Raw genomic sequence first — 72089 nt, 5'->3', positions numbered from 1 at the left:
CAACGATAGTATCTATTTTTTCTTTTGCTTTCTGTTGTAATATCATATTTTCTCTTTCCTTCACATATTCCTTCTGTGTATGCAGTCCTTTCTTAAATTTTGCTGTGAAATCTATGTGATAGATGGTTTTCATGTCTTAAAACATCCTGATTTTTTTTTCTATCTTGTCTCTGATTCAGATAATCATTAGGTTTTTTTGGTTTGTCCCGCCATGAACCACTGCAGGATCTTAGTTCCCCAACCCATGCTCCCTGCAGTGGAAGTGCAGAGTCTTAACCATTGGAATGACTGGATCAGCCTGATACAGATATTTTCAAGCAGGGATGTGATCCAGCTAGCACATCTTATACACCCGTCATCACCCTTCTGTCTCTCCTTAGGCACCTCCAACATCCCCAAGTTTTCCTTTTAGATTCTTACCAACATGTGTCCCCTGGGAATGTAGGGCTGTCCCATCCTAGGAAGACCTTTCTAACTGCTAATCAAGGGGACATTTAACAGTTTCTTCAAGAGTAACAGGTTGTGACCGTTCTGTCATTTTGTAACTGAAGGAAGTCATGGGACTTTTAATCCCCGCTATCTTTCATAAATGTTGATCAAAATGTGGATAATAGAATAATAGATAAAAATGGAACACTCCTGAACAAACTTTGCTCTTGTAACTGCTTCAAAATAATGCTAAGCTGTGACGGGAATGTCTTCTTGGTGTCTTCTCCAATTTATCCAGTTGTCTGTAACTATGAAGACACTTTCTCCCAGCTTATTAAATGTGTCTTACTTTTCTATTTTCTCTATGATCATTAGTTTTATATATCTGATCACACAACTCCTGTCTTAAAATAATGGAGTGAATCTTTTGACCTTGGCCACCAAAAACACCTGGTCCCCTCAAGAATTCCTGAGCAAAGTTTCAGTGTAGTTAGAATCTAATTTTGGATAATAACCCATTCTTTTATTTTTTTTTAAGAAAATAATTGAGGAGGAACAAGATGGTGGAGGAATAGGACAGCGAGACCACTCTCTCCCCCACAAATTCATCAAAAGAACATTTGAACACGGAGTAAAGTCCACAAAACAACTTCTGAATGCTGGCAGAGGACGTCAGGCAGCCAGAAAAGCAGCCCATTGTCTTCAAAAGGAGGTAGGAAAAAACATAAAAGATAAAAAGCGAGACAAAAGAAGTAAGGACGGAGCTCCGTCCCGGGAAGGGAGGCTTTAAAAAGAGAGAAGTTTCCAAACACCAGGAAACACTCTCACTGGCGAAACTGTGGCGAGCCTTGGAAGCTCAGAGGGCCACATAACCCTCTTTTTTTTTTTTTTTTTTAATATTTTTTAAAAACCCACAGATTACCCGCCAAATGGTAACTCCCAGTGGAGAAGCAGCACAGACGCCTGCATACGCCATTAGCAAGCGGGGGCTGGGCAGGGAGGAGCCGGCTGAACTGCTTAGAGAGAGGACTGGGCTTGAATGCCACGAGAACAATTTGAGAGAACTGGGGAGAGCAAAGCAGACTGTGGGATAGCTTCCCCATGAAAAGGTGGAAAGCTCTAACCTACGACTCGGCCAGCCCCGCTCACAGAATAAAGGACTGAGCAGAGCGAGCCGGCTGCGGCTGGCCCATCCCCCATCCCCCGCCGAGACAGGCAGGGAGCGCAGCCAGAGCCGGAGCGGGCAACCGCGGCCCCAGAAAGGCATCAGATACAAACTGCAGACAGGCTTGTTGCTAACCAGGACTTCTTGGGTTCAGGCCGGTCGATATCCCCCTGAGAAGGTGCGCCGGTTGTACACCCAGAAAACTGAGTGGCGGGGACTGGGGAGGCGATAAGTCGCAGAGACCTCGCTCACCAAACACCTGGTCCCCTGAGCTGCTCGGACCGGGAAAGGCACAAAACGCAGGCCCAACCAAGTCTGCGCCTTTGTGGAGTACCTGAGAACCTGAACTTGAGCCGCTCAGACCTGGGAAGTGCATACAACCCGGCGCTGGCCTCAGATAGTTTCCGGCAGAGTAACCTAGAGCCTGTGCAGTATAGACTGGGACAGCATACGTGCTGTGAGTGGGGGCAAACCCAGTGTGGCCGAGACGCTGCGAGCACTCCCCACAGACGCCAGAGATATTCGACTGCAGCGTTCCTTCCTTCCCAGAACAGGACTGAACAACTGAGCCTTAAAAAGTGTCCACCCACCCCCTAGTATCAGGGCGGAAATTAGACACTGAAGAGACCAGCAAACAGAAGCTAAAACAGAGGGAACCACCTTGGAAATGACAGATAGAGACGTCTAGAGGCTACTCCAAGAATAAGACCAAAAACCAGAGGGAAGAGGCTTAAGGCCAAATCCTGAGAACACCAGAAAACTCCTGACTCCAGGGAACATTAATCGATAGGAGCTCATCAAACGTCTCCATACCTACACTAAAACCAAGCACCACCCAAGGGTCAACAAGCTCCAGAGCAAGACATACCATGCAAATTCTCCAGTAACACAGGAAACTAGCCCTGAGCTTCATTATACAGGCTGCCCAAAGTCACTCCAAAGCCACTGACATCTCATAACTCATTACTGGACACTTCATTGCACTCCAGAGAGAACAAATCCAGCTGCACCCACCAGAACACCGACACAAGCTTCCATAACCAGGGAATTTGACAAGTCACCTGTCCAACCCCACACACAGAGAGGAAACTACATAACAAATAGATCTCCACAAACGGCCAGAAGAGGGAAAGGCCACCCCAAGCAAAGCATTATAAGCAAGATGAAGAGGCAGAGAAATACCCAGCAAGTAAAGGAACAAGATAAATGCCCACCAACACAAACAAAAGAGGAAGATATAGGGAATCTACCTGATAAAGAATTTCGAATTTTGGTGGTGAAAATGATTCAAAATCTTGAAAGCAAAATGGAGTTACAGATAAATAACCTGGAGAAAAGGATTGAGAAGATGGAAGAAAGGTTTAAGAAGGACTTAGAGGAAATAAAAAAGAGTCAATATACAATGAATAATGCAATAGATGAGATCAGAAACACTCTGGAGGGAACAAATAGTAGAATAACAGAGGCAGAAGACAGGATAAGCGAGCTAGAAGATAGAATTGTAGAAATAAATGAAACAGAGAGGAAAAAAGAAAAACAAATTAAAAGACATGAGAACAATATTAGAGACCTCTGGGACAATGTTAAACGCTCCAACATTCGAATCATAGGAGTCCCAGAAGAAGAAGACAAAAAGAAAGACCATGAAAGAATACTTGAGGAGATAATAGTTGAAAACTTCCCTAAAATAGGGAAAGAAATAATCACCCAAGTCCAAGAAACCCAGAGAGTCCCCAACACGATAAACCCAAGGCGAAATACTCCAAGACACATATTAATCAAATTAACAAAGATCAAACACAAAGAACAAATATTAAAAGCAGCAAGGGAAAAACAGCAAATAACACACAAGGGGATTTCCATAAGGATAACAGCCGATCTTTCAACAGAAACTCTTCAGGCCAGGAGGGAATGGCAAGACATACTTAAAGTGATGAAAGAAAATAACCTACAGCCCAGACTACTGTACCCAGCAAGGATCTCATTCAAATATGAAGGAGAAATCAAAAGCTTTACAGACAAGCAAAAGCTGAGAGAATTCAGCATTACCAAACCAGCTCTCCAACAAATGCTAAAGGATCTTTTCTAGACAGGAAAAACACAGAAAGGGTGTATAAACTCGAACCCAAAGCAATAAAGAAAATGGCTACGGGATCATACTTATTATAATTACCTTAAACGTAAATGGGTTGAATGCCCCAACCAAAAGACAAAGGCTGGCTGAATGGATGCAAAAACAAGACCCCCATATATGTTGTCTGCAAGAGACCCACCTCAAAACGAGGGACACATACAGACTGAAAGTGAAGGGCTGGAAAAAGATATTCCATGCAAATAGAGACCAAAAGAAAGCAGGAGTAGCAATACTCATATCAGATAAAATAGACTTTAAAACAAAGGATGTGAAAAGAGACAAAGAAGGAAACTACATAATGATCAAAGGATCAATCCAAGATGAAGATATAACAATTATAAATATTTATGCACCCAACATAGGAGCACCGCAATATGTAAGACAATTACTGACAAGTATGAAAGGGGAAATTAACAATAATGCAATAATAGTGGGAGATTTTAATACCCCACTTACATCTATGGATAGATCAACTAAACAGAAAATTAACAAGGAAACACAAACTTTAAATGATACAACAGACCAGTTAGACCTAATAGTATCTATAGGACATTTCACCCCAACACAATGAATTTCACCTTTTTCTCAAGTGCACACGGAACCTTCTCCAGGATCGATCACATCCTGGGCCATAAATCTAGCCTTGGTAAATTCAAAAAAGTTGAAATCATTCCATGCATCTTTTCTGACCACAATGCAGTAAGATTAGATCTCAATTACGGGAGAAAAACTATTAAAAATGCCAACATATGGAGGCTGAACAACACGCTGCTGAATAATGAACAAATCATAGAAGAAATCAAAAGAGAAATCAAAATATGCATAGAAATGAATGAAAATGAAAACACAACAACCCAAAACCTCTGGGACACTGTAAAAGCAGTGCTAAGGGCGAAGTTCATAGCAATACAGGCACACATCAAGAAACAAGAAAAAAGTCAACTAAATAACCTAACTCTACATCTAAAGCAACTAGAAAAGGAAGAAATGAAGAACCCCAGGGTCAGTAGAAGAAAAGAAATCGTAAAAATTAGGGAAGAGATAAATGCAAAAGAAACAAAAGAGACCATAGCAAAAATCAATAAAGCCAAAAGCTGGTTCTTTGAGAAGGTAAATAAAATTGACAAACCACTAGCCAGACTTATCAAGAAACAAAGGGAGAAGAACCAAATCAATAAAATTAGAAATGAAAATGGAGAGATCACAACTGACAACACAGAAATACAAAGGATTATTAGAGAATACTATCAGCAATTATATGGCAATAAAATGAATAACCTGGAAGAAATGGACAAATTCCTAGAAAAGTACAACTTTCCAAAATTGAAGCAGGAAGAAATAGAAAATCTGAACAGACCCATCACAAGCACAGAACTAGAGGCTGTAATCAAGAATCTTCCAGCAAACAAAAGCCCAGGTCCAGACGGCTTCACAGCCGAATTCTACCAAAAATTTAGAGAAGAGCTAACACCTATTCTACTCAAACTCTTCCAGAAAATTGCTGAGGAAGGGAAACTTCCAAACTCATTCTATGAGGCCACCATCACCCTAATCCCAAAACCTGGTAAAGACCCCACAAAAAAAGAAAACTATAGGCCAATATCACTGATGAACATAGATGCAAAACTCCTTCACAAAATTCTAGCAATCAGAATCCAACAACATATTAGGAAGATCATACATCATGACCAAGTTGGCTTTATCCCAGGAATGCAAGGATTCTTCAATATCCACAAATCAATCAACGTAATACACCACATTAACAAACTGAAAAATAAAAATCATATGATTATCTCAATAGATGCAGAGAAAGCCTTCAACAAAATTCAACATCCATTTATGATAAAAACCCTCCAGAAAGTAGGAATAGAAGGGAAATACCTCAACATAATAAAAGCTATATATGACAAACCCACAGCAAACATTATCCTCAATGGTGAAAAACTGAAAGCATTTACCCTAAAGTCAGGAACAAGACAAGGGTGCCCACTCTCACCACTACTATTCAACATAGTTCTGGAAGTTTTGGCCTCAGCAATCAGAGCAGAAAAAGACATAAAAGGAATCCAAATTGGAAAAGAAGAAGTAAAATTTTCACTGTTCGCTGATGACATGATCCTCTACACAGAAAACCCTAAAGACTCTACCAGAAAACTACTAGAGCTAATCAATGATTGCAGTAACGTTGCAGGATATAAAATCAACACACAGAAATCCCTTGCATTCCTATACACTAATAATGAGAAAATAGAAAGAGAAATTAAGGAAACTATTCCATTCACTGTTGCAACGAAAAGAATTAAATACTTAGGAATATATCTACCTAAGGAAACAAAAGACTGAACCCAACATAGACAACTATAAAACACTACTGAAAGCAATCAAAGAGGACACTAATAGATGGAGAAATATACCAAGTTCATGCATTGGAAGAATAAATATTGTAAAAATGAGTATACTACCCAAAGTAATTTATACATTCAATGCAATCCCTATCAAACTACCAACGATATTTTTCACAGAACTAGAACAAAAAATCTCACAGTTTATATGGAAATACAAAAAACCTCGAATAGCCAAAGCAATCTTGAGGAAGAAAAATGGAACTGGGGAAATTAACCTGCCGGACTTCAGGCTCTACTGCAAAGCCACAATCATCAAGACAGTATGGTACTGGCATAAAGACAGAAATATAGATAAATGGAACAAAATAGAAAGCCCAGAGATAAATCCACGCACCTATGGACACCTCATCTTTGACAAAGGAGGCAAGAATATAAAATGGAGAAAAGACAGTCTCTTTAACAAGTGGTGCTGGGAAAACTGGTCAGCCACCTGTAAAAGAATGAAACTAGAACACTTCCTAACACCGTACACAAAAATAAATTCAAAATGGATTAGAGAGCTAAATGTAAGACCAGAAACTATAAAACTCCTAGAGGAGAACGTAGGCAAAACACTCTCCGACATAAATCACAGCAGGATCCTCCATGACCCACCTCCCAGAATATTGGAAATAAAAGCAAAAATAAACAAATGGGAACTAATTAAAATCAAAAGCTTCTGCACAGCAAAGGAAACTATAAGTAAGGTGAAAAGACAGCCTTCAGAATGGGAGAAAATAATAGCAAATGAAGCAACTGATAAAGGATTAATCTCCAAATTATACAAGCAGCTCCTGCAGCTCAATTCCAGAAAAATAAATGACCCAATCAAAAAATGGGCCAAAGAACTAAACAGACATTTCTCCAAAGAAGACATAAAGGTGGCTAACAAACACATGAACAAATGCTCAACATCCCTCATAATCAGAGAAATGCAAATCAAAACCACAATGAGATACCATTTCACACCAGTCAGAATGGCTGCTATCCAAAAGTCTACATGCAATAAATGCTGGAGAGGATGTGGAGAGAAAGGAACCCTCTTACACTGTTGGTGGGAATGCAAACTAGTACAGCCACTATGGAGAACAGTGTGGAGATTCCTCAAAAATTTGCAAATAGAACTGCCATATGATCCAGCAATCGCACTCCTGGGCATACACACCGAGGAAACCAGAATTGAAAGAGACACATGTACTCCAATGTTCATTGCAGCACTGTTTATAATAGCCAGGACATGGAAGCAACCTAGATGTCCATCTGCAGACGAATGGGTAAGAAAGCTTTGGTACATATACACAATGGAGTATTATTCAGCCATTAAAAAGAATACATTTGAATCAGTTCTAATGAGGTGGATGAAACTGGAGCCTATTATACAGAGTGAAGTAAGCCAGAAAGGAAAACACCAATACAGTATACTAACGCATATATATGGAATTTAGAAAGATGCAAATGATAACCCTGTATACGAGACAGCAAAAGAGACACAGATGTATAGAACAGCCTTTGGGACTCTATGGGAGAGGGTGAGGGTGGGATGATTTGGGAGAATGGCATTGAAACACGTATGTTGTCATATGTGAAACGAATCACTAGTTCAGGGTCAATGCATGTTATAGGATGCTCGGGGCTGGCATACGGGGATGACCTAGAGGGAGGATAAAGGGAGGAGGGAGGTGGGAGGGTGGTTCAGGAGGGGGAACTTGTGTAAACCCGGGGCGAATTCATGTCAATGTATGGCAAAACCAACCAATATAATATTGTAAAATAATTTGCCTCCAATAAAAAATAAATTAATTACCAAAAAAAAAGAAAGAAAATAATTACATGTATAGCTTGTATTTCCAAGAAAGGTTCTTTTAAACATTCAAGTGTTTATTTTTTCATTCATTTGTTTGTCTTTGTCATGTCTTAGATGTGGCACACAGGATCTTTTTTTTGTCATGCAATGCAAGAGTCTTTAGTTGCAGTGCATGGATTCTCTACTTATGGCCTCCAAGGTCTCTGAAGTTGAAATGCTTGGGGATAGCTGCCTCAAGGCATTTGAAGTCATGGTTCCCCAGCCAGTGATTGAACTGTTGACTCCTGCTATGCAAGGTGGGTTCTTAACCACTGGACAATAGGGAAAGTCTCACAAGCACACTTTTTGAGCCCAGACCCTGGTGACATTCTCTACATAGCGACTCTCCCAATAGGAACATGCTCAGTGACCCACAGAGAAGGTTATTGGTGACCCTGCTTCTGATAGAACATGTTTCGTGTTGAGCCTGGCACCGGAAATTTTAACAGGCACCCTGGGAGATGTCACTGCTTCTCCTTCCAAACCACACTTTTTTAGCATGAAGTCTTCCCCAAACTTGTCCTGTTTTAGAATTCTCTGTGATACTGGTATCTCTGTCCTTAACAAGCAGCTTTGGTTGGACCAGGTCTGAGAAGCCTTTGTAACACTGCTTGCAGGATATTGCTTCTCAACTGGACGTGCCTGCCAGGAGAGACACATGTCATGTATGATGAGGTTTCGCATGTCACAGTTGGAGGGGTGGGAGGTTATCCACTCCATGTGGGCACTGAAGATTAATCAGGCTGCCTAACAGCCTACAATGTGCAAGACAGCACCTCACAGAGAATTATTCAGTCGTATCCATCACGGAGAGGCTGAGAAATCCTGAGTCACCTGAGTTAACCTGCTGCTCTGACCCAGAATGAAGCTTCAGTCCTTCTAGGAACCTGTAGATTTCTATAGGATGCTGTTCTCTGTCCAGTGTCACAGGCCCACACTCCCTAAATCTCTCTCCTTCCCGCTTCATCATCTCTTCTTGTTTTTATAAGCGGTTTTCATGTGCTGATGAGTCACTTCCTCACTGCCATGGCCTTCACACTTTGGTGTTGCTGAATCCCCACTACTGGATCTGGTGAATGAATAAGTCCAGGTGTTTCATGGGGATTTTTTTTCGGAGTGAATAAGTCTGGGTGTTTCAATGGCGTTTGTTTCTTGATGGTCAAGTTTTGGCAACCATGTGTTTAACAGGTATTTTTTGGTGAAAAAAGAAGACCAAATGACCTGTGAAGGTCGAGAATCCAGAATCATGTCCAAGCATCATGACTCGTACACATGGGCATATTGCTTCAGTAGAAGGGATCTTTGTCAGCACTGTCCAGTGGACAGATATGTAAGAGGGCTCTCGAAGGTTGGGGGGCAAAGGCCCTAGTGTCTCCAGGAGTCACCTAGCACCCTGACTCTGTGACTGTTTGTCCTGAGACCTATGACCACATGGAAAGAAAGCTATCAAGGTTCAGTTAGACAAACAGGAATGTAAAAGACGGAAGGCAGACGTGCATGGTGTTCTGCAGAGTCCCCACCTAGAAGCAAGGTCACACACAGTAGGACTCCTCTAAATAGTCACCAGGTTGCACATTTAAGTACAGATTCCAAGAGTGCCCCATTCGCCTTAGAAAAGGATCCCCGTTTTTCCACTGAATGTCTTCGAAAGTGTTTGAGGTGCACACAGCTCAGACAAAGGAGAGGTAAACAACAGGAATAGAGAAGGTGACATCTACACTTTATCTCAAGTTTTCCTGCTAGAAATCCACTTTGAAGCTTTTTTTTTTTTTTCTCTTTGAGACGATGCTTGTCATTGAAAACCTCTCGAAGATTTCTCTCCAGGTAAAGATTAAAAGACTGATGTGAAAAGGAAACGAAAAGAAATCCTCCATGAGCTTCCTAATCCTTGTGGAAACTTTGATGTAGACAAGATAGAATTTCCTGCAACTACCAGAGAGGACAGGTCTTCCCTGAAGCTCAGATGGTAAAGAATCTGCCTGCAAGGCAGGAGACCTGGGTTCGACCCCTGGGTCCGGAAGATCCTCTGGAGAAGGGAATAGAAATCCACTCCAGTTTTCTTGCCTGGAGGATCCCATGGCCACAGGAGCCTGGTGGGCTACAGTCCATGGGATTGCAAAGAGTCAGACATGCCTGAGCAACCAACACTACTCCTATCAGAGAGGACAGGTCCCACAGAGTAAGGTCCACTGTGTATCCTCACTGTACACCTTTGGCTTTATATTACTGTGTTCCGGCTATTTGTTTTCATTCCATCATGCCTGTATTTTTTTTTTTTTTAATGATGGACAGTTCCTTTGTAGGTATTTCCGTTGATTTTTGGACACAGCCCTAGATCAAAGTGTTTATTATCAATGAAATAGGAGTTGAAGTTTTCAATCTCTCCACCTTACTCTAATAACTGGCACCTGTTAGCTAATAAGCAGGTGGGAACCCAAAGCCAGCATCCACAGCAGTAACTCCAGACCCTTCCTTCTGAAGGTGTGTGCACCGAATCTGGAAAAGTTTCATTGCCCTACAGAAAGTCTTGATTTCTCCTTTATCTGACACTAACAGTCTATACAATAAATTTTGTACCACATGCTGTCAGCTTTTACCTACACATGCATCATAAAGAATGTGTGTTCGGTAGGATTTCTCCTGTCCACACTTTGTCCTGAATTCAGTAAGTTCAGATTTAGTGCCAATGAGAGCCTAATTCTCCGAATTCATCAGGGAGCAGACAGACTGGGAGCAGTCATCATCCAGGGAGCAGTCGTCGTGGGAAAGGAGATAGAATATATAGAAGTTAGCAAACCATTGCCAAATCAATGCCTCTTTCTAAGTTATAGGATGAAAATAAAGAAACATAGGAAATGGTAGAGATGAACCTGTTCGCAGGGCAGGAAAGGAGATGCAGACGTTGAGAATGGACACACGGACGCAATAGAGGAAGAAGAGGGTGGGACGAATTGAGAGAGCAGCACTGACATATACACCACCAAGTGTGAAACACACAGCGAGTGGGAAGCTGCTGTACAGCACAGGGAGTTCAGCCTGGTGCTCTGTGATGACTTAGCGGGGTGGGATGAAGGTGGGGTCGGGAGGCTCAAGAGGGTGGGGAGTTATGCATCCATATGGCCCATTCATGTTGTTGTACAGTGGAAACTAACAAAGATCGTAGAACTCTTATCCTCCAATTAAGAAACTCAAACAGGGGCTCTGTTTCAACCTAGAGGGTTGGGATGGGGAGGGAGGTGGGAGGGAGGTGGGAGGGAGGCTTAAAGGGAGGGGATATGTGTATACCTGTTGCTGACTCACATTAAAGTTTGACAGAACACAACAAAATTCTGTAAAGCATTTACCCTTCAACTAAAAAATAAATAAAATTAAAAAAAATTAAAAAGGTAAATTCTACATGCATGCTAAGTCGCTTCAGTCAAGTCTGACTCTCTGTAACCTCATGGGCTGTAGCCATCTAGACTCCTCTGTCCATGGGATTGTCCAGGCAAGAGTATTGGTGTGTGTTTCCATGCCCTTCTTCAGGGCATCATCCCAACCCAGGAATCTGACCTGTGTCTCTTAATTCTCCTGCATGTGCAAGTGGATTCTTTACCCCTGGTGCCACCTGGGATGCCCCAAATTCTATATGGTGGTGGTGGTTTTTAATCACTAAGTAGTGTCTGGCTCTTGCCACCACATGGGGTATAACCTGCCAGGCTTCTCTGTCCATGGGGATTCTTCAGGCAAGATTACTGGAGTAGGCTGCCATTTCCTTCTCCAGGGGATCCTCCCACCCCAGGAATGGAACCCGCACCTCCTGCTTTACAGGCATATTCTTTACTGACTGAGCTATGAGGAAAGCCCAAATACTACATAAATATTTCCAACTAAAACGTAAACGCTATGTTAAACAAACGTTAAAATGGGCACTTAGAGTGTATATGGGGTCCCGTTTTGGAAAGAGGAAATATTTACATAGAGAAGTTTACAGTGATGCTCTGAGGGTAGTTGAAAGAGTGAGTTAAGTGTGAATCTGTGACAATAGCCAGTAGGGCTTGAGAACAAAACATGCAGATGTGTTTTGAAAGGTCCCTTTGGTTGGCTGTATCTATAAAAATTGTTGAAGTGTATTCACTATTTGTTTAGAGTTTTTTTTTTTTATCTGAACCATTTTAAAACTCTTCATTACATTTGTTAAAATATTGCTTCTGTTTTATATTTTCTGTGTCTGTATTTTTTTTTTTTTTTTTTTGATCTGGAGGCATGTAGTATCTTAGTTCCCCAACCAGGGATTGAACCCACACACCCGTGTGTATACGAAGGCAGAGTCCTAACCACTGGACCACCAGTAAACTCCATAGAACTTCAGTCACTTGGATAAGGCTTTCGATTTAGAGAAATTATGAAGCAACTCATACACACACACACACACAAAAGCAATTTACTGGTTTGCTGTTTGCAGTGTGAAACACTAGAAATAATTTCAAGAGTCTAGTAGCTGTGACACGTTCATAGTGAAAAATGTAAGAAATTGCATTTGTAAATTAGATCTCTGTGAATCAACACAATCTTTAAAAATACTAGTACTTGAAATAAACATAAGCAGAAATATGATTCTCTTTATGTTTTAATTTTCATGTATGTGTAAAGCAAAGACTGCTTTCCAGTATGTTAGTACGCTTATGGAATTAATGAAAAACATATGTATGTATACAGAGTTTATAAAGTTCTGTTGAAAGTACCTAATTCTATCTAGGGGTTTAAGGAGCAAATTAGGGTAGAAAATACTTTAATATTAACTCATAAGATCATGTATTTATGGATGACTTTTTCTCCATCTAATGAAATTTCTTTTAATTTCTGGGAAATTTTTCAATTAAAACATTTTTTAAAATTACTTTATTTTAATTGGGGGCTAATTACAATATTGCACAGAAGGCAATGGCAACCCACTCCAGTACTCTCGCCTGGAAAATCCCATGGATGGAGGAGCCTGGTAGGCTGCAGTCTATGGGGTCGTGAAGAGTCGGACACGACTGAGCGACTTCACTTTCACTTTTCACTTTCATGCATTGGAGAAGGAAATGGCAACCCACTCCAGTGTTCTTGCCTGGAGAATCCCAGGGACGGCAGAGCCTGGTGGGCTGCCATCTGTGGGGTTGCACAGAGTCGGACACGACTGAAGCGACTTAGCAGCAGCAGCAGCAGCAATTACAATATTGTGGTGGTTTTTGCCATACTTTAACATGAATCAGACACAGGTGTACATGCCCCCCCCCCATCCGGAATGCCCCTCCCACCTCCCGCCCCATTGGATCCCGCTGGGTTGTCCTAGAGCACCGGCTTTAAGTGCCCTGCTTCATGCATCAAACTTGTGCTGGTCATCTATTTTACATATGGTAATATACATGTTTCAATGCTTTTCTCTCATATCGTCCCACACTCACGTTCTCCAACATAGCCAAAAGTCAGTTCTTTGCATCTGTGTCTCTTTTGCTGTCTTGCATATAGGGTCATCATTGCTGCTGCTGCTGCTAAGTCATCATCATTAGCTGATGCTGATTAGCTTAGCTGATGCTGCTAAGGGTCGTCATTACTATCTTTCTAAATTCCATATATATGTGTTAATATACTGTTTTGGTGTTTCTCTTTCTGACTTACTTCACTCGGTATAATAGGTTCCAGTTTCAATGAAATCTTCTTGACCTGCATCTTTATGGAATATTGTTATCAATTCCTTTAATAGATAAAGGAAAAGAGAAATTTTCTCTTTCATTATGTGTCAATTGTAGTAACACATCTTTCAAGTAATGTGTACATTTCATCAAGAGTACTGATCCAGTAGCATAAATCTGCTTATACTTTACCCATGATCTGTAATTGTTGGGTTTATGGTGAAAATTGTTTTTCCAAAGAAAAAAGGATTAAAATAAATGAAGACAATCTCAGAGACATCTGGGACAATGTTAAATGTCACAACATTCCAATCATAGGAGTCCCAGAAGGAGAAGACAAAATGAAAGGCCATGAGAAAATACTTGAGAAGATAATAGTTTAAAACTTCCCTAAAATGGGGAAGGAAATAGCCACCCAAGTCCAAGAAACTCAGAGAGTCCCAAACAGGATAAACCCAAGGCAAAACATCCCCAGACACACATTAATCAAACTACCAAAGATCAAACACAAAGAGCAAATATTGAAAGCAGCAATGGAAAAGCAACAAATAACACGCAAGGGGATTCCCATAAGGATAACAGATGATCTTTCAAGAGAAACTCAGGGCAGAAGGAAATGGCAGGACATTCTTAAAGCAATGAAAGCGAAAACCCTATAATCCAGAATACTATACACAGCAAGGATCTCATTCTGATATGAAGGAGAAATCAAAAGCTTTACAGACAAGCAAAAGCTGAGAGAATTCAGCACCACCAAACCAGCTCTTCAACAAATGCTAATGGATCTTCTTTAGAAAGGAAACACAGAAAAGCTTGGTAAAACTGAGCCCAAAACAATAAAGTAAATGGCAGTAGGGTCATACTTATCAATAATTGCCTTAAATGTAAAGAGTTGAATGCCCCAACCAAAAGACAAAGGCTGGGTGAATGGATACACAAACAAGATCCCTAAATATACTGTCAAGACACACCTCAAAACAAGGGACACATACAGACTGAAAGTGAAGGGCTGGAAAAAGATATTCCACACAAACAGAGACCAAAAGAAAGCAGTGGTAGCAATACTCTTATCAGATAAATAAACTTTGAAATAAAGACCATGAAAAGAGACAAAGAAGGACACAACATAATGATCAAAGATCAATCCAAGAAGGAGATATAAGAATTATAAATATATATGCACCTAACATAGGAATATCACAATATATAAGGCAAATGCTAACAAGTATGAAAGGGGAAATTAACAGTAATGCAATAATAGTGGGAGACTTTAATAACCCACTCACACCTGTGGATAGATCAACTAAACAGAAAATTAGCAAGGAAACACAAACTTTAAATGATATAAAGGACCAGTTAGTCCTAATTTATATCTATAGGACACTTCACCGTGAAATAATGAATTTCACCTTTTTCTTAAGTGCACATGGCACATTCTCCAGAATAGATCACATCTTGGGCCATAAATCTAGCCTTGGTAATTTCAAAAAAAGAAAAAAAAAAAAAGAAATAATTCCAAGCATCTTTTCTGACCACAATGCAGTAAGACTAGATCTCAATTATGGGAGAAAAACTATTAAAATTTCCAACATATGGAGGCTGAAAAACACCCTGCTGAATAACCAACAAATCACAGAATAAATCAAAAAAGAAATCAAAATATGTATAGAAACGAATGAAAATGAAAACACAACAACCCAAAACCCATGTGACACAGTAAAAATAGTACTAAGAGGAAGATTTATAGCAATACAAGCTTACCTCAAGAAACAAGAGAAAACTCAAATATATAAACTAACTTTACACGTAAAGCAACTAGAAAAAGAAAATGAAAACCCAAAGTTAATAGAAGGAAAGAAATCATAAAAATCAGAGCAGAAATAAATGAAAAAGAAACAAAGGAGACTGTAGCAAAGATCAGCAAAATGAAAAGCTGGTTCTTTGAGGAGAAAAATAAAATAGACAAACCATTAGCCAGACTCATCAAGAAAAAGAGGGAGCAGATTCAAATCAACAAAATTAGAAATGACAGTGGAGAAATCACAACAGACAGCACAGAAATACTAAGGATCATAAGAGGCTAGTGTCAGCAACTATATGCCAGTAAAATGGGCAACTTGGAAGAAATGCATAAATTCTTAGAAAAGTATAACCTTACAAAACTGAACCAGGAAGAAATAGAAAATCTTAGACACATCAGAAGCACAGAAATAGAAACTGTATTAAAAAAAAATCTTCCAGCGATCAAAATCCCAGGACCAGATGGCTTCACAGGTGAAATTCTAACAAAAATTTAGAGAAGAGCTAACACCTATCCTACTCAAACTCTTCCAGAAAATTGCAGAGGAAGGTAAACTCCCAAACTCATTCTATGAGGCCACCATTACCCTAATATGAGAAAAAGATGCCACAAAAAAGAAAATTACAGGCCAATATCACTGATGAACGTACATGCCAAAATCTTCAAAGATATTCTAGCAAACAGAACCCAACAACAAATTACAAAGATCATACATCATGACCAAGTGGGCTTTACTCCACGGATGCAAGGATTCTTCAATATTTGTAAATCAATCAATGTGATAAACCACATTAACAAACTGAAAGTTAGAAAACATGAATATCTCAATAGAGGTGGAGAAAGCCTTTGAAAAAACTCAACATCCATTTATGATAAAAAAAAAAAAGACAACTCTGCAGTAAGCAGGCATCAAAGGAACATACCTCAACATAATAAATGCTATATATGACAAACCCACAGCAAACATTTTCCTCAATGCTGAAAAACTGAAAGCATTTCCCATAAAGTCAGGAACAAGACAAGGGTGCCCCCTCTCACCACTACTATTTAACATAGTTTTGGAAGTTTTAACCACAGAAATCCGAGAAGAAAAAGAAATAAAAGAAATCCAAATAGGAAAAGAAGAAATAAAACACTCACCATTTGCAGATGACATGATCCTCTACATTGAAAACCCTAAAGACACCACCAGAAAATTACTAGAACTAATCAATAAATATAGTAAATTTTCAGGATATAAAATTAATACACAGAAATCCCATCCCTTGCATTCCTATACAGTTAAAAATTAGAAAACAGAAATTAAGGAAACAACCCCATTCACCACTGCAACGAAAGTATAAAATACTTAGGAATAAATCTACCTAAAGAAACAAAAGACATGTATATAGAAAAGTATAAAACACTGATGAAAGAAATCACAGATGATACAATACATGGAGAAATGTACCATGCTCTTGGATCGAAGAATCAATATAGTGAAGATGGAATATACTATCCAAAGCAATCTGTAGAGTCAATGCAATCCCTATCAAGCTACCAATGGTATTTTTCAGAGAACTAGAACAAATAATTTCACAATTTGTATGGAAACACAAAAAATTTTGAATAGCCAAAGCGATCTTGAGAAAGAAGAATGGAAGTGGAAGAATCAACCTGTCTGACATCAGGCTATACTACAAAGCTACAGTCATCAAGACAGTATGGTACTGGCACAAAGACAGAAATATAGATCAATGGCACTAAATAGAAAGTTCAGAGATAAATCCATGCACCTATGGACACCTTATCTTTGAGAAAGGAGTCAAAAATATACAATAGAGAAAAAACAACCACTTTAACAGTGGTGCTGGGAAAACTGGAACACTTAACAACATCATACACAAAAGTAAACTCAAAATGGATTAAAGATCTAAATGTAAGACCAGAAACCATAAAACTCCTAGAGGAGAACATAGGCAAAACACTCTATGACATAAATCACAGCAGGATCCTCCACGACCCACCTCCCAGAGTATTGGAAATAAAAGCAAAAATAAATGGGACCAGCAATCCCACTGCTGGGCATACACACCGAGGAAACCAGAATTGAAAGAGACACGTGTAATCCAATGTTCATCGCAGCACTGTTTACAATAGCTAGGACATGGAAGCAACCTAGACGTCCATCAGCAGACGAATGGACAGGCACGTTATGGTACATATGCACAATGGGATATTTCTCAGCTATTAAAATTTGAATCAGTTCTAATGAGGTAGATGAAGCTGGAGCCTATTATACAGACTGAAGTAAGTCAAAAAGAAAAACACCAATACAGTCTATTAATGCATATATATGGAATTTACAAAGATGGTAACGATGACCCTATATGAGAGACAGCAAAAGAGACACAGATGTAAAGAACAGACTTTTGGACTCTGTGGGAGAAGGCAAGGGTGGGATGATTTAACAGAGTAGCATTGAAACATGTTTATTACCATATGTGAAGTAGATGATCAGTCCAAGTTCAGTGCCTGAGACAGAGCACTCAAAGCCAGTGCACTGGGACAACCCAGAGGAATCAAATGTGGAGGAAGATTGGAGGGGGGCTTGGGCCAGCGGGACATGTGTATACCTGTAGCTGAGTCATGTCAATATAGGAGAAAAAGCACTGCGATACTGTAAAGTAATTAGCCTCCAGTTACAAAAAATAAATTAATTAAAAAAAAATAACAAGAAGAGGAAAGAAGAAACAAAAATTTCCATATTAATATTGAAACTACAGACATACTCAGGAGCATATATGTTTGTATGAATTATATATGTATGTGCTTGTGTACATAGGTATATATACATATATATGTGTATATGATATTTCACAGTTTTAACTTAGTTATGCTAGCTTTAAGTGCTTTCAAGTGTTCACCCTCTTATTATATATGCAGTTGCTTCTGTTTGTATCCACCCATCCAATCCAGCATTTCCAGACATTCTGTGAGGACCACAGTCAGAACTCCAACTGCATACACTCTGCTATACAAGGGAAGAACTAAGACACTGTCCTTGATCTCCATGACTCCAGAAAAAAAGCCATGGAAACATTCATTGCTGTTGCCCTTGTCACTGGCCACCTGTAGCCCATTTGGAGGTCTTGTCTATGTAGGAACTGAAACATTTATTCTTTTTTTTTTTAAGACATCAGCTGTTGGCATTCCTCATGTCTTTTTTTTTTTTTTGGCTTTATTTCTTTTATTTATTTATTTTTTTAAATTTATTTTATTGGAGGCAAATTAAATTACATTAATATATTGGTTGGTTTTGCCATACATTGACATGAATCCGCCCTGGGTGTACATGTGTTCCCTTTCTTGAACCCCCCTCCCACCTCCCTCTTCCAAATATCCTCCCTCCAGGTCATCCCCGTGCACTAGCCCCAAGCATCCTGTATCATGCGTCAAACCTGGACTGGTCACTTATGATAATATTCATGCTACAATGCCGTTCTCCCCAATCATCCCACCTTCACCCTCTCCCACAGAGTCCCAAAGACTGTTCTATATGCCTATGTCTCTTTTGCAGTCTTGTATACAGGGTTCAGGTTACCATCTTTCTAAATTCCATATATATGCATTAGTATACTGTATTGATGTTTTCCTTTCTGGCTTACTTCACTCTGTATAATCGGCTCCAGTTTCATCCACCTCATTAAAACTGATTCAAATGCATTCTTTTTGATGGCTGAAAAATCCTCCATTGTGTATATGTACCAAAGCTTTCTTATCCATTCATCTGCAGATGGACATCTAGGTTGCTTCCATGTCCTGGCTATTAAAAACAGTGCTGCAATGAACATTGGAGTACATGTGTCTCTTTCAATTCTGGTTTCCTCGGTGTGTATGCCCAGGAGTGCGATTGCTGGATTATATGGCAGTGCTATTTCCAGTTTTTTGAGGAATCTCCACACTGTTCTCCATAGTGGCTGTACTAGTTTGCATTCCCACCAACAGTGTAAGAGGGTTCCCTTTTCTCCACACCCTCTCCAGCATTTATTGCATGTAGACTTTTGGATAGCAGCCGTTCTGACTGGCGTGAAATGGTATCTCATTGTGGTTTTGATTTACATTTCTCTGATTATGAGGGATGTTGAGCATTTATTCATGTGTTTGTTAGCCATCTTTATGTCTTCTTTGGAGAAATGTCTGTTTAGTTCTTTGGCCCATTTTTTGATTATTATTTTCTCCCATTCTGAAGGCTGTCTTTTCACCTTGCTTAGAGTTTCCTTTGCTGTGCAGAAGCTTTTGATTTTAATTAGGTCCCATTTGTTTATTTTTGCTTTTATTTCCAATATTCTGGGAAGTGGGTCATTGAGGATCCTGCTGTGATTTATGTCGGAGAGTGTTTTGCCTACGTTCTCCTCTAGGAGTTTTGTAGTATCTGGTCTTACGTTTAGCTCTCTAATCCATTTTGAGTTTATTTTTGTGTATGGTGTTAGGAAGTGTTCTAGTTTCATTCTTTTACAAGTGGCTGACCAGTTTTCCCAGCACCACTTGTTAAAGAGACAGTCTTTTGTTCATTTTATATTCTTGCTTCCTTTGTCAAAGATAAGGTGTCCATAGGTGGATGAAATTGTCTCTGGGCTTTCTATTTTGTTCCATTGATCTGTATTTCTGTCTTTATGCCAGTACCATACTGTCTTGATGACTATGGCTTTGTAGTAGAGCCTGAAGTCTGGCAGGTTAATTCCTCCAGTTCCATTTTTCTTCTTCAAGATTGCTTTGGCTATTCGAGGTTTTTTTGTATTTCCATACAAACTGTGAGATTATTTGTTCTAGTTCTGTGAAAAATATCGTTGGTAGCTTGATAGGGATTGCAGTGAATGTATAATTTACATTGGGTAGTATACTCATTTTCACAATATTTATTCTTCCAATCCACAAACACGGTATATTTCTCCATCTATTAGTGTCCTCTTTGGTTACTTTCACTAGTGTTTTATAGTTGTCTATGTACAAGTCTTTTGTTTCCTTAGGTAGATATATTCCTAAGTATTTAATTCTTTTCGTTGCAACAGTGAATGGAATAGTTTCCTTAATTTCTCTTTCTATTTTCTCATTATTAGTGTATAGGAATGCAAGGGATTTCTGTGTGTTGATTTTATATCCTGCAACGTTACTGCAATCATTGATTAGCTCTGGTAGATTTCTGGTAGAGTCTTTAAGGTTTTCTGTGTAGAGGATCATGTCATCAGCGAACAGTGAAAGTTTTACTTCTTCTTTTCCAATTTGGATTCCTTTTATGTCTTTTTCTGCCCTGATTGCTGAGGCCAAAACTTCCAGAACTATGTTGAATAGTAGTGGTGAGAGTGGGCACCCTTGTCTTGTTCCTGACTTTAGGGGAAATGCTTTCAGTTTTTCACCATTGAGGATAATGTTTGCTGTGGGTTTCTCATATATAGCTTTTATTATGTTGAGATATGTCCCTTCTATTCCCACTTTCTGGAGGGTTTTTATCATAAGTGGATGTTGTATTTTGTCAAAGGCTTTCTCTGCATCTATTGAGATAATCATATGATTTTTATTTTTCAGTTTGTTAATGTGGTGTATTACGTTGATTGATTTGTGGATATTGAAGAATCCTTGCATACCTGAGATAAAGCCCACTTGGTCATGATGTATGATTTTCTCAATGTGTTGTTGGATTCTGATTGCTAGAATTTTGTGAAGGATTTTTGCATCTATATTCATCAGTGATATTGACCTGTAGTTTTCTTTTTTTGTGGGATCTTGACCAGGTTTTGGGATTAGGGTGATGGTGGCCTCATAGAATGAGTTTGGAAGTTTCCCTTCCTCAGCAATTTTCTGGAAGAGTTTGAGTAGAATAGGTGTTAGCTCTTACTAAATTTTTGGTAGAATTCGGCTGTGAAGCCGTCTTGACCTGGGCTTCTTTTTGCTGGAAGATTTCCGATTACTTCCTCTATTTCCGTGCTTGTGATGGGCCTGTTCAGATTTTCTATTTCTTCCTGCTTCAGTTTTGGCAAGGTGTACTTTTCTAGGAATTTGTCCATTTCTTCCAATTATTCATTTTATTGCCATATAGTTGCTGATAGTATTCTCTAATAATCCTTTGTATTTCTGTGTTGTCAGTTGTGATCTCTCCATTTTCATTTCTAATTTTATTGATTTGGTTCTTCTCCCTTTGTTTCTTGATGAGTCTGGCTTGTTTTGTCAATTTTATTTACCTTCTCAAAGAACCAGCTTTTGGCTTTGTTGATTTTTGCTATGGTCTCTTTTGTTTCTTTTGCATTTATCTCTGCGCTAATTTTTATGATTTCTTTCCTTATACTAACCCTGGGGTTCTTCATTTCTTCCTTTTCTAGTTTCTTTAGATGTAGAGTTAGGTTATTTAGTTGACTTTTTTCTTGTTTCTTGAGGTGTGCCTGTATTGCTATGAACTTCCCCCTCAGCACTGCTTTTACAGTGTCCCAGAGGTTTTGGGTTGTTGTGTTTTCATTTTCATTCATTTCTATGCATATTTTAATTTCTCTTTTGATTTCTTCTATGATTTGTTCATTATTCAGCAGCTTGTTGTTCAGCCTCCATATGTTGGCATTTTTAATAGTTTTTCTCCCGTAATTGAGATCTAATCTTACTGCATTGTGGTCAGAAATGATGCTTGTAATGATTTCAATGTTTTTGAATTTACCAAGGCTAGATTTATGGCCCAGGATGTGATCTATCCTGGAAAAGGTTCCATGTGCGCTTGAGAAAAAGGTGAAATTCATTGTTTTGGGGTGAAATATCCTATAGATATCTCTTAGGTCTAACTGATACATTGTATCATTTAAAGTTTGTGTTTCCTTGTTAATTTTCTGTTTAGTTGATCTATCCATAGATGTAAGTGGGGTATTACAGTCTCCCACTATTATTGTGTTATTGTTAATTTCCCCTTTCATACTTGTTAGTAATTGTCTTACATATTGCAGTGCTCCTATGTTGGGTTCATAAATATTTATAATTGTTATATCTTCATCTTGGATTGATCCTTTGATCATTATGTAGTTTCCTTCTTTGTCTCTTTTCACATCCTTTGTTTTAAAATCTATTTTGTCTGATATGAGTATTGCTACTCCTGCTTTCTTTTGGTCTCTATTTGCGTGGATTATCTTTTTCCAGCCCTTCACTTTCAGTCTGTATGTGTCCCTCGATTTGAGGTGGGTCTCTTGTAGACAACATATATGGGGGTCTTGTTTTTGTATCCATTCAGCCAGCCTTTGTCTTTTGGTTGGGGCATTCAACCCATTTACGTTTAAGGTGATTATTGATAAGTATGATCCCTTTGCCATTTTCTTTATTGTTTTGGGTTCGAGTTTATATACCCTTTCTGTGTTTCCAGTCTAGAGAAGATCCTTTAGTATTTGTTGGAGAGCTGGTTTGGTGATGCTGAATTCTCTCAGCTTTTGTTTGTCTGTAAAGCTTTTGATTTCTCCTTCATATTTGAATGAGATCCTTGCTGGGTACAGTAGTCTGGGCTGTAGGTTATTTTCTTTCATCACTTTAAGTATGTCTTGCCATTCCCTCCTGGCCTGACGAGTTTCTGCTGAAAGATCAGCTGTTATCCTTGTGGGGATCCCCTTGTGTGTTATTTGTTGTTTTTCCCTTGCTGCTTTTAATTATTGTTCTTTGTGTTTTATCTTTGTTAATTTGATTAATATGTGCCTTGGGGTATTTCTCCTTGGGTTTATCCTGTTAGGGACTCTCTGTGTTTCTTGGACTTGGGTGATTATTTCCTTCCCCATTTTAGGGAAATTTTCAACTATTATCTCCTCAAGTATTCTCTCATGGTCTTTCTTTTTGTCTTCTTCTTCTGGGACTCCTATGATTCGAATGTTGGGGAGTTTAATATTGTCCCATATGTCTCTAATATTGTCCTCCTTTCTTTTAATTCTTTTTTCTTTTTCCGTCTCTGTTTCATTTATTTCTACAATTCTTTCTTCTAGCTCGCTTATCCTGTCTTCTGCCTCCGTTATTCTGCTGTTTGTGCCCTCGAGAGTGTTTCTGATCTCATCTATTGTATTATTCGTTGTATGTTGACTCTTTTTTATTTCCTCTAATTCCTTATTGAACATTTCTTCCATCTTCTCAATCCTTTTCTCCAGTTTATTTATCTGTAACTCCATTTTGCTTTCCAGAATTTACATCATGTTCACAATTAAAATTCGAAATTCTTTATCGGTTAGGTTCCCTATATCTTCCTCTTTTGTTTGTGTTGGTGGGCATTTATCCTGTTCCTTTACTTGTTGGGTATTTCTGTGCCTCTTCATCTTGCTTATATTGTTGTTTTCAGGTTGGCCTTTCCGTCTTCTGGAAGTTTGTGGAGTTCTCTTTATTATGTAGTTACCTCGTTGTGTGTGGGGTTGGATGGGTGACTTGTCAAGGTTCCCTGGTTAGGGAAGCTTGTGTCGATGTTCTGGTGGGTGGAGCTGGATTTCTTCTCTCTGGAGTGCAATAAAGTTTCCAGTAATGAGTTTGAGATGTCAGTGGGTTTGGAGTGGCTTTGGGCAGCCTGTGTATTGAAGCTCAGTGCTATTCTCCTGTGTTGCTGGATAGTTTGCATAGTATGTCTTTCACTGAAACTTGTTGACCCTTGGGTGGTGCCTGGTTTCAGTGTATGTATGGAGGCATTTGATGGGAACCTATCAATTAATGTTCTCTGGAACAGGAGATCTCTGGTGTTCTCAGGATTTGGCCTTAAGCCTCTGCCTCTGGTTTTCTGTCTTATTCTTGCAGGAGGCCCAAGCCTTCTCCCTTTGTTACTTCCAAGGCAGTTCCTTCTGTTGAAAAAGTTCTTCTGTTTTCTGGTCTCCTCAGTGTCTAATTCCCGTCCTGACACCAGGATGCAGTGGTGGACATTTTTTTCCCCCCCGGCTCTCCTATTCAGTGCTGCTATGGGGAGGGAGGAACAGCTAACAAATATCCCTGGCGTCTGTGGGGAGTGCTCGCGGTGTCTCGGCTACACTGGGAATGTTCCTGCTCGAGGCGTGTGTGCTTTCCCTGTTTATGCTGCTTAGGCTTTAGTTTGCTCTGCTGCGAGCTGTCCGTGGCTGGCTCTGGGTTGCATGCACTTCCCAGGTCTGAGCGGCTCAGGTTCAGGTCCTTGGGTACTCGACAAAGGCGCCGACTTGGCTGGGCCTGCGTTTTGTGCCTTCCCTGGTCCTAGCAGCTCAGGTGACCAGGCGTTTGGCGAGCATGGTGGCTGCGACTTATCGCCTTCCCGGTCCCTGCTGCTCGGTTTTCTGGGAGTACAACCGGCACACATTCTCAGGCTGATATTGACCGGCCCGAACCCAAGAAGTCCTGGCCAGCAAGGAAGCCTGCCTGCAGCTTGGCACGGGAAGCCTCTCTGGGGCCGCGGCTGCCTCCGCCCGGCGTTGGCTGCCCTCCCCGCCTGAGTCGGTGGGGGCTGGGGGCTGGGGGCTGGGCCGCCCACTGCCGGCTTGCTCCTCTCAGGGCCCGGTTCTGTGGGCGGGGCTGGCAGAGTCCTGGTTTGGGGCTTTTCGTAGGCTTTTCCTAGTCTTTTCGCCTTTTGGTATCTTAAGTTTGAGCCCTCAGTTTGCCCTGGGGCGTTCAAGCCCGGTTCTCCCTCCAAGCGCCGCTGCCAGTGCCTCCCAGCTGAGCCCTCGCCTGCTAGTGAGGGGCCCAGGCGTCTGCGCCACTTCTCCGCTGAGAATTTCCTCTGGGCACTTAGTCTGTGAGTTTTAATTATTTGTGTCTTTTGTCTCCCAGTTATGCGGCCCTCTGAGATTCCACTCACCAGTATTTCCAGGTGTTTGCAAACTTCTCTTTTTTTTTTAAGCCTCCCTTTCCAGGACGGAGCTCCATCCCTCCCTCTTTTGTCTCTTTTTTAATCTTTTTATCTATTTCCTACCTCCTTTCAACGACTATGGGCTGCTTTTCTGAGTGCCTGATGTCCTCTGCTGTTATTCAGAAGTTTTTTTGTGGGATTTACTCAGCGTTCAAATGTTCTTTTGTTGATTTTGTGGGGGAGAAAGTGGTCGCCCCGTCCTATTCCTCCGCCATCTTCCCATGCTCCTTCAAAACATTTATTCTGATACTTATCGCTGGAGGCTAGTATTGTTTTCCTAGGACTTGTAACAAATCTCTGAGTTTTGGCCCAGTCCTTGGTATAAGTTCTACATCATTTTTTCTTTAAGAGCTATTGATTTTTTTTTCTCTGGGTTGGGTCTTCTCTGCTACATGCAGTCTTTCTCTAGTTGTGGCAAGCAGTGGCTACTCACGAGTTGCCGTGTATGGGCTGCTCATTGCAGTGGCTTCTCTTGTTATGGAGCACAGGCTCTGGAGCACAGGCTCAGTAGTTCCGTCTCATGGGCTCAGCTGCATCCTGGCACACGGAATCTTCCTGCACCAGGAATCAAAGCCCCATCCCCTGCCCTGGCTTGTGGATTCTAAACCCTGGGCCACCAGGGATGCTCCATAAGTATCTCTGTATCTTGAGTGTTTGCTAGATGTTTTGGATTATAAACACCCTGAGTACTGTAGGGGTGCTGATCAGCGTGCTCTGCCCATTATCAAGGGAATGTGCAGTCCTTGGAAATGCTCGTATCTGCTGCTGTTTGAAGCATGAGAGGCTGGATGGCCATCTTTAGGTCCAGTGAATTGTGGTTCAGCTACTGCTGTCTCATTTGGCTCTCAAGTGTCAGCTGCCGCCCCATCTTTGATTCCTTCTGTTTCACTTGTTCAGAATATGAGTCCTTCAGCTCAACTGCAGAAGTGCTGATGATGTCAGACTTCACATTTCCCCTCAGCTATGGTAATGTCATCCTGCGCTTTCTGTGCATAAACTTAGTGAGTGGAACATACGTTCCTTTCTCTGAAATGAATAAGATGCTTTTTAGAGAATTTCCCTTGATCAGAATGCCCCCTTTTGTACAGGAGACTAAAAGTGAAAGTGTTAGTTGCTCAGCCGTGTCCAGCTCTTAACGATCCTATGGACTGTAGCCAACCAGGCTCCTCTGTCCATGGCATTCTTCACTGGAGGGTTACCGTTTCCTCTTCCAGAGGATCTTCCTGACCCAAGGATAGAATCTGGGTCTTCTGTATTTCAGGCAGATTCTTTACCATATGAACCACCAGGGAAGCCCCTACTGTCAGAGGATCCATAACCCGCCCCCATGATGTTTTAGTCTATTATCTCCCTCTTCCCTAGACACCTGAGGGCATGTCTACCAAATCTACATAAGGAGTGTCTCTGATGAACACCTGTCCTTTGAAAGGATACTTAATGTGTCCTGGATACTTAATGTGGACATTTGTGTGTTTTAAATGAGGTGACTTTTGCACAGACATGCGTGTGCAGGGCAGATATTCAATCAATTTATTTAAACCCTCAGCAATCAAATAACACCAATCAAGACATGATGTAGTGACGGGGAGTGATATGATGGGAGAGGGAGTGTGAGTGTGAAGAGAGCAGGATCATGTTAATCAGGAGCCAGGAAAGTCGTCTTAGTGTTGTTGATCTTGATTCCACGGAGACAAAGACATGTCTGGTCTCAGTGACTCTTTCTGGAGGTGAATAAAACAGAACCAGAGGTTTAGTAGAGTTGACCATGTGATGGCTGACAGGGGTGAGCCTCAGGCAGTCAGCTGTCCAGGGTACAGGGAGCTGGTCGCTGAGTCAGTGTCCAATTCCAGGTGGAACTCAGCACACCACATCTCTGTGACAGCAGGTTCCCTGTGGAACTGTCCCCAGGATGTACACAAGGTTGGAGATTTCCCATTGGGGATTGGTTCTATGAGTAATGATTTCACAATGCATGTACATCTTCATCTAAAGATGATTTTCAGGCTCTGTAGTGGGAGCAGACAACACTAATCCTGCAATTTTTGTCTTCTGGGTTCTCAAGAATTAACTTTTTTACTTTTTTAAGTATTAGAGTATAGTTGATTATCAATGTTACATTGATTTCAGGTGTACAGCCAGTGATTATGCATACAAAAATTAGTATCTATTCTTTTCAGATTCTTTTCCCACGTGGATTTTAACAAAATATTGCATATAATCCCCTGTGCTGTGCAATTGGACCTTGTTCTCTATCTTGTACATAACAGTTTGCATCTACTAACCCCAAACTTCTGAGCGTAAGGTATCTGCCTGCAATTCAGGAGACCCAGGTTTGATCCCTGTGTTGGTGAGATCCTCTATAGAAGGGAATGGATATCCATGCCAGTATTTTTGCCTGGAGAATCCCTTGGGCAGTGGAGCCTAGAGGGCTATGGTCCATGGGGTCGCAGAGAGTCGGACACGACTGAGCAAATAACCGTTTCTTTCACATTCACTTTTCAACAGCAAACCTCCTAATTCTTCTCTTCCCCAAGCCCCTCCGACTTGGCAACCACAAGTCTGTTCCCCACGTCTGAGTCTGTTTCTGTTTTGTAAATGAGTTCCTCCGTGTCACGGTTTAGATTCCAAGCAGAAGTGATATCTATGCGAAAGTGAAAGTCACTCAGTCGTGTCCAACTCTCCGTGACCCCTTGGACTGTAGCCCACCAGGTTCCTCTGTCCATGGAGATGCTCCAGGCAAGAATACTGGAGTGTGTTGCCATTTCCCTCTCCAGGGGATCTTCCTGAAACAGGGATTGAATATGGGTCTCCTGCATAGTTGACCGATTCTTTACCGTCTGAGCCATGACTACCTGCACTAAAGTGAGAGTTGGACTATAAAGAAAGCTGAGTGTTGAAAAATTGATCCATTTGAACTGTGGTGTTGGAGAAGATTCTTGAGAGTCCCTTGGACTGCAAGGAGATCCAACCAGTCCATCCTAAAGGAAACAAATCCTGAATATTTATTAGAAGGATTGATTCTGAAGCTGAAACTCCAATCCTTTGACAACCTGATTTGAAGAACTGACTCAATGGAAAAGACACTGAAGCTGGGAAAGGTTGAAGACTTGAGAAGGGGATGACAGAGTATCAGATGGTTGGATGGCATGGCCAACTCAATGGACATGAGTTTGAGTAAACCCTGGTCTATTGCAGTCTTTGGGGTCAAAAAGAGTTGCACACAACTGAGCAACCGAACTGAACTGAAAACTACAAATGACATTTATGGTATTTGTCTTTCTCTTTGTGGCTGATTTCGCTCAGTGTGACAAATATTTAGGTCCATCCATGTTGCTGTGAATGGAGTTATTTGCTTCTTTTTATGGCTGAGCAATGTTCCATTGAATATGCATACCACATCTTCGTTATCATATTCACCTGGAAGCTAGTGCTTTTAGATGCTTTTTTTTTAATTACTTTTTTTTCTCAACAAAAATGTAAAGGTCATACATTAGCCTATATCAGTGTTGTTTCCTGAGGCTGTCTTAGTTTAGAAAGTTTAAACATCTCATTTTTTGGAACATCTTCTGAGTAGGAATATAAAGCAAATACGTGTTTCAGACAGTGTGGTTGGAAGGCCTTTACTGGTTCTCTCAGAATCATATGAGATTAAACACTAGTCTTGCAGAAAGTGTGAAAGTGGAAGTCACTCAGTCGGGTCCAACTCCTCGTAATCCCATGGACCATGACAGTCCATGAAATTCCCCAGGCCAGAATACTGGAGAAGCCTTTCGCTTCTCCAGGGAATCTTCCCAACCCAGGGATCAAACATAGGTGTCTCCAGCTGAGCCACAAGGGCAAGAATACTGGAGTGGGTAGCCTATCCTTTCTCCAGCAGATCTTCCTGACCCAGGAATCGAACCGGGGTCTCCTCCATTGCAGTCGGATTCTTTACCAACTGAGCTATCAGGGAAGCCCTGTTTCAGGAAAGCAGAGGTCTGTTTAACACCAATTCTACTGGAGGAAGAATGTGTGGGGACAATCACGAGGTCAGGAATGACGGGAAGACTGATCATTTCAACCAACTCGTGGGGATTCCTGTTTCTGTCTGATGAGTCTGGTGCAAGATTCCTGCAGAATAAGACTCTCTCACCACAGCTGCTCAGCGTTAATCCACCAAGCTGTTTGCAACTGTATATGGCTCAAGAGCAGCGAAATTATGAAACAAAAAAATTCTTTAGTGACACATTTAAATTGTTGGAACAAACATTTTACACATATGAAATAACAGTGTGACCTTATTGCTTCATCTGGAAGGGGCAGCATTAATAATGGATTGTGTTTACTTACAAAAGTGTCAGTTACTTTTTTTTCACTCCTCTGGACAGTTATCTAGGGAAAAACAAAATGGGAGAAATAAAAGAGCCACAGATTACTAACATTCCCCAGCATTTCCAATGTTTAGTTCCTTCTTTCTTTTTTTTAATAACGGTTCTTAAAAGAGATTACTTGTGGAAGAAGAAATTTTGAGTAAGATGGTTTGTTTCCTGATACACCAGGTGAATGGTGTGGTCAGGGAAAAAGTATAATCCCATTACCAATATCGATGAAGTTCCGGATATTTTCCTCTGGAATCCCTTTTTCTCTCACCGCGTTTTTGAACTCCTCTTTGTATTTCGAATCAACGTTATCTCCTGCGCCTATAAAATCATCATACAAAAAGCAGAATTATTGACCCCTGGAACTGACAGATATTCCTAAATCTACATTTCAAGGAATGGAACGTGCCAATCAGATGTTCACTTGTATAATCCAACAGCTTTCAATGGTTCCCACAACACAGACATGTGCTTTCTGTCTTAAGAATTGACCCCAGGGGTGGTCCTAAGATGGCGGAGAAATAGGACAGGGAGACCACTTTCTCCCCCACAAATTCATCAAAAGAACATCTGAACTCTGAGTAAATTCTACAAAACAACTTCTGAATGCCAGAAGAGGACATCAGGCACTCAGAAAAGCAGCCCATTGTCTTCGAAAGGGGGTAGGAAAAAAAATATAAAACATAAAAAGAGAGACAAAGGAGGGAGAGACAGAGATCCGTCCCGGGAAGGGAGGCTTAAAAAAGAGATAAGTTTCCAAACACCAGGAAACACTCTCACTGGCGGGTCTCTAGTGAGACTCAGAACCTCAGAGGGCAACATAACTGGGAGGGAAAATAAATAAATAATTAAAACCCACAGATTATGTGCCCAACAGTAACTCCCAGCTGAGAAGCAGCACAGACACCCACATCCGCCACTAGCAAGCGGGGGCTAGGCAGGGAGGTGCGGACTGCATTGCTTAGAGTAAGGACAGGGCCTGAATGCCACGAGGGCAATCTGAGAGAGCTAACTGGACATAGCAAAGCAGACTGTGGGATAGCTACCCCGTGAAAAGGCAAAAAGCCCTAACCTAAGACTCGACCAGACCTGCTCACAGAACAAAGGACTGAGCAGAGCTAGCTGGCTGCGAATGCCCATCCCCCATCCCCCACCGAGACAGGCAGGGGAGGGCAGCCAGAGCCGGAAGCGGGCAGTCGCGGCCCCAGAGAGACATCCGATACCAAACTGCAAGCAGGATTCGTTGCTAACCAAGACTTCTTGGGTTTCTGGCTGGTCGACATCCGCCTGAGAAGGTGCGCCAGTTGTAAACCCAGAAAACCTAGTGGCAGGGACCAGCGACTTCACTCGCCAAACACCTGGTCACTTGAGCTGCTCGGACTGGCGAAGGGCACAAAACTTAGGCTCAACCAAGTCTGCGACTTTGTGGAGTACCCGAGTACCTGAACCTGAGCGACTCAGACCTGGATGTGCATGCAACCCAGCGCCGGCATCAGACAGTTCCCAGCAGAGCAACCTAGAGCCTGTGCAGTGCAGACTGGGAGAGCACACGCTCCGTGAGCGGGGGCAAACCCAGTGTGGCTGAGACATTTCTATCACTCCCCACAGATGCCAGAGATATTTGTCTGCGGTGTTCCTCCCTTCCCAGAACAGGACTGAACAAGTGAGCCTGAAAAAGTGTCCACCACCGCCCCCTAGTGTCAGGGAGGAAATTAGACACTGAAGAGATGAGCAAACAGAAACTGAAACAGAGGGAACCACCTTGGAAATGACAGATGTAGAAGTCTTGAGGCTACTGCAAGAATAAGAACGAAAACCAGAGGAAGAGGCTTAAGCCCAAATCCTGAGAACACCAGAGAACTCCTGACTCCAGGGAACATTAATTGATAGGAGCTCATCAAACGCCTCCATACCTACACTGAAACCAAGCACCACCCAAGGGCCAACAAGTTCCAGAGCAACACATACCACGCAAATTGTCCAGTAACACAGGAACACAGCCCTGAGCTCAATATACAGGAGGGGGATTCAGGATGGGGAACACATGTACACCTGGGGAGGATTCATGTCAATGTATGGCAAAACCAATACAATATTGTTAAGTAGTTAGCCTCCATTAAAATTAAGAAAAAAATATTAAAAAAAGGAATTGACCCCAGTCCAACTTGGTGAGTAGGACTCCCTACTCCTCAGCGTCAAGAGCTGGGCCACAAAGACTTGCCAGGATCTTCATGAATTTGGGGCTGAGTCCATCCTAATATGGAACCTACTTGCTTCCCTCACCTTCCTCGCATATGTACCTGCCACTCATATCTGTTTGTACACCAAGCTTAGTAGGAACCACCTTTCTCACCTTCCACGGACACATTGACCTGATCACACATAATAGCAGGGCGTGATTTACTCTTTCATGAACCTACCATTCTACCCAGTAACCTTTTCTGAAATAGACACCTGTTGTCCCCATGGCACACACACCTCTTAGTGGTCCTGTGCAGTTACTTGAGGGGATGATATCAGTGTTCATGAAAACAATGCATTTGAAACATGTAACAGGTCAAAGATTTATCTTATAAGTGTCTGTTCCAAGGCTTACAGTGCATCAGAAAACTGATATTGTATACTAACACATACATATGGAATCTGCATATGTATGGAATCTAGAAAGATGGTACTGATAATGAACTTATTTGCAGGGCATCAGTGGGGAATCAGTCATAGAGAAGAGACGTATGTGCATGGGGAGAGGGGAGGAGACGGTGAGATGTATGGAGAGAGAATCATGCAAACTGACATGATCATATGTAAAATAGGTAGCCAATGGGAATTTGCTGTATGTCTCTGGGAACTCCAACAAGGGTTCTGTATCAGCCTAGAGGGGTGGGAGGGAGATGGGAGGTAGTTTCAAAAGTGATGGGACGTATGTATACCTCTGGGCTTCCCTTGCAGCTCTGCTAGTAAAGATCCCTTCTGCAATGTGGGAGCCCTGGGCTTGATCTGTGGGTTGGATAGTTACCCTGGAGAAGGGAAAGGCTACTCACTGCAGTATTCTGGCCTGAAGAATTCCATGGACTGTATAATACATGGGGTCATAAAAAATCAGACACGACTGAGCAACTTTCACACAAGTGTATGTATACCTATGGCTGATTCATGTTGATGTTTGGCAGAAAACAACACAATCGATAAAGCAGTTATCCTTCAATTAAAAATCAATAAAACTCTAAGCATGAAATAAAGTCAGCCTCATCATAGACACGGCTTGAAATTTGTTGACATATGTAAAATAAAATATTCTAGTAAAACTTCATTTTTAAAATTTCAACACATAGGAATCATTGCGAAATGCCTGATGATGTGATATTCTGCACCCTACAGCCTCCTATTTCTTGGTGAATTACCTTCCAGGATCTTTAATTTGGTGAGCATAAAAACACAGGCCTTGCATCCTGAATATGGAATACTGTCAGCACCTCCTGATATTCTGAATGAAAGTCCTGACTGTGTACCTGTTACATGACAATGGTTACGGGAATGTTAGGATGTCATACCTACCAAAGAATTGCACCAGTTCTGTCTTCCATCCATGTCCATACACGTTGATAACATGTGCTATAAGAGCATTGTTGTCCACACTAACGAGTCGAAATTCATTGATACCCGCGTCTACGAGAGAGAGAAAAGATACAAATAGCCCCACCTTAGCATATTGTCAGATTACTGTGACACATGGCGTGAATAAAGAACTGCCCATTGTGTATGGACCCACTCACGCCATGCCTGCACTGAGTGCTACCATTAACCACAGCAAGGAAAGGAACCAGTCACTACTTGCTGTCTTAATAAGATGCTTTCTAGAACGTGTGTTCTGGAAAGCTAAGATGCTTTCTAGAACGTGTGTGCTGATAAACCTAACAGATTCTTTTTCTGCTTTTTGTTTATTTATTTATTTTTGATTTGCTGAGTCTTTCCTGCTGCCCATGGGCTTTCTCCACTTGTGGGGACGGTGGAGTACAGTCTCGTTGTGGTGTGCAGGCTTCTCATTGCAGTGGCTTCTCTTGTTGCTGAGCACAGGCTCTGGGATGCATGGGCTTCAGTAGTTGCAGCTCGGGGTTCTAGAATGTAGGATTAGTAGTTGTGGTGCATGAGCTTAGTAGCCCCGCGAAGTGTGGGATCTTCTTGGACCTGGGATTGAACCCATGTCTCCTGCCCTGGCTGGCAGATTCTTATCCCCTGGACCACCAGGGAATTCCCCGAGAGTGTTTTAAAACATCATGAACATGTTACCAAATCCAGGTTCAAAAATGTTGGGGTATTTCTGTTACCCCAGCCATGGGATTGGTTTCTCTTGGTCAAAATCAACCTACCTTTCATCACCTTCTGTTCCTGACTGCCTCCATGCCAGGCAATCTTTTGAGCGCTTTAAGTATTGTGTTTCCTGAGTCCCTCACACTGGGGTATGACACAGCCCACTGCCGTGTCTGTTGGTATGAAGACAGCTTACCTGCTCTGACATGTAGGAAGTGACCTCCTAGTGGTGAGCTCCTTCCCCACCTGGAATGCTGCCCCTCCGCTCTGCCCTGCCTGCGTGTCTGGACAAGAAGCAGCTCTGACCTACTGTGTGTCACCTGCACACCCTCCACGTCCATTCTCTCTCTCCTGGCCTCCATCTCACCTTCCTGCATTCACTCAGTAACAAGGAATGTTAAACTGTCCATCTGAGTTCCTAAAGCATGCAAACACCACTGCTCAGTGTCTGAACCACTGAAAATTATCAGGGTGCTTAAAAAAAAAAAAAAAAGCAGCCAAAGCAGCTCCAGAGTCTCAGAGCCCTGACAAGAATATGCAATTTTCCCAAGGCCGTGCTGAGTCCACCAGCCTTGCTCGCGTTGGGACGGCTTAAGTCAGACTATGCATGTCCTCAGATTATCAGTGACCAATTGTGGTTCATCATGGCTTCACCAAGGTGGGCATAGCAGCATCACTGAATTGACTGTGATGTTCATGAATGGATGGGACAGTAAGAGTATACCTCTTTTCTGGGCATTAGTTCACCATCAAGGCCACTGCTGGTACTGGGCCTGATGTGGGTAAACTTTACAGTCCCCAGAACAAACCTGAAGTCTGCAATGGCTGGTCCCCAAGAGACCTTCCAAGAAGTCTTGCACTTCTGTTTATCTCCCTTGTTTAGTCACTGTGTAAAAATCAAGCTAAAAGGCTTGCAAAAATGGAGAACAGTAAAGACAGTGAAAGCAGTCATGATTCAGCCAAAGGAAACCATATAGTGGGAATAAGAATAAATGAAGGCATAATTTAGAAAACCTGAAATATAAGAAGTTATCAATCAAAATTTGGGGAATATTTCAGGAATGAATTTTACTAATTTGTGGCTACTGCATATGTACTGTGCGACTACTTAGTGTAGGCAAGGGTTGTGATCACATATTGATGTGTTTAAATTTTAATCAAACATGTTTCCTTTAGGCCATGTGAAAATAATAATGTTATTTAGGGCCATTATAAAGGGCTCAGAGATACAAAGCTTAGTTAGCATGCCCACTGGTTTGTATAGAAGCTTCCTTTATGGTTGAACTCACGATGATTTCCTTGAGTTCAAGTTCATCCATCTCACCTTGAATGGACCCAGATATTGTAAGATTTTTTTTAAAAAAGTGAATGGCACTAATGTGCCACCTCAAGATAGACCCTGAGACCTCAGTTCATAAGCCTATTGTAAATTATCTGTGAGAACCCTACGAAATATAAATTATACACTCATGGTTAGTAACATTGTTCTTGTTGATATTTAATCACTATGTCATGTCTGACTCTCCATGACCCCATGAATTGTACCACACCAAGTTCCCCTGTCCTGCATGATCTTCCAGAGTTTGCTCAAATTCATGTCCTTTGAGTCCATGATGCCATCTGACCATCTAATCCTCTGCCATTCCCTTCTCCTCCTGCCTTCAAACTTAACCAGCATAAGAGTCTTTCCCAATGAGTCAGTTCTTTGCATCAGGTGGCCAACATACTGGGACGTTAGCTTCAGCATCGGTCCTTCCAATGAATATTCAGGACTGATTTCCTTTACAACTGACTGGTTTAATCCCCTTGCAGTCCAAGAGACTCTCAGGAGCCTTCTCCAGCACCACCATTCAAAAGCATCAGTTCTTTGGCACTCAGCCTTCTTTATGGTCCAAGTCTCAAATCCATACATAACTACTGAAAAAACAACCATTGTGTTGACTAAACGGACCTTTGTTGGCAAAGTGATGTCTTTGCATTTTAATAAGCTCTCTTGGGTTGTCATAGCTTTCCTTCCTAATATCAGTTATCTTTAATTACGTGGCTGCAGTTTCAATCCACAGAGAATTTCAAGCCCAAGAAGATAAAACCTGTCACTGCTTCCACTCTTTCTCCTTTCTATTTTCCATTAAGTGAGGGGACCAGATGCCATGATCTTACCGTTGTTGAATGTTGAGTTTCAGACCAGCATTTTCAGTCTCCTCTTTCACTGTCATGAAGAGACTCTAGTTCCTCTTCACTTTCTTCCATTAAAGTTGTGTCATCTGCCTATCGGATGCTGTTATTTCTTTTTTAAAAATTTTATTTATTTTAATTGGAGGCTAATTACTTTATAATATTATATTGGTTTTGCCGGGTGTATATGTGTTTCTCATCTAGAACTCGCCTCCCACCTCCCTCCCCATACCATCCCTCTGGTTCATCCCAGTGCACCAGCCACCTTGATTCCAGCTTGTCATTCATCCAGCCTGGCATTCAGCATGATGTACTCTGCATGTAAGTTATAGAAGCAGCATGACTGTATATACTATCTTGTACTTCTTTCCCAATTTTGAACCTGTCTGTTCCATATCTAGTTCTCACTGTTGCTGATTGATCCACATGAAGGTTTGTCTGGAGCCAGGTAAGGCAACCCAGTATTCCCATATTTTTTAGAATTTTCCACAGTTTGTTGTGATCCACACAGTCAAAGGATTTATCTTAGTCAATGAAACAGAAAAAAAAAAATGTTTTTTTTTTTCCCTGGAATTGCCTCACTTTCTCCATGATCCAGTGAATGATGACGATTTGATCTGGTTCATCTGCCTTTTATAAATCGTACCTATACTTCTGGAAGTTCTCTGATCACGTACCACTGAATACTAGCTTGAAGGATCTTGAGCACTACCTTGCTTGCATGTGAAATGAACACAGCAGTGCGGTAGTTTGAATATTCTTTGTCATTGCCCTTCTTGGGGATTGAGACGGAAACTGACCTTTTCCAGTTCTGTGACCACTGCCCAGTTTTCCAAAGTTGGTGACACATTGCTTGCAGCCCTTTAACAGCATCATTTTTTAGGATTTTAAAGAGCACAGCTTGAATTCTTTCACCTCCACTAGCGTTTTGTAATGCTTCCTAAGACCCACTTAACTTCACAGTCTAGGATGTCTGGATATGGTCTCGTTGAATTACAATCCATTGAGGGGAGACGTTCCCGTCCCTGACCTCTGCTTTTTAGTAGGAGTAGAATTCATGTGTATCGTGTTATTGAAGAAAGTTGAGACCAAGATTTCTACCTGAACGTACACTTTCCGGTGAAACATTCGTACTTACAGTCAATAGAATAAAAGTCTTCTTCCTTTATGCCTGAGACATATTTTTCTATGCATTTTCCATTCTTCCTTAAAGACAAAATATATTCAAGTTGGTTAATTAAGACAATAAAACTTTGACATACAATTAAGATTCTTTCTTTGTGACACCCAAGAATATGTGTTAGACATCACCTCAGTGCTTGTGAACAATTTGACCTTCAAAAGGGACAAAATATGTTATCTCAGATCCAATAACTATCAAGTGACAAGGATGGTTTTCCTACACACTAAATCTGACTAGTAGTTCCAAAGATAACCTGCAGATACAAAACACGTCGTTTTTAAGCCAATAAACATGGAGAAATCTAGAATTTTAGGAAAAAAAGGAAAAGAATGAACTTTTACGAGACAGAAATTGTAAAATACGGCAAAGAGAATGATGACAGATATTCTTAAAAAATTAGTGGAAAAAGAGAAACGTTTCTCCTCAGATAGGATATATATGTGTGTGAGTCTGTTCTTGTATGCTGTTGCTGCTGCTAAGTCGCTTTAGTTGTGCCTGACACCGCGCGACCCCATAGACGGTAGCTACCAGGCTTCTCTGTCCCTGGGATTCTCCTGGCAAGAACACTGGAGTGGGTTGCCATTTCCTTCTTCAATGTATGAAAGTGAAAATTGAAAGTGAAATCATTCAGTCATGTCTGACTCTTTGCAACCCTATGGACTGCAGTCTACCAGGCTCCTCCATCCATGGGATTTTCCAGGCAAGAGTACTGGCGTGGGTCACCATTGCCTTCTACCTGTTCCTATATGAGTGGTTTTAACTTAATTGTAAGTATACTATAAAAGTATGAAGCTGAAACTCCAATACTTTGGTCACCTGATGCAAAGAACTGACTCCTTGGAAAAGACCCTGATGCTGGGAAAGATTGAAGGCATGAGGAGAAGGCGATGAAAGGATGAGATGGTTGGATGGTGTCACTGACTCGATGGACATGAGTTTGAGCAAACTCCAGAAGATGTTGAAGAACAGGGAAGGCTGGCATGCTGCAGTCCATGGGTCGCAAAGAGTCAGACAAGACTGAGTGACTGAACTGATGGTATGAAACATGTGGTTATATATAATCATTTATATATATTTATAAAGCAATATCTTCAAGCACATTTTAGGTTTTTCTTTTCTGAATATTTTTATTCCTCACAATGCATACCTGAGTTTACATGTTCTGGTTTGTTTATTTTGGGAGTGGGATGAGGTGGGGGATAATTGCTGAACAAATGTGTTGATTTCTGCCATACTTGCATGTTCCTAGGAAACTGTCTGTGCTATAATGGACATTTCATGAATGGTACTTGGATCTGTGTCCGTGTGTGCTTGGTTGCTCAGTCGTGTCTGAGTCTTTGCGACCCCTTGGACTGTAGCCCACCAGGCGCCTCCGTCCATGGGATTCTCCAGGCAAGAATACTGGAGTGGGTTGATATTTCCTCCTTCAGGGTATCTTCCTGACCCGGTGACTGAACTCGTGTCACGTGCATTGGCATGGCAGGCGCCTGGGAAGGGACTTGGGAAAGTCACTAGGGGCTTTGATGACTTTGGGAAACTCAGTGACGATGAAACATCATGTGAGGAAGCCCCAAGGGTAGAGCTCACTGTGTGCTCTCCCCCTGCTCTCACTTCTGGGCTCAGAGGGAACCGTCTCTTTCAAATTCTGCAGGAAGAGATCAAGCCCCTCGTGGGGACTGTGGTTTGCAGGACACCAGCCTCTTCCCTCTGCGCTGTACTTCTTTCCTTTAATGAGTTGATGCCAGTGGAGCTTCTGGGTTCCCTCTCTAAGCAGAATTTTCAGGACATTCCCTGGAGGCTCAAAGGGGAACTGACTTCCTCCCCCAGTTCAGAGACCCTGCTCAGCCTCACAGCTCAGGCTATCTTGCTCACAACGTCACCCAGAGAGATCCCTGCAGACGGGGAAGACACACCCTCCCTCAGGTCGGGGTTTATAGGTGTTTTCCTTTTGGGTGATTTTTACTTACTTGACATAAAAGTGGAAGTGAATTGTGCCATTTTCTTCATCAAACTCAATGTAACGCATGAAAATGTGGAACGGCGCACCCTCGGTGATCTTCTCTATGTTACTGGCTGCGCTGTAATGGGTTATCCATCTTCCTGTAAACTAAAAATAAAATTCCCTTCAGAAATCTTAGTCCATCTCTGTAAATTCTGCCCGACACCGTCCCTCAGGAGGTTCCCTGCCATTTCACTTAGCAGAATTTACCTATTTTTATTAATACAGCCCTAGGTATAGAATCAGGTGAAAACTCATGTCAGATAAAGGAGATAACTGAGGTATTACTGAGATAGCTTGAGCTATGTTGTCAAATGCAGGAGACCCAATCCAACAGCTGTGAGACAATCCTTCAGTTTTGCAAGAGTAGTGAACATACATGAGAGACGATGAATGGATGGTAGAGATGATACAGACATCACAAACAGCAGGCATAGAGCCAGTGAATGGAGCAATTTTCAGTTGCAGTGACATGGCTAGACTTAGCAGTCCACATGACCAAACCTCGAAAGGGACACTCACATGGATACACGCTAAGACTTCCTCCCAATCTTGGACCACCGTTCAAATGCCCTGGTACCTGTGAGTTGTCTGTCTGAGCTTCACCTTGACTGGCAACAAGCAGACCAAGGACAAGACTGAACAGCAGAGCCTTCATCTTGTTGACCCTCGTGGCCCTTCTGCTCTAGAAGCCGAGGGTGTCCCAGTGGTTGGAGTGGATGCCAAATTACTGCCACTTTTATAGCCTGCATCTGTTGGCGTGACACATCATGAACCAATGGTTGTTCCTTGTATGACCACAGTTGCAACAGAAGGCGTCTTCTGTATCCTGGTTGGCAGAGATAAACTTTTCTGGCATTCTGTCATTTTGATAATGAAATTTCTTCTAAGAGAAGCATATGTGGATGTGGGAATTTGGCCTTTAAAGTAAGTGAGAAATTGAAGTACATCCAATATTGCAAAACAGCAATTATTTATTTTTGTTTATCATGAGATCCAAAATGAGATGAGCTTATCCAAGGTACATATCCCTCACTTCTGCATTGTTTCCTTAACATGGAGGAGACAGTTCAACATTTATTTCCTAAAAGTAAAGATTGACTGTGTGGTTTAATCAAGGGAAAACTATTTCCTCAGAGACCCTTGGAAAGAATCCTATTATTCTGAGGTGGGGAGCAAGTCAGCACAGAGTATTTATCACCTTCTCCACCCCAATGTGGTCTTTTTCCTCCTAAGTACTAAGAGGACGATCAATTCAAATGCCCCATAACCTCATCTGAAGAAGGCACGTCAGTAGTTTATTTCCAGTGATTTCTTTCCAGACACCTTTCTACCGATTTGATCTGTAATATAATATTTACTCACTAACTCCGTGAATAAAAAAGCTAACTCCCAAGCAAAAAAGCTGGACAATAGTCCTTGCAATTTTTAGAATTTTGAATGGGAAAAATAAATTTCCTACCTGAAGGTCACTGAAACAGTATTTACTTAAAATCAAATTTTACTTATGTTCATCTTCATTCACTGTAATTTGTCAAAAAATACTTTAAAAGATTTATTTTTTTCTGAATATAGAAAAGAAGAAATGAAATTCAGATTTCCTGAGTCAACTGAGAATTGACAAAGTGCTGTCTGCTCCTGGGACTGACTGGAGTTCAGATCCCTTCATTTGGATTGAATATGCAGAGTACATCATGAGGAATGCTGGGCTGGAAGAAGCACAAACTGGAATCAAGATTGCCGGAAGAAATATCAATAACCTCAGATATGCAGATGACACCACCCTTATGGCAGAAGGTGAAGAGGAACTAAAGAGCCTCTTGATGAAAGTGAAAGAGGAGAGTGAAAATGTTGGCTTGAAGCTCAACATTCAGAAAAGAAAGATCATGGCATCTATTGCCATCACTTCATGGGAAATAGATGGGGAAACAGTGGAAATAGTGTCAGACTTTATTTTGGGGGGCTCGAAAATCACTGCGGATGCTGATTGCAGCCATGAAATTAAAAGACGCTTGCTCCTTGGAAGGAAAGTTATGACCAACTGAGATAGCATATTAAAAAGCAGAGACATTACTTTGCCAACAAAGGTCCATCTAGTCAAGGCTATGGTTTTTCCAGTGGTCATGTATGGATGTGAAGAGTTGGACTGTGAAGAAAGGTGTTCGCTGAAGAATTAATGCTTTTGAACTGTGGTGCTGGAGAAGACTCTTGAGAGTCCCTTGGACTGCAAGGAGATCCAACAAGTCCATTCTAAAGAAGATCAATCCTGGGTGTTCATTGGAAGGATTCATGCTAAAGCTGAAACTCCAATACTTGGCTACCTCATGCAAAGAGTTGACTCACTGGATAAGACTCTGATGCTGGGAGGGATTGGGGGCAGGAGGAGAAGGGGACGACCGAGAGTGAGATGGCTGGATGGCATCACCGACTCTGTGGACATGAGTTTGAGTGAACTCCGGGAGTTGGTGATGGACAGGGAGGCCTGGCGTGCTGTGATTCATGGGGTCTCAAAGAGTCGGACATGACTGAGCGACTGAACGGAACGGAATGGACAGACCTTTGAGGAGAGTTTGTCATCTCAAGGGCGTCCTCAGCTCACATCCTCAGAAGATCACTTCCCTTCATGTTCACATGGACCGACAATAGTATCTATATTTTTTCCTTTTGCTCTCTTTTCTTTCAGTTGCAAAATCATGTCATCTCGTTTGTTCATGCATTCCTCTGTATATTATCATGTCGTATTTTTGGCTGGAAAGTCTGTGTGATAGAAGTTTTTCATGTCTCAGAATATCCTGAAACCGTTTCCTCTCTTTGGTGTTTGATCCAGATATTAATTTTCTTTTTTCTTTTTTGTCTGTTTCTTTATCTTGGCTGCCCCGTGCAGCATGAAGGTTGTTAGTTCTCCAATGCGGATGAAACATATATGGACCCTATACTCTGTGCAGGGGAAGGACAGGATCTTAACCACTGGGCCACCAGAGAAGTCCCTGACTCGGGTAAATTTGAGTGGTCCTGTGATCCCAGCTTACACTCCTTATCATCCCATCATCACCCTTCCATCTCTATTTTGTACCGCCAGCATTCCCAGCGTTTCCTTTTGGACTCTTACCAACGTGTGTCCCCTGGGAGTGTATTTTAGGCCCATCCAATCTTAGAAAGATCTTTCCAACTGCCAATCAAGGGGAGATGAGACACTAGTTTTTCTCAGAGATTCTTGCGACAGTTGTAGTAATCGTGTTGGTTTCCACTAGTCTCCGTACTCTTCTTCCCTCCCTGTGCTCACACTCTGTTCTCTATATCTGCCTCTCTGTTTCTTCCCTGCAAACGATATGTAGCTGATGAGAAGTTGACAAAACACAGGGAGACCAGAGAGGCGCTTGTGATGTCCTGGAAAGGTGAGATGGTGTGAGGGGAGCGGCTCAAACGGGAGGTGATTAATGATTAATTATTGCTGATTTGCATTGTTGTATGGCAGGAGCCCAGAGAACATTGTAAAACATTCTCCACCAATTAAAAGATAGAATAGAAAAGAAATAAGATTTCATTCTTAAGGAAACTGATAAAAAAAATATCCTATTGATTCCTATTGAAAGGTCTCGTATGCCCTTTAATCGCAACTCTCATTAATATTGGTTAAAATGTAGGCAATAGAATAATAAATAAAACCAGAACCATCTTACAAAAACATTACTGCTATCAGTTCAGTTCAGTTCAGTTCAGTCACTCAGTCATGTCCGACTCTTTGCGACCTCATGAATCACAGCACGCCAGGCCTCCCTGTCCATCACCAACTCCCGGAGTTAACTCAAACTCACGTCCATCGAGTTGGTGATGCCATCCAGCCATCTCATTCTCTGTCGTCCCCTTCTCCTCCTGCCCCCAATCCTTCCCAGCATCAGAGTCTTTTCCAGTGAATCAACTCGTCACATGAGGTGGCCAAAGTATTGCAGTTTCAGCTTTAGCATCAGTCCTTCCAATGAACACCCAGGGTTGATCTCCTTTAGAATGGACTTGTTGGATCTCCTCGCAGTCCAAGGGACTCTCAAGAGTCTTCTCCATTATTGCTATAACTCCCTCTAAATAAGGCTAAGTACTGCTTGGTACATCTTCCTCTTTTCTCCTCAAATTCATTCATGTTTTTGTTACTGAGAAGCCTCTAACAACAGGTTATTAATTTTGTTGTACTTTTATGTTTTTTTGTTTTGTTTTGTTTTTCTTTCTGTAACCACTGTTTTTACATTTTAGATTGCGCAACTCCTAACTAAACAGTGCTAGGAGGCCTATTGATCTTGGCACTCAAAATTCCAGGTTCCCTCAAGGATACATGGTCAAGGTTGCAATGCAGTTAGAGTCTAAAGTTGAGCCAACAAAACACAAGCCCACTATTTTTAAGAAAGTAATTGTGTATATGAATTTTATTACAAAAATATAGTATTAGATTTATTTATTTCTGCATTAATTTATTTGTCTGCACCAGGTCTTAGTTGCTGCATGAAAAATCTTTGTTTCATCACAGCTGGGGTCTTTAGTCATGGCACATGGACTCTTTAGTTGTACTACTGACAGACCAGTGAATCTGAGAAAGGTGGTGGGGAGGCAAGCAATAGGAATTACTTTGGACAGTCGGCTGAGAAGATGGTAGACGAATGTCTCGAAGTAACCATCTTGTCAGGGTCTAGAGGCCAGGTTCTTCTATAGAGCCAGAAGGAGAGCAGTGATGACAAAATAAAGTCAAAAGGCAGAATAGCACATGAGAGTCAGTGAGGAAGTAAAGTAAAAAGGATTTTCAGTCTTGCAGAACATCCCAGGATGGGGCAGCCTTTGGAATGTGTGTGATAATTTCTTCTATTCATAGCTGGGCAGGGTCAGTTTATCTGCCTGTGAGCTGAGAAAAGGCACTTTAAGAGTCAGGCTGAAGGGTAGGGCCTTCTGAGGCAGGCCATGATGTATGATTATAGTAAGAATGGCAACAGAAAGCAAGTCAAAGAAACAGTTCCAAATGGAGTCACCTTTGGTTCTTCGCTAGAGTTCGGCACTGTCAAAGCCCATTCCACAGTCTTGTGGAAAAAGAGGGCAGTGGCCGTTCTGCTTCATCAGAAGGACGTTCTGGGAGTGTCAAGGGACAGGGGCTTCGGGTGTGGGTATGGCATAATTCCTCCTGGAGGAGGCTGCCTTTAATCCCACCATAGAGTTGCCAGAACTTACGCAGGACTCAAAATAGACTCTTGGAGGGCGCAGCAGTAATTTGTGCACCAGGACCAAGGAGAAAGGAACAGTGACCCCAGAGGAGACTGTCCCGGACTTGCCTGTGTGTGTCCGGGAGTCTCGGGTGGGTGAAGGTGTGGGTCAGTGGTGGCCTTCTTCAGGGTTAAGCACAGGGCCTCTAGCCGTATATGCATGGAAGCTTTTGAGAGAGACGCCAGCCCTGGCGGAGCAGACGTGAGAGACGCCGGCCCCGGCGCAACCGACCACGCAAAGAGGCGTGGCTGTGAGGAGCTACCCCAGTCCTGAGTCGAGCGCTGGTGGCTGAGAGGAGCTACCCCACGTCCAATAGACGGTGGCTGCGCGGTCTCAGGAGGGCCGAGAGGAGCTACTCCACGCTCAAAGTCAGGAGGGGCGGCCTTGAGGAGATACCCCTCATCCAAGGTAAGGTGCAGTGGCTGTGCTTTCTTGCAGCAGCTGTGAAGAGATATCCCACGCCCAAGGTAAGAGAAACCCAAAAATGACGTTGGTATTACGAGGGTGCATCAGAGGGAAGACACACTGAAATCATAATCACAGGAAACTAGTCGATATGATCACATGGACCACAGCCGAATATGGGCCACTGGAGAAGGGAATGGCAAACCACTTCAGTATACTTGCCTTGAGAACCCCATGAACAGTATCAAAGAGCAAAATGATAGGATATTGAATGAGGAATTCCCCAGGTCAGTAAGTGCCCAGTATGCTACTGGAGATCAGTGGAGAACTAACTCTAGAAGGAATAAAGGGATGGAGCAAAAGCAAAACCAATACCCAGTTGTGGATGTGACCAGTGATAGAAGCAAGGTCCGGTGCTGTAAAGAGCAATATTGCATAGGAACCTGGAATGTTAGGTCCATGAATCAAGGCAAATTGGAAGTGGTCAAACAGGAGATGGCAAGAGTGAACGTCGACATTCTAGGAATCAGTGAATTAAAATGGACTGGAATGGGTGAATTTAACTCGGATGACCATTGTATCTACTACTGTGGGCAGGAATCTCTTAGAAGAAATGGAGTTGCCATCATGGTCAATAAAAGAGTCCAAAATGCAGTACTTGGATACAATCTTAAAAACGACAGAATGATTTCTGTTCGTTTCCAAGGCAAACCATTCAATATTACAGTAATCCAAGCCTATGCCCCAACCAGTAACGCTGAAGAAGCCAAAGCTGAACAGTTCTGTGAAGACCTACAAGACCATTTAGAACTAACACCCAAAAAAGATGTCCTTTTCATTATAGGGGACTGGAATACAAAAGTAGGAAGTCAAGAAACACTTGGAGTAACAAGCAAATTTGGCCTTGGAGCACGGAATGAAGCAGGGCAAAGGCTAATAGAGTTTTGTCAAGAAAATACACTGATCATAGCAAACATCCTCTTCCAACAACACAAGAGAAGACTCTACACATGGACATCACCAGATGGTCAACATCGAAATCAGATTGATTATATTCTTGGCAGCCAAAGATGGAGAAGCTGTATACAGTCAACAAAAACAAGACCAGGAGCTGACTGTGGCTCAGATCATGAACTCCTTATTGCCAAATTCAGATTTAAATTGACGAAAGTAGGGAAACCCACTGGACCATTAAGATATAACCTAAATCAAATCCCTTATGATTATACAGTGGAAGTGAGAAATAGATTTAAGGGACTAGATCTGATAGATAGAGTGCCTGATGAACTATGGACAAAGGTTCGTGACATTGTACAGGAGACAGGGACCAAGACCATCCCCATGGAAAAAATGCAAAAAAGCAAAATGGCTGTCTGCGGAAGACTTACAAATAGCTGTGAAAAGAAGAGAAGCGAAAAGCAAAGGAGAAAAGGAAAGATATAAGCATCTGAATGCAGAGTTCCAAAGAATAGCAAGGAGAGATAAGAAAGCCTTCCTCAGTGATCAATGCAAAGAAGTAGAGGGAAACAACAGAATATGAAAAACAAGAGATCTCTTCAAGAAAATTAGAGATTCCAAGGGAACATTTCATGCAAAGATGGGCTCGATAAAGGATAGAAATGGTATGGACCTAACAGAAGCAGAAGATATTAAGAAGAGGTGGCAAGAATACACAGAAGAACTGTACAAAAAAGAGCTTCACGACCAAGATAGTCACAATAACGTGATCACTTACCTAGAGCCAGACATCTTGGAATGTGAAGTCAAGTGGGCCTTAGAAAGCAATCACTACGAACAAAGCTAGTGGAGGTGATGGAATTCCAGTTGAGCTATTTCAAATCTTGAAAGATGATGCTGTGAAAGTGCTGCACTCAATATGCCAGCAAATTTGGAAAACTCAGCAGTGGCCACAGGATTGGAAAAGATCAGTCTTCATTCCAATCCCAAAGAAAGGCAATGCCAAAGAATGCTCAAACTACCGCACAATTGCACTCATCTCACACGCTAGTAAAGTCATGCTCAAAATTCTCCAAGCCAGGCTTCAGCAATATGTGAACCGTGAACTCCCAGATGTTCAAGCAGGTTTTAGAAAAGGCAGAGGCATCAGAGATCAAATTGCCAACATCCGATGGATCATGGAGAAAGCAAGAGATTTCCAGAAAAATATCAATTTCTGCTTCATTGATTATGCCAAAGCCTTTGACTGTGTGGATCACAATAAACTGTGGAACATTCGAAAGAGATGGGAATACCAGACCACCTGACTTGCCTCTTGAGAAACCTGTATGTAGGTCAGGAAACAAAAGTTAGAACTGGACATGGAACAACAGACTGGTTCCCAATAGGAAAAGGAGTCCGTCCAGGCTGTATATTGCCACCCTGCTTATATAACGTATATGCAGACTATATCATGAGAAATGCTTGGCTGGAAGAAGTACAAGCTGGAATCAAGATTGTCGGGAGAAATATCAATAACCTCAGATATGCAGATGACACCACCGTTTTGGTAGAAAGTGAAGAGAAACTAAAGAGCCTCTTGATGAAAGTGAAAGAGGAGAGTGAAAAAATTGGCTTAAATCTCAACATTCAGAAAACCAAAATCATGGCATCTGGTTCCATCACTTCATGGGAAAGAGATGGGGAAACAGTGGGAACAGTGTCAAACTTTCTTTTTTGGGGTTCCAAAATCACTGCAGATGGTGATTGTAGCTCTGAAATGAAAAGACGTTTACTCCTTGGAAAGAAAGTTATGACCCACCTACATAGCATATTAAAAAGCAGAGATATTATTTTGTCAACCAAGGTCCGTCTAGTCAAGGCTATGGTTTTACCTGTGGTCATGTATGGTTGTAAGAGTTGGAATATAAAAGAAAGCTGATCACTGAAGAATTTATGCTTTTGAACTGTGGTGTTGGAGAAGACTGTTGAGAGTCCCTTGGACTGCAAGGAGATCCAAGCCCTCCATCCTAAATGAGATCAGTCCTGGGTGTTCATTGGAAGGACTGATACTGAAGCTGAAGCTCCAATACTTTGGCCACCTCGTGTGAACAGTTGACTCACTGGGAAAGACCCTCATGCTGGGAGGGATTGGGGGCAGGAGGAGAAGGGGAAGACAGAGGATGAGATGGCTGGATGGCATCACCAACTCGATGAACATTAGTTTGGATGAACTCCGGGAGTTGGTGATGGACAGGGAGACCTGGCATGCTGCGAATCATGGGGACGCAAAGATTCATACACGACTGAGCGATTGAACTGAACTGAACAAAAATGTCATCCTGTGCTTTCCGTGCATAAGCCTTAGTGAGTGGAATGTATGTTCCTTTCTTGGGAATGAATGAGATGCATTTTAGACACTCTCCTTTGTTCAGACTGCCACCTTCCGAACAGGAGACAGAAAGTGAAAGTGTTAGTTGCTCAGGCCTGTCCATCTCTTTAGGATGCTATGGACTGTAGCCAACCAGGCTCCTCTGTCCATGGCATTCTTCACTGGAGTGTCTTACCGTTTTCTCTTCCAGAGGATCTTCCTCACCCAAGGAAAGACCTTGGTTCTTCTGCATTTCAGGCAGATTCTTTACCATCTGATCCATCAGAGAAGCCCGTATGGTGGAGGATCCATAACTCTTCCCATTAAGCTTTAGTCTCCTTTCTCCCTCTTCCCTGGACACCTGAAGGCATGTCTACCAAATCTACATAAGGAGTGTCTCTGATGCACACCTGTCCTATGAAAGGCACAGTTTCCTGGATACTTAATGTGGACATTTGCGTGCTTTAAATGAGTTGAATTTGCACAGTCATGCGTGTGCAGGGCATATATTCAATCGATTTATTTAAACCCTCAGCAATCAAATAACACCAATCAAGACATGATCTAGTGATGGGGAGCAATGCAATGGGAGAGGGAGGGTGAGTGTGAAGAGAGCAGGATCATGTTAATCAGGAACCAGGAAAGTCGTCTTTGTGTTGTTGATCTTGTATCCACGGAGACAAGGCCATGTCTGGTTTCAGTGAATCTTTCTGTAGGTGAATAAAACAGAACCAGAGGTTTAGTATAGTCGACCGTGTGATGGCTGAGTCAGTCAGCTGTCCAGGGTACAGGGATCTGGTCGCTGATCCAGTGTCCAATTCCAGGTGGACCTCAGCACACCACATCTCTATGATAGCAAGTTCCCTGTGGGAGTGTCCCCAGGATGTCCATAAGGTTGGAAATTTACATGAGGATTGATTCTATGAATAATGATTTCACAATGCATGTACATTTTCATCTAGTGATGATTTTAAGGCTCTGTAATGACAGAAGACAACTCTAATCCTGCTACATTTGTATTTTGTGTTCTCAAGAATTAACTTCTTTACTTTTTTAAGTATTAGAGGATAGTTGATTATCAATGTTGCATTGATTTCAGGTGTACAGCCAAGTGATTATACATACAAAAACTAGTATCTATTATTTTTCAAATTCTTTTCCCATTTAGGTTTTACAGAGTATTGTGTACAGTCCCCTGTGCTATCCAGTTAATTTGTTCTCTATCCATCCTGTACATAATAGTTTGCATCTACTAACCCCACACTTCTCAGAGTGTAAGTTATCTGCAAACAATTCAGGAGACCCAGGTTCGATCCCTGTGTTGGTGAGATCCTATATAGGAGGGAATGACTACCCTCGCCAGTATTTTTACCTGCAGAATCCCATGCAAAGTGGAGTCGGGAAGGCTATGGTGCGTGGGGTCACAGAGATTCGGACATGACTGAGCAACTAGCCCTTTCTTTCACTTTTACTTTTCAACCACAAACCTCCCGACTCTTCTCTTTCCCAAGTCCCTCCGACTTGACAACCACAAGTCTCTCCTGCCCGTCTGTGAGTCTGTTTCTGTTTTGTAAATAAGTTCCTCCGTGTCATGGTTTAGACTCCAAGCAGAAGTGATATCTATGCGAAGGTGAAAGTCACTCAGTCGTGTCCAATTCTCCGTGACCCCTTGGACTGTAGCCCACCAGGTTCCTCTGTCCATGGAGATGCTCCAGGCAAGAATACTGGAGTGTGTTGCCATTTCCCTCTCCAGGGGATCTTCCTGAAACAGGGATCGAATGTGGGTCTCCTGCATTGTTGGCAAATGTGTGACCATCTGCACCATGGCTTTTTATCTACACTAAAATAAAAGGTGGGCTATAAAGACAGCTGAGCGCCAAAGAATTGATGCTTTTGAACTGTGGAGTTGGAGAAGACCCTTGAGAGTCCCTTGAACTGAACGGAGATCCAACCAGTCCATTCCTAAAGGAAATCAGTCCTGAATATTCATTGAAATTACTGATGCTGAAGCTGAAACTCCATTCCTTTGGCCACCTAATATGAATAAATGACCTATTTGAAAACATCCTGATTCTGAGGATGATTGAAGTGGGGTGGAGACGGGGACGAGAAAGGATGAGATGGTTGAATGTCATCACTGACTCAATGGACATGAGTTAGAGCAAGCTCCGAGAGTTCATGATGGACAGGGAGTCCTGGAATACGGCAGTCCATGGGGTCACGAAGAGTTGGATATGACAATCAGTGAACTAAACTGAAAACTATAAGTGACATTTTTGGCATTGGTCTTTCTCTTTCTGACTTCTTTCACTCAGCGTGACAAATATCTAGGTCCATCCTTGTTGCTGTAAATAGAATTATTTGCTTCTTTTTCTGTCTGAGTATTGTTCCATTGAATATAAGTACCACATCTTTGTTATCACATTCACCTGGATGCTCGTGCTTTTAGTCACTCTTTATGTTAAGATTCTTTCTCGACAAAACATTAAACGCCATAATTTAGGTTAGATCAGTGTCCTTTCTGGAGGTTGTATTAGTTTAGAAAGTTTAAATATCTCCATTTTGGAACATCTGAGTAGGAATATATCACAAATGCATGTTTCAGACAGTGTGGTGGGAAGGCGTCTACTGTTTCGCTCCGAATCATATGAGATCAAACACTGGTCTTGCAGAAAGCGTGAAAGTGAAAGTCGCTCGGTCAACTCCAACTCATTGTAATCCCATGGACCATGACAGTCCATGGAATTCACCACACCAGTATACTGGAGAAGCCTTTCCCTTCTCCAGGGAATCTTCCCAACCCAGGGATCCAACCCAGTTCTCCCCCACTGAGCCACAAGGGAAGCCCAAGAATACTAGAGTGGGTAGCCTTTCCCTTCTCCAGCATATCCTCCAGACCCAGGAATCCATCGGGGTCTCCTGCATTGCAGGCGAATTCTTTAGCAACTGAGGTATCAGGGAAGCCCTGCTTCAGGGAAGCAGAGCTCTGTTTCATACCGATTCTCTTGGGGGAGGAATGTGTGGGGACAACCACGAGGTCAGGACTGATGGGAACACTAATAATTTCCACCAACTCATGGGGATTTCTGCTTCTGTCTGATGACTCTGGTCTGCAGGATTCCTGCAGGATAAGACTCTCTCACCACAGCTTCTTGGCGTTAACTAATCAAAGTGTTTGCAATAATATGGCTCAAGAGCAGGGACATTATGGAACAAAAAATTCTTTAGTGATGCATTTAAAGTGGTGGAACAAACATTTCACACATATGAAATAACAGTGTTACCTTATTGCTTCATCTGGAAGGGACAGCATTAGTAATGGATTGTGTTTACTTACAAGAGTGTCAGAGTCACTTTTTTTTCACTCCTCTGGACAGTTATCTAGGGAAAAACAAAATGGGAGAAATGAAAAAGCCACCGATTACTAACATTCACCAGCATTTCCAAGTTTTTTTCCTTCCTTCCTTTCTTTCTTGTAATAACGAATCTTAAAAGAGATTACTTGTGGAAGAAGACATTTTGAATAAGTTGACGTTTTCAGATTTTTACACACCAGGTGAATGGTATGGGCAGGGGAAAAAGTATAATTCCTTTACCAATGTCGATGAAGTTCAAGACATTTTCTTCTGGAATCCCTTTTTCTCTCACCGTGTTGTCGAACTCCTCTTTGTATTTCGAGTCAACATTATTTCCTTTGCCTGTAAAATCACCGAGCAAAAACAAGAATTGTAGACCCCCGGGAACCCACGGAAATTTCTGAATCTACAGAAGAAGAAATGGAACGTGACAATCAGATGTTCACTTGTAGAATCTAAGAGACTTCAATGGTTCCCATGGCACAAATATGTGCTTTCTGTCTTAAGAATTGACCCCAGCCCAATTTGCTGAGTAGGATACCCTACTCCTCAACATCAAGAGCTGGACCATAAAGACTTGCCAGGATCTTCATGAATTTGGGGCTGAGTCCATTCTAATATGGAACCTACATGCTTCTCTCACCTTCCTCGCATATGTACCTGCCTCTCATATCTGTTTGTACACCAAGCTTAGTAGGAACCACCTCTCTCCCCTTCCATGGACATAGTCACCTGATCACACATAATAACAGGCGTGATTTACTCTTTCATGAACCTACCATTCTACCCAGTAACCTTTTCTGAAATAGACACCTGTTGTCCCCATAGCATACACACCTCTTAGTGGTCCTGTGCAGTTACTTGAGGGGATGATATCACTGTTCATGAGAACAATGCATTTGAAACATGTAACGGGTCAAAGATTTATCTTATAAGTGTCTGTTCCAAGGCTTACAGTACATCAGAAAACTGATATTGTATAATAACACATACATATGGACTCTGCATATCTATGGAATCTAGAAAGATGTTACTGATAATGAACTTATTTGCAGGGCATCAGTGGGGAATCAGTCATAGAGAAGAGACGTGTGTGCATGGGGAGAGGGGAGGAGACGGTGAGATTTATGGAGAGAGAATCATGCAAACTGACATGACCATATGTAAAATAGGTAGCCACTGGAAATTTGCTGTATGTCTCAGGGAACTCAAACAGGGGCTCTATATCAACCTACAGGGGTGGGAGGGAGATGGGAGGCAGTTTCAAAAGGGAAGGGGCATATATATACCTATTGACTTCCCTGTGACTCTGCTAGTAAAGAACTCTCCTGTAGTGTGGGAGCCCTGGGTTTGATCTGTGGGTTGGGTAGTTACCCTGGAGAAGGGAAAGGCTCCCCATTCCAGTATTCTGACCTGATGAATTCTATAGACTGTATAGTCCATTGGGTCACAAAGAGTCAGACATGACTGAGTAACTTTCCCACAGGATATGTATACGTATGGCTGATTCATGTTGGTATTTGGCAGAAAACAGTACAATCTATAAAGCAGTTATCCTTCAATTAAAAAATAAATAAAATTTTAAACATGAAATAAAGTCAGACTCATTACAGACATAGCTTGAAATTTTTGACATATGTAAAATAAAATATTCTAGTAAAACTTTATTTTTTAAGATTTTAACACATAGGAATAATTGTGAAATGTCTGATGATGTGACATTCTGGACCCTAAGGCCTCCAGTTTCTTGGTAGGTTACCTTCCAGGATCCTTAATTTGGTGAGCATAAAAATGCAAGTCTTGCATCCTGAATATGGAATACTGTCAGCACCTCCTGATATTCTGAATGAAAGTCCTGACAGTGTACCTGTTACATGACAATGGTTATGAGAACTTTAGTATGTCATACCTACCAAATAATTGCACCAGTTCTGTCTCCTTGCCATGTCCATCCACGTTGACATTATACGTTAAGAGATTGTTCTCGTCCCCACTAATGAGTTGAAATTCATTGTGACCCACATCTGTGAGAGAGAGAAAAGATACAAGCAGCCCAACCTTAACTTGTTTTCAGTTAGATTATTGTGGCACACAGCGGGCATGAGGACCGGTCCATCATGTATGGACGCACTCACTTCATGCTTGGACAGAATGCTACCGTTAACCATGGCAACAGAAGGAGGTACGATTTTCCTCATCCCCACTTTTTCCTACAATTAACCGGTCTCTCCTTGCTGTCTTACTAAGATGCTTTATTGAATGTGTTCTGAGAAGCCTAAGATGCTTTATAGAACGTGTGTGCTGATAAACCTAACAGATTCTTTTTCTGATTTTTGTTTATTTATTTATTTTTGATTGGCTGAGTCTTCCCTGCTGCCTGTGGGCTTTCTCCACTTGTAGTGACGGTGGATTACAGTCTAGTTGTGGTGTGCAGGACCCCGAGACCTCGGTTCATAAACCTGTTGAAAATTCTATGTGAGAATCCTACGAAATATATATGCACTCATGTTTACCACATCTTTCTTGTTGATATTAAATCGCTATGTCATGTCTGACTCTCCATGACCCCATGAAGTGGACCACACCAAGTTCCCTGTCCTCCATGATCTTCCAGAGTTTGCTCAAATTCATGTACTTTGAGCCAATAATGCCATTCAACCATCTAATCCTCTGTTATCCCCTCTCCTCCCGCCTTCGAATATTCCCAGCATCAGGCTCTTTTCCAATGAGTTAGTTTTTCACACCAGATTCTCAACGTACTGGGACTTCAGCTTCAGCATCAGTCCTTCCAATGAATATTCAGGACTGATTTCCTTAAGGAAGGACTGGTTGGATCTCCTTGCAGTCCAAAGGACTCTCAAGGGTCTTCTCCAGCACCACCATCAAAAGCATCAGTTCTTTGGTGCACAGACTTCTTTATGGTCCAACTATCAAATCCATACATAAATACGGGAAAAAATATAAGCATACCTTTGACTAAACGTACTTTTGTTGGGAAAGTGATGTCTCTGCATTTTAATAAGCTGTTTTGGGTTGTCATAGCTGTCATTCCCAGTATCAGTTATCATTAATTATGTGGTTGCAGTCACAATCCTCAGAGATTTTCGAGCCCAAGAAGATAAAACCTGTCACTGCGTCCACTCTTGCACTTTCTATTTGCCATAAAGTGAGGGACCAGAGGCCATGATCTTCGTGTTTCTGAATGTTGAGTTTGAGACCAGCTTTTTCAGTCTCCTCTTTCATCGTTATCATGAGACCCTTTAGTTCCTCTTCACTCTCTTCCATAAAGTTGTATCATCTGCGTATCTGATGCTGTTGATATTTCTTCCAGCAATCTTGATTCCAGCTTGTCATTCATCCAGCCTGGGGTTTAGCATGATGTACTCTGCCTATAAGTTATAGAAGCCACATAACTGTATATAGTATCTTGTACTCTTTTCCCAATTTTGAACCAATATGTCGTTCCATGTCCAGTTCTCACTGTTGCTGACTGATCCACATACAGGTTTCTCTGAATCCAGGTAAGGCAATCCAGTATTACCATATCTTCAAGAATTTTTCACAGTTTGTTGTGATCCACAAAGTCAAAAGTTTTACCATAGTCAATGAAGCAGAAAAAAAATTGTTTTTTTCAGGAATTGCCTTGATTTCTCCATGATCCAGTAAATGATGACAATTTGATTGGGTTAATCTCCCTTTTCTAAATCAAGCTTATTTTCTGGAAGTTGCCCGAACATGTCCCCCTGAATCTTGACTTGAAGGATCTTGAACACTACCTTGCTCGCATGTGAAGTGAACATAGCAGTGCGGTAGTTTGAACATTCTTTGTCATTGTCCTTCTTTGAGATTGAAATGGAAAGTGACCTTTTGCAGTTCTGAGGCCACTGCCAAGGTTTCCAAAGTTGCTGACACATTGCTTATACCACTTTAACAGCATCATTTTTTAGGATTTAAAGAGCACAGCTTAAATTCTGTCACATCCACTATTGTTGTTTTATAATGCTTCCTAAGACCCACTTAACTTCTCAGTCTAGGATGTCTGGATCTGGTCTCTCTGAGTAACACTCCATTGAGAGAAGGTTTTCCAGTCCCTGACCTCTGATTTTTAGTGGGAGTAGAATTCAGGTGTATGGGGTTATTGAAGAAAGTTGAGACCAATTTTTCTACCTGAACGTCTTCTTTCCAGTGAAACATTCATACTTACAGTCAATAACATAAACGTTTCCTTCCTTTGTGCCTGAGAGGTATTTTTCTATGCATTCTCCATTCTTCCTTAAAAACAAAATATATTTATGTTGGTTGATTAGCATAATAAAAATTTGGATTCTTTCTGTATGTCACCCAAGAATATGTGTCAGGTATCACCTCAGTGCGGGTGAAGAATTTGACCTTCAAAAGAGACAAAATATGTTGTCTCAGATCCAATAATTATCAAGTGGCAAGGATGATTTGTCTACACACTAAATATGACTAGTAGTTCCGAAGATAACTACAGACACAAAGCAGGTCGTGTGTAAAGCAATAAACATGGCGAAATCTAGAATTTTAGGAAGAAAGAAAAAGAATGAACTTTTCCTTTATATGGTTTCTGAAAACTGAGAGGCATAGCCATCAAGACAAACCTTGAGCATGGTCACAACCCTGGCAGTGATTCAGTAGACAATGAAAGGGTTTGTCACTCAGTTGTGTCTGACTCTCTGCGACCCCATGGACTGTAGCCCACCAATCTCCTCCTCTGTTGTGGGAAACTCCAGGCAAGAAGACTGGAGTGGGTTGCCATTTCCTTCTGCATGGGAATTTCCTGATCCAGAGATCGAATCCGGGTCTCCTGCATTACAGGCAGATTCTTTACCCTCTGAGACACCAGGGAAAGCCCTTATTAGACAATATGAGAGCCACCAGGCCTTATTAGACAACATGAAATCCACCAGGCTTTCTTACACAATATAAGAGCCCCCAGGGAAGCCCTCATTAGACAATATGAGAGCCCAAAATCACACAATTTAAAAAAAGTTTAATTTTCTCCAAACAAACACTCTTCCTCCATCACAATACCATATGAAGATTAAACTTGAAAGACACGTGTCTGTATACAGACACATTTCACACTCACACGGACACTTACACAAGCAAACACTTTAATACACACGATGTGTTTGTACGATATCATGAAGAAATTTATGGATATAGTATATGATAAGTATATATTGTCACCTCTATAACAGGAGTACGTGGCTTCACATATGTCCTCTGTACATGTATGTGAAAAAGGGGTATTTGGCCCGTATAAAGAATTTTCATGAAACAAATACTAAAAGGGAAATAACTTTACAGGGACTGGATTGATTTCTGAACAGACACCTTGGAAAAGAATGCCCACAGTGAAGTGTGGTGAGTGTTCTTAGTCATTGAAAGTGAAAGTGCAAGTCACTCAGTCATGTTACCTATTTGCTACCACATGGACTATAGATTCCATGGAATTCTCCAGGCCAGAATACGGGAGTTGGTAGCCTATCCCTTCTCCAGTGCATCTTCCTGACCCAGGAATTGAACCAGGGTCTCCTGCATTGCAGGCAGATTCTTTACTAACTGAGCTATCGGGGAAGCCCTCTTAGTCATTAGGGAATTGAAATGCATTGAACTCACTGAAAACCAACCACAAAGTGGGAACACAGCAATTATCCAACATAACTGCAAATACACAACATTTTATCTGAGCAGAGAAACTCCTTTCATTTGGCTTGGAAAACGTGATTCCTTGCATATGCAGACACTGATAACTGCTTTAAACTTTGTGCTGAGAGAGGGAAGGTGGGGAACATGATTCAGAGTTCCTAATTTTCTTACTGAAGAGCCAGAAATGTTTAGAATATGCAGATCTGTTCCTTCCTATGGCTCTAGGCATAGACATTAATGATGAGTAAAAAAAAAAGAAAAAGCACAGTATGAAAAGGCAAAAAATAGGACACTAAAAGGTGAACTCCCCAGGTCGGTAGGTGCCCAATATGCTACTGGAGATCAGTAGGGAAATAACTCCAGAAAGAATGAACGGATGGCAAAAACAACGCCCATTTGAGTATGTTACTGGTGATAGAAGCAAGGTCCAATGCTGTAAAGAACAATATTGCATAGGAACCTGGAATATTAGGTCCATGAATCAAGGCAAATTGGAAGTGGTCAAACAGGAGATGGCAAAAGTGAATGTCGACATTCTAGAAATCAGTGAACTAAAATGGACTGGAATGGGTGAATTAAACTCAGATGACCATTATATCTACTACTGTGGGCAGGAATCCCTTAGAAGAAAAGGAGTAGCCCTCATAGTCAACAAAAGAGTCCGAAATGCAGAAATTGGATGTAATCCCCAAAACTGCAGAATGATCTCTGGTAGTTTCCAAGGCAAAACAATCAATAGTATGGTAATCCAAGTCTATGCCCCAATGTGTAACGTTGAAGAAGCTGAAATAGAATGGTTTCATGAGGACCTACAAGACATTTTAGAACTAACATCCTAAAAAGATGTCCTCTTCATTATAGGGGACTGGAATGCAAAAGTTGGAAATCAAGAAACACGTGGTGTAACAGGCAAATTTGTCCTTGCAATACAGAATGAAGCAGGGCAAAGTTTAATAGAGCTTTGCAAAGAGAACGAACTGGTCATAGCAAACAGCGTCTTCCACCAGCACAAGAGAAGACTCTACACGTGGACATCACCAGATGGCCAACACTGAGGTCAGATAGATTATGTTATTTCAGCCAAAGATGGAGAAGCTGTATACACTCCGGCAAAAGAAGACCGGGAGCTGACTGTGGCTCAGATCATGAACTCCATATTGTCAAATTCTGACTTAAATTGTAGAAAGTAGGGAAAACCAATAGACCATTCAGATATGACCTGTATCAAATCCATTATGATTAAACAGTGGAAGTGAGAAATAGGTTTTAGGGACTAGATCTGATAGACAGAGTGCCTGATGAACTATGGATGGCGGTTGGTGACATTGCATGGGAGATAGGGAGCAAAAACATCCCCAAGGTAAAGAAATGAATAAAAGCAAAATGGCTGTCTGAAGGGCCTTGCAAATAGCTGTGAAAGGAAGAGAAGCAAAAAGCAAAGGAGAAAAACACAGATATACCCATTTGCATGCAGAGCTCCAAAGAATAGCAGGGAGAGATAAGAAAGACTTCCTCAGTGATCAGTGCAAAGAAATAGAGGAAAATAATATAGTGTGAAAGACTAGCTATCTCTTCAAGAAAAGTAGAGATACTCAGAGAACTTTCCATGCAAAGATGGGCACAATAAAGGACAGAAATGGACTGAACAGAAGCAGAAGATATTAAGAAGAGGTGGCAAAAATACGCAGAAGAACTGTAGAAAAAAGACCTTTTCGGCCCAGATAATCACGATGGTGTGATCACTGACCTAGAGCCAGACATCCAGGAATGTGAAGTGAAGTGGGCCTTCAGAAGCATCAATGTGAACAAAGCTAGTGGATGTGATGGAATTCCAGTTGAGCTATTTCAAATACTAAACGATGATGCTATGAAAGTGTTGCATTCAATATGGCAATAAGTTTGAACAACTCAGCAGTGGCCACAGGACAGGAATAATGCCAGCTTTCATCCAATGTCAAAGGAAGGGAATAGCAAAGAATGTTCAAACTACCAAACAACTGAACTCATCTCACACACTAGCAAAGTAATGTTCAAAATTCTCCAAGACAGACTTCAACAAGTCATGAACCGTGAACTTCCAGATGTTCCAGAAGGTTTTAGAAAAGGCAGAGGAACCAGAGATCAAATTGCCAACATATGTTGGAACATCAAAAGAGCATAAGAGCTCCAGAAAAACATCTGTTTCTAGTTTACTGACTATGCCAAATCCTTTGACTGTGTGAATCACAATAAACTGTGGAAAATTCTTTAAGAGATGGGAACACCGGACCACCTGACCTGCCTCTTGAGAAACCTGTATGCAGGTCGGGAAGCAACAGTTAGAACTGGACATAGAACAACAGACTGTTTCGAATTAGGAAAAGGAGTACGTCAAGGCGGTATATTGTCACCCTGCTTATTTAACTTATATGCAGAGTACATCATGAGGAACGCTGGGCTGGAAGAAGCACACACTGGAGTCAAGATTGGCGGGAGAAATATCAATAACCTAAGATATGCAGCAGACACCACCCTTATGGCAGAAAGTGAAAAGGAACTAAAAAGCCTCTTGATGAAAGTGAAAGAGGAGAGTGGAAAAGTTGGCTTATAGGTCCACATTCAGAAAACTAAGATCATGGCATCTGGTCCCATTACTTCATGGCAAATAGATGGGAAAGCAGTGGAAGCAGTGTTAGATTTTATTTTTCTGGGCTCCAGAATCACTGCAGATGCTGACTGCAGCCATGAAATTACAAGATGCTTACTCCTTGGAAGGAAAGTTATGACCAACCTAGATGGATTATTAAAAAGCAGAGATATTACTTTGCCAACAAAGTTCTATCTAGTCAAGTCTATGGTTTGTCCAGTAGTCGTGTATGGATGAGAGGCTTGGACAGTAAAAAAAAAACCTGAGTGCCGAAGAATTAATGCTTCTGATCTGTGGTGTCAGAGAAGACTCTTGAGAGTCCTTTGGACTGCAAAGAGGTCCAACCAGTCCATCGTAAAGAAATCATTCCTGAATATTCATTGGGAAGGCTGATGCTAAGCTGAAACTCCAATACTCTGGATACCTGATGCAGAAAACTGACTCCTTGAAAAAGAACCTCATGCTGGAAAATATTGAGGGCAGGAAGAGAATGGGATGACAGAGGATGAGATGGTTGAATGGCATCTCCGTCTCAATGGACATGAGTTTGAGCACGTTGCGGGAGTTGGTGATGGACAGGGAGGCCTGGCTTGCTGCAGTCCATGGGGTCACAAAGAGTCGGACAAGACTGAGCGACTGAACTGATGCTATGAAACATATGGTTATATAGAATATATAATCTGTTATATATATTTATAAAGCAATATTTCCAAGCATAAAATGTTTAGTTGCTTCTATTATTAATATTTTTATTCCTCACAATGCATACCTGAGTTTACAAGTTCTGGTTTTTTTTTTTTTTTTTTGATGGGGTTAGGTGGGGGATAATTGCTGAACAAATGTGTTGTTTTCTGCCATACTTTGCATGTTCCTAGGAAACCATCTGCAGTATAGTGGACATTCCATAAAAGGTACTTGGATCTGTGTCCGTGTGTGCTTGGTTGCTCAGTTCTGTCTGACCCTTTGTGACCCCTTTGACTATAGCCCAGCAGGCATCTCTGTCCATGGGATGCTCCAGGCAAGAATACTGAAGTGGGTCACCATTTACCCCTCCAGAGGATCTTCCTGACCCAATGATCACACTGCTTTCACGTGCAATGGCAAGCGCCTGGGAAGGAACTTGGAAAAGTCACTAGGGACTCTGACGGCTTTGGGAAACTCAGTGATGATGAAATATCAAGTGAGGACTCCCCAAGCGCAGAGCTCACTGTGTGCTCTCCCCCTGCTCTCACTTCTCAGCTCAGTGGGAAACGTCTCTTTCAAATTCTTCAGGAAGAGATCAAGCCCCTCATGGGGACTGTGGGTTGCAGGACACCAGTCTCTTCCCTCTGCTCTGTACTTCTTGCTTTTAATGAGTTGATGCCAGTGGAGCTTCTGGGTTCTCTCTCTAAGCAGAATTTTCAGGACATTCCCTGGAGGTTCAACGGGGAACTGACCTCTGACCCCAGTTCAGAGAACCTGCTCAGCCCCACGGCTCAGGGCACCTTCCTCTCAACATCACCCAGAGAGTTGCCCACAGATGGGGAAGAGACACACTCCCTCAGCCCAGAGTTTACAGGTGTTTTCCTTTTGGGTGAGTTTTACTTACTTGAGATAAAAGTGCATCAGTATTGTTCCATTTTCTTCATCAAACTCAAGGTAACGCATGAAAACGTGGAATGGCGCCCCCTCGGTGATCTTTTCTTTGTTTTTGGCTGCTGCGTATTGGGTTAACCATCTTCCTGTAAACTAAAATCAAAATTCCCTTCAGAAATCTTAGTCCATCTCTGTAAATTCTGCCCGAAATCATCCCTCAGGAGGTTCCCTGCCCTTTCATTAGCAGAAGTTACCTATCTTTATGAACACAGCCCTAGGTATAAAATCATGTGAAAACTCATGTCAGATAAAGGAAATAATTGAGGTATTACTGAGATAACTTGAGCTATGTTGTCAAATGCAAGAGACCCAATCCAACAGCTGTGAGATCATCCTTCGGTTTTGTAAGAGTAGTGAACATACATGAGAGCCGATGAATGGATGGTAGAGATGACACAGACATCACAAATAGCAGGCATAGAGCCAGTGAATGGAGCAATTTTCAGTTGCAGGGAGATGGCGAGACTTAGCAGTCCACATGACCAAAACCTCGAAAAGGACACTCACACGGATACACGCTAAGAACTCCTCCCAATCTTGGACCACCGTTCAAATGCCCTGGTACCTGTGAGGCGTCTGTCTGAGCTTCACCATGACTGGCAACAAGCAGACCAAGGACAAGACTGAACAGCAGAGCCTTCATCATGTTGACTCTCGTGGCCCTTCTGCTCTAGAAGCTGAGGGTGTCCCAGTGGTTGGAAAGGATGCAAAAGTGCTGCCACTTTTATAGCCTGCATCTGTTGGCGTGACACATCGTGAACCAATGCTTGTTTCTCTTATGACCACACTTAAAACAGACGGCACCTTCAGTATCCTGGTTGGCAGAGATGAACTTTTCTGGCTTTCTGTCATTTGAATAATGATATTTGTTTTAAGAGAAGCATATGTGGATGTGGGCATTTGACCTTTAAAGTGAGAAACTGCAGTACATCCAATACTGCAAGAGGACAATTATTTATTTTCCTGCTTATCACGTGATCCAAAATGAGATGAGCTGTCCAACGTATATATCCCTCACTTCTGCATGGTTCTATTAATATGGAAGAGATAGTGTAAGATTTATTTTGTAAAAGTAAAGATTGACTGTGTGGTTTAGCCAAGGGAACACTATTTCCTAAGAGAACCTTGTAAAGAATCCTATTATTCTGGGATGGGGAACAGGTCAGCACAGAGTATTTATCACCTTCTCCTGCCCCAATGTGGGCTTTTTTCCTCCTAAGTACTAGGAGGGCGATCTGGTAATACACTGCTTAAAGTCATCTGAAGAAGGCATATCTGTAGTTTGTTTTCAGTGATTTCTCTCCAGACACCCTTTTACACATTTAATCCTTAATATAATATTTACTCACTAACTCAGTTGTTTCTCCCAGTGAGCAAAAAAGGCTGGACAGCAGTTCTTGCAAGTTTAAGAATTTTTAATGGAAAAAACAAATTTCCTAACTCAAGATCACAGAAACAGTGAGTCATTTTCTTCATCTTTTTTTTAGTCAAAATTTACTTATTTTCATCTTCACTCACTGTTATTTGGCAAATAAATACTTTAAAAGATTTATTTTTTTTCTGAGTACAGAAAAGAAGAAATGAGATTCAGATTTCCTGAGTCAACGAAGTGAGAACTGACCCAGTGCTGTCTGCTCCTGGGACTGATTGGAGCTCAGATTCCTTCATTTGGATTGAATTCAGACCTTTGAGGAGACGTTGTCATCTCAAGGGCGTCCTCAGCTCACATCCTCAGAGGATCACTTCCCTTCTTGTTCACATGTACTGACAATCCGTTCCGTTCCATTGCTCAGTCGTGTCCGACTCTATGCGACCCCGTGGAGTGTAGCCTACCAGGCTTCTCGGTCCATGGGATTCTCCAGGCAAGAATACTGGAGTGGGTTACCCTTTCCTTCTCCAGGGGATCTTCCCGACCCAGGGATCGAACCCAGGTCTCCCGCATTGGAGGCAGACGCTTTAACCTCTGAGCCACCAGGGAAGCCGACAATAATATCTATATTTTTTCCTTTTACTCTCTTTTCTTTCAGTTGCAAAATCATGTTATCTCCATTGTTCATGCATTCCTCTGTATATTATCCTGTCGTATTTTCAGCTGGAAAGTCTGCGTGTTTGAAGGTTTCATGTCTCAGAATATCCTGAAACCGCTTCCTCTCTTTGGTCTTTGACCCAGATATTCATTTTCATTTTTTTTTTTTTGTCTGTTACTATATCTTGGCTGCCCCATGCAGCATCAGGTTCTTAGTTCTCCAACAGGGATGAAACCCGTATGAACCCTATACTATATGCAGGGGAAGGACAGAATGCTAACCACTGGACCACCAGAAGAGTCCCTGACTCAGATAAATTTGAGTGGTCCCGTGATCCCAGCTAACACCACTTATCAACCCATCATCACCCTTCCATCTCTATTTTGTTCCGCCAGCATTCCCAGGGTTTCCTTTTGGACTCTTACCAACGTGTGTCCCCTGGGAGTGTATCCTAGGCCCATCCCATCTTAAGAAGTCTTTCTAACTGCCAATCAAGGGGAGATGAGACACTAGTTCTTCTCAGAGATTCTTGCGACAGTTGCAGTAATCGTGTTGGTTTCCACTGGTCTCCGTACTCTTCTTCCCTCCCTGTGCTCACACTCTGTTCTCTATATCTGCCTCTCTGTTTCTTCCCTGCAAACCATATGTAGCTGATGAGAAGTTGGCGAAACACAGGGAGCCTAAAGAGACGCTCTGTGGTGACCTGGAGGGGTGAGATGCGGTGAGGGGAGGGGGCTCAAAAAAGAGGTGATTAATGAATAATTACAGCTGATTTCCAATGTTGTATGGCAGGACCCCAGAGAACATTAATAACTTTCTCCACTAACTAAAAGATAGAATAGAAAAGAAATAAGATTTCATTCTTAAGGAAACTGATAAAAAGAAAAATCCTATTGCTTTGTACTGAAAGGTCTCTTTTATCCTTTCATCCCAAGTCTCATTAATATTGGTGAAAATGTAGGCAATAGAATAATAAATAAAACCAGAACCATCTTACAAAAAGTTCACTGCTGTAACTCTGTCCAAATAATGCTAAGTACTGCTTGGTACATCTTCCTGTTTTCTCCTCAAATTCATTCATGTTTTTGTTACTGAGAAGCCTCTTATAACAGATTATTAATTTTGTTTTACTCTTCTGGTTTCTTTCTTTTTTATTTTCCTGTAACCACTGTTTTTACATTTTAGATTGCACAACTCCTAACTTAACACTGCTAGGAGGCCTATTGATCTTGGCCACGCAAAATTCCAGGTTCGCTCAAAGATACATGGTCAAGGTTGCAATGCAGTTAGAGTCTAAAGTTGAGCCAATGAAACACAAGCCCACTATTTTAAAGAAAGTAATTGTGTATGACTTTTACTACAATAATACAGTATTAGATTTATTTATTTGTGCATTAATTTATTTGTCTGCACCAGGCCTTAGTTGCTGCATGCAAAATCTTTGTTTCGTCATAGCTGGGGTCTTTAGTCATGGCACATGGACTCTCTAGTTGTGCTACTGACAGACCAGTGAGTCTGAGAAAGGTGGTATGGAGGAAAGGAATAGGAATTACTTTGGACAGTCAGCTGAGAAGATGGTAGACGAATGTCTCGAAGTAACCATCGTGTCAGGGTCTGGATGCCAGGTTCTTTTATAGAGCCAGAGGGAGAGCAGTGATGACAAACTAAAGTCAAAAGGCAGAATAGCTCATGAGAGTCAGTGAGGAAGTGAAGTAAAAAGGATTTTCAGTCTTGCAGATCATCCCAGGATGGGCCAGCCTTCGGAATGTGTGTGGTAATTTCTTCTTTTCATAGCTGGGCAGGGTCAGTTTATCTGCCTGTGAGCTGAGAAAAGGCATTTTAACAGTCAGGCTGAAGGGTAGGGCCTTCTGAGGCAGGGCATAATGTATGATTATAAAAAGAATAATATTTATTATAATAATGAGAATTATAATAAGAATCGGAGAAGGCAATGGCAAGCCACTCCAGTACTCTTGCCTAGAAAATCCCATGGATGGAGGAGCCTGGTAGGCTGCAGTCCGTGGGGTCACAAAGTGTTGGACACGACTGAGCGACTTCACTTTCCCTTTTCACTTTCACACATTGGAGAAGGAAATGGCAACCCACTCCAGTGTTCTTGCCTGGAGAATCCCAGGGACGGGGGAGCCTGGTGGGCTTCCGTCTATGGGGTCACACAGAGTCGGACATGATTGAAGTGACTTAGCAGCAGTAGCAGTAGCAGCATAATAAGAATGGCAACAGAAAGCAAGTCAAACAGTTCCAAATGAGGGTTCTTCGCTAAAGTTCGGCACTGTCAAAGTCCATTCCACAGTCTTGTGCAAAAAGAGGGCAGTGGCCATTCTGCTTCATCAGAAGGATGCTTCTGGGAGTGTCAAGGGACAGGGGCTCCTGGTGTGGGTATGGAGGAAGCAGCCATTAACCCCACCATAGAGTTGCCAGAACCTACAAAGGACTCGAAATAGACTCTTGGAGGGCAGAGCAGTAATTTGTGCACCAGGACCAAGGAGAAAGGAACAGTGACCCCACAGGAGACTGTCCGGGACTTGCCTGTGTGTGTCCAGGAGTCTCTGGTGGGTGAAGGTGTGGGTCAGTGTTGCCATGCTTCACGGTTAAGCACAGGGACTCTAGCAGTATATGCATGGGACCATTTGAGGGAGGTCACCATTATCTTCAATACTTGCACCATAGTTTGGCCCCAGATAAATATCAAGGAAGGAACACCGCTCCACCCATCAACAGAAAATTGGATTAAAGATTTACTGAGCAGGGCCTCACCAATCAGAACAAGACCCAGTATCCCCCTCAGTGAGTCTATCCCATCAGGAATTTTTCATAAGCTTCTGATCCTTTCCATCAGAGGGCAGATAAACTAAAAATCACAGTCATAGAAAACTAAGCAATCTAATCACATGGATGACCGCCTTGTCTAACTCAATGAAACTATGAGCCAGGCCATGTAGTGTCACCCAGGATGGACAGGTCATGGTGGAGAGATATGACAAAATGTGATCCATTAGAGAAAGGAATTGCAAACCACTTCAGAATTCCTGCCTAGAGAACCCCATAAACAGTATGAAAAGGCAAAAAGATACGGCACTAAACAATCACCTCCCCAAGTCAGTAAGTGACCAATAGGCTACTGGAAATCAATGGAGAAATATCTCCAGAAAGAATAAAGAGACGGAACCAAAGCAAAAACAGCACCCTGCTGTGGATGTGACTGGTGATACAAACAATGTCCGATGCTGTAAAGAGCAATATTGCATAGGAACCTGGATTATAGTTCCATAAATCAAGGTAAATTGGAAGTGATCAAACAGGAGGTGGCAAGAGTGAATGTCGACATTTTAGGAACCAGCGAACTAAAATAGACTGGATTGAGTGAACTGAGCTCAGATGACCATTATATCGACTACTGTGGGCAGGAATCCCTTAGAAGAAATGGAGCAGCCATCATAGTCAACAAAAGAGTCCAAATACGGTACTTGGAAGCATTCTCAAAAATGACAGAATGAACTCCTTTCATTGCCAAGAGACACTATTCAATATCACAGTCATCCAAGTCTATGCCCAGACCAGTAATGTTAAAGAAGCTAAAGTTGAACAATTTTATGAAGACGTACAAGAACTTCTATAACTAACAAAATAAAAAAGATGTCCTTTTCATTATAGGGCCTGGAAGGCGAAGGAAGAAGTCAAAAAACACCTGGAGTAACAGGCACATTTGACTTGGAGTACAGAATGATGCTGGACAAAGGCTAACAGAGTTCTGCCCAGAGAATGCACTGGTCATAGCAAATACCCTCTTCCAAAAATACAAGAGAAGTCTAGACACATGGACATCCTCAGATGGTCAACACTGAAATCAGATTGATTATATTCTTTGCAGCCAAAGATAGAGAAACTCTATGCAGTCAGCTAAAACAAGACTGGGAGCAGACTATGGCTCAGACCGTGAACTCCTTATTGCCAAATTCAGCCATAAAATGAAGAAAGTAGGGAAAAACACTAGACCATTCAGGAATGACCTAAATCATATCCTAATGAGTATACAGTGGAAGTGAGAAATAGATTTAAGGGACTAGATCTGATAGACAGAGTTCCTGAAGAGCAATGGACGGAAGTTCATGACATTGTATAACAGACAGGGAGCAAAACCATCCCCAAGAAACATAAATGAAAAAAAAAAAAAAGGCTGTCTGAGGAGGCCTTACTAATAGCTGTGAAAAGGGGAGAAGCGAAAGGCAAAGGAGAAAAGGAAAGATATAAGCATCTGAATGAAGAGTTCCACGGAATAGGAAAGAGAGATGAAGAAGACTTCCTGAGCGATCAGTGCAAAGGAATAAAGGAAAACAATAGAATGGGGAAGACTAGAGATCTTTTCAAGAAAATTAGAGATACAAAGGGAACATCTCTCATGCAAAGATGGGCTCGATAAAGGACAGAAATGGTATGGACCTAACAGAGCAGAAGATATTAAGAGGTGGCAAGAATACACAGAAGAACTGTAGAAAACAGATCTGCAGGACCCAGATAATCACGGTGGTGTGATCACTCACCTAGATAGAGCCAGACATCCAGGAATGTGAAGTCAGGTGGGCCTTCGGAGGCCGACTACGAAGAAACCTAGTGGAGGTGATGGAATTCCAGTTGAGATATTTCAAATCCTGAAACATGATGATATGAAAGTGCTTGACTCATTATGCCAGCAAATTGGGAAAACTCAGCAGTGGCCACAGGACTGGAAAAGGTCAGTTTTCATTCCAATCCTAAAGAAAGGTAATGACAAAGTGTGCTCTAACTACTGTACAATTGGCACTCATCTCACATGCTAGTAAAGCAGTGCTCAAGCTGGTTTTAGAAAAGGCAGAGGAACCAGAGATCAAATTGCCAACATCTGCTGAATCACCGAAAAAGCAAGAGAATTCCACAAATATATAGATTTCTGCTGCATTGACTATGCCAAAGCTTTTGACAGTAGGGATCAAAATAAGCTATGAAAATTCTGAAAGAGATGGGAATAGAAGACCCCCTGACCTGCCTTTTCAGAAACCTGTATGAAGGTCAGGAAGCAAGAGTTAGAACTGGACATTGAACAACAGACTGGTTCCCAATAGGAAAAGGAGTCCAGCAAGGCTGTATATTGCCACCCTGCTTATATAACGTATTCGCAGAGTACATCATGAGAAATGCTTGGCTGGAAGAAGTACAAGCTGGAATCAAGATTGCCAGGAAAAATATCAATAACCTCAGGTATGCAGATGATAGCATCGTTATGGCAGAAAGTGAAGAGGAACTAAAGAGCCTCTTGATGAAAATGAAAGAGGAGAGTGAAAAAGTTGACTGAAATCACAACATTCAGAAAACCAAAATCATGGCATCTGGTTCCATCACTTCATGGGAACTTGAGGGGAAACAGTGGAAACAGTGTCAAACTTTATTTTTGGGTTCCAAAATCACTGCAGATGGTGATTGTAGCCATGAAATGGAAAGACGCTTACTCATTGGAAGGAAAGTTATGACCCACCTACATAGCATACTAAAAAGCAGAGATATTATTTTGTCAACTAAGGTCTGTCTAGCCAAGGCTATGGGTTTTCAGGTGGTCATGTATGGATGTGAGAGTTGGACTATAAAAGAGAGCTGAGCACTGAAGAATTGATGCTTTTGAACTGTGGTGTTGGAGAAGACTCTTGAGAGTCCCTTGGACTGCAAGGAGATCCAAGCAGTCCATCTTAAATGAGATAAGTGCTGGGTGTTCCTTGGAAAGACTGAAGCTGAAGCTGAAGCTTCAATAATTTGGCCACCTCATGTGAAGAGTTGACTCACTGGGAAAGACACTTATGCTGGTAGTGATTGGGGGCAGGAGGAGAAGGGGACGACAGAGGATGAGATGGCTGGATGGCATCACCGACTCAATGAGCATGAGTTTGGGTGAACTCCAGAGGTTGGTGATGGACAGGGAGGCCTGGCATGCTGCGAATCATGGGGTCGCAAAGATTCAGAGACGACTGAATAATTGAACTGAACAGAACAGTAATGTCATCCTGAGCTTTCTGTGCACAAGCGTTAGTGAGTGGAATGTATTTTCCTTTCTTGGGAATGAATAAGATGCGTTTTAGACACTTTCCTTTGATCAGACTGCCCTCTTCCGAACAGGAGACAGAAAGTGAAAGTGTTAGTCGCTCAGGCCTGTCCATCTCTTTAGGATGCTATGGACTGTAGCCAACCAGGCTCCTCTGTCCCTGGCATTCTTCACTGGAGTGGGTTACCGTTTCCTCTTCCTGAGGATCTTCCTCCCCCTAGGATAGACCTTGGGTCTTCTGCATTTCATTCAGATTCTTTACCATCTGATCCATCAGAGAAGCCCGTATGGTGAAGAATCCATAACTCTGCCCCATGATGCTTTAGTCTCCTTTCTCCCTCTTCCCTGGACATCTGAGGGCATATCTACCAAATCTACTTAAGGAGTGTCTCTGATGAACCCCTGTCCTATGAAAGGCACAGTTTCCTGGATACTTAGTGTGGACTTTGTGTGTTTTAAATGAGGTGACTTTTGCACAGACATGCGTGTGCAGGGCAGACTTTAAATTGATTTATTTAAACCCTCAACAATCAAATAACACGAATCAAGACATGATGTAGTGACGGGGAGCGATGCGGTGGAAGAGGGAGTGTGAGTGTGAAGAGAGCAGGATCATGTTAATCAAGAACCAGGAAAGTCATCTTCGTGTTGTTGATCTTGATTCCATGGAGACAAGGACATGTCTGGTCTCAGTGACTCTTTTTCTAGGTGAATAAAAGAGAACCAGAGGTTTAGTACAGTCAACGGTGTGATGGCTGACAGGGGTGAGCTTCAGGCAGTCAGCTGTCCAGGCTACAGGGAGCTGGTTGCTGATCCAGTGTCCAATTCCAGTTTTGAAACTGAACACTCCACATCTCTGTGACAGCAATTTCCCTGTGGAATTGTCCCTAGGATGTACACAAGGTTGGAAATTTCACATCGGGGATTGATTCCATGAGTAATGATTTCACAATGCATGTACATCTTCACCTAGTGATGATTTTAAGGCTCCGTATTTGCAGCAGACAACTCTAATCCTGCAACTTGTGTCGTTTGGGTCCTCAAGAATTAACTTCTTTGCTTTTTAAAGTATAGAGTATAGTTGATTATCAATGTTGCATTTATTTCAGGTGTACAGCCAAGTGATTATACATACAAAACCTAAGATCGATTTTTTTTTCAGATTCTTTTCCCATTCAGGTTTTACACAGTATTGCGTACAGTCACCTGTGCTATGCAGTTGAACATTGTGCTCTATCCATCCTGTACGTAATAGTTTGCATCTACTAACCCCACACTTCTCAGAGTGTAAGATATCTGCAAACAATTCAGGAGACCCAGGTTCGATCCCTGTGTTGGTGAGATCCTATATAGGAGGGAATGGCTACCCTCGCCAGTATTTTTACCTGCAGAATCCCACGCACAGAGGAGTCTGGAAGGCTATGGTGCATGGGGTCGCAGAGATTCGGACACGACTGAGCAACTAGCCCTTTCTTTCAGTTTCTCTTTTCAACCACAAACCTCCCGATTCTTCTCTTCCCACAGTTCCTCCGACTTGACAACTACAAGTCTGTTCTCCACGTCTGTGAGCCTGTTTCCGTTTTGTAAATAATTTGCTCCATGTCATGGGTTAGATTCGAAGCAGAAGTGATATCTATGCAAAAGTGAAAGTCACTCTGTCGTGTGCAACTCTCGGTGACCCCTTGGACTGTAGCTCACCAGGTTCCTCTGTCCATGGAGATGCTCCAGGCAAGAATATTAGAGTGTGCTACCATTTCACATTCCAGGGGATCTTCCTGAAACAGGGATCAAATATGGTTCTGCTGCAGTGTTGGCAAATTTGTGACCATCTGCCCATGGCCTTTTATCTACACTAAAATGAAAGGTGGACTCTAAAGAAAGCTGAGCACCAAATAATTGATGCTTTTGAACTGTGGAGTTGGAGAAGACCCTTGAGAGTCCCTTGGACTTCAAGGAGATCCAACCAGTCCATCCTAAAGGAAATCAGTCTTGATATTCATTGAAAGTACTGATGTAGAAGCTATAACTCCAATACTTTGGTCACCTAATGCGAATAAATGACCTATTTGAAAACATCCTGATGCTGGGGATGATTGGAGGGGTTGGAGACGGGGAGGAGAAAGGATGAGATGGTTGGATGTCATCACTGACTCAATAGACATGAGTTAGAGCAAGCTTCGAGAATTCATGATGGACAGGGAGGCCTGGAATACGGCAGTCTTTGCAGTAACAAAGAGTTGGATATGACAATTAGTGAACTAAACTGAAAACTGTAAGTGACATTTCTGGCATTGGTCTTTCTTTTTCTGACTCTTTCACTCAGCGTGAAAATATCTTGGTCCATCAATGTTGCTGTAACTAGTGTTAGTTGCTTCTTTTTCTGGCTGAGTAATGTTCCATTGAATATAGGTACCACATCATTTTTATAACATTCACCTGGATGCTCGTGCTTTTAGT

The 72089-nt window shown here is 41.9% G+C and overlaps 2 protein-coding genes across 2 annotated transcripts; both read right to left on the bottom strand.

Moving 5' to 3' along the window:
• Positions 1–26837: 26837 nt before the first annotated feature.
• LOC129535528 (odorant-binding protein-like) lies at positions 26838–39978 on the bottom strand. Its single transcript, XM_088834563.1, has 7 exons — positions 39858–39978; positions 39246–39385; positions 37234–37301; positions 33168–33278; positions 29832–29933; positions 29584–29625; positions 26838–26975 (listed from the first exon to the last, which is right to left on the bottom strand). The coding sequence occupies exons 1-6, from the start codon at positions 39933–39935 to the stop codon at positions 29606–29608; spliced, it is 519 nt and encodes a 172-aa protein (XP_088690689.1). The 5' UTR covers positions 39936–39978; the 3' UTR covers positions 26838–26975; positions 29584–29605.
• Positions 39979–44299: 4321 nt separating this feature from the next.
• Positions 44300–62163, bottom strand: LOC148773034 (odorant-binding protein-like). Its single transcript, XM_088834385.1, has 7 exons — positions 62086–62163; positions 61474–61613; positions 55788–55855; positions 53497–53607; positions 51824–51925; positions 44483–44583; positions 44300–44383 (listed from the first exon to the last, which is right to left on the bottom strand). The coding sequence occupies exons 1-7, from the start codon at positions 62161–62163 to the stop codon at positions 44300–44302; spliced, it is 684 nt and encodes a 227-aa protein (XP_088690511.1).
• Positions 62164–72089: the final 9926 nt, after the last annotated feature.

The sequence above is a fragment of the Moschus berezovskii genome, chromosome Y (assembly GCF_049115385.1).
Source record: "Moschus berezovskii isolate FMDL1 chromosome Y, NW_MosBer_1.0, whole genome shotgun sequence".
Lineage (NCBI taxonomy): Eukaryota > Metazoa > Chordata > Mammalia > Artiodactyla > Moschidae > Moschus > Moschus berezovskii.
The sequence above is the reverse complement of the archived record's forward strand: the minus strand, read 5'-3'. Positions and strand labels throughout refer to the sequence as shown.

What these genes read in the sequence shown, in the direction of transcription:
- LOC129535528 (XM_088834563.1), bottom strand. Translation starts at nt 39,935, where the DNA reads ATGAAGGCTCTGCTGTTCAGTCTTGTCCTTGGTCTGCTTGTTGCCAGT. An exon ending in AGACTTTTATTCTATTGACT is followed by an intron (nt 33,279 to 37,233) that starts GTAAGTACGAAT and finishes TCTCTCTCGTAG; the next exon opens with ACGCGGGTATCAATGAATTT. An exon ending in AGAACTGGTGCAATTCTTTG is followed by an intron (nt 29,934 to 33,167) that starts GTAGGTATGACA and finishes ATGATTTTATAG; the next exon opens with GCGCAGGAGATAACGTTGAT.
- LOC148773034 (XM_088834385.1), bottom strand. Translation starts at nt 62,163, where the DNA reads ATGAAGGCTCTGCTGTTCAGTCTTGTCCTTGGTCTGCTTGTTGCCAGT. An exon ending in CTTGAACTTCATCGACATTG is followed by an intron (nt 44,584 to 51,823) that starts GTAAAGGAATTA and finishes GGACACACACAG; the next exon opens with GCAAGTCCGGGACAGTCTCC. An exon ending in GAGTCTATTTTGAGTCCTGC is followed by an intron (nt 44,384 to 44,482) that starts GTAAGTTCTGGC and finishes TGACACTCCCAG; the next exon opens with AACGTCCTTCTGATGAAGCA.